Source organism: Oreochromis aureus, linkage group 7 (assembly GCF_013358895.1).
Source record: "Oreochromis aureus strain Israel breed Guangdong linkage group 7, ZZ_aureus, whole genome shotgun sequence".
Classification (NCBI taxonomy): Eukaryota; Metazoa; Chordata; class Actinopteri; order Cichliformes; family Cichlidae; genus Oreochromis; species Oreochromis aureus.
In genome coordinates this window covers 26,623,562-26,675,440 of record NC_052948.1, presented here as the reverse complement: position 1 = coordinate 26,675,440, position 51,879 = coordinate 26,623,562, and the positions used below count along the sequence as shown (strand labels likewise).

The window sequence follows — 51,879 nt, the reverse complement described above, 5'->3', positions numbered from 1 at the left end:
GCAGAGCGTTGATCAGTCTCTATCCGTAGATGTGTTTTTAAGCACCAAAACATAAACATTATGGTGTATTGTTAGTGATAGTGAATCTACCCTGTTAGGAATCAAAACAAAGGCTAAAATGATGGACACGCTGTGGGTGCTAATAGGACATGAGAGAGGAAAGTGAATGCAGTCTGTTATGCTTCACAGAGACATGGCTGCTGCCAGACCTCAGTGCCACAGTACGCAGGTTCTTCATTATTCAGGCTGACAGAGACGCCAAGCTGAGCAGTAAGAAGAAACAAGAAGAGACTGTAGTGCTTGTTAATGAAAGGTGGTGCAATCCAGGACATGTGCACGTAGGAACATCTCTGGTTGCCTGAAACTGAACTTTTAGCTGAGGCTATTATTTACCACAGGAGTTCTCCTGCACGATTAGTGATCAGTGTTTACATCACCACCATGGAAACATCAGACACACAACTGTCGCGACCTACAGTGTAGGCATCCAGTGGCATTCATCACCATCAGCGCTGATTTTAACTATATAAATATGACTTCACTCTGCCAACTATCCAGCTCACCTTGAGTTAGCAAACTCAACATGGCAGCACTCAACATAAACACTAGTAAAACTGTAAACTTTTAAGGTGTACTGTGGACTCCAAAACACGGGAAAGTAAAGCCCTTTTTCAATAAGGACCTACTCGGCTCGAGGCGGCACGACTCAGCTTCTCCTTTACAATCGAGTACCACTGAATGTGCATGGGGTTGTTATAGCAGTGTGGCTGAACATCTTGTGATGGGACATAAACACTACAACAAAGGTGGACGTTGAGGCGATGGTATACCAGCTGCTCAGTCTGTAGTTTTCCATCAGACGGGGACCATGGTGTTGTTTCTGTGCAGCCGTTTACTTCATTGCCAGGTTTCAAAATAGGCTGGAAACCAAACGCTAGCTGCCCCAGAAAGTTAATTCTATTAACATTTTCAGTGGGAGAAACGTTTCCTCACTCGTCCAAGTGAATTCTTCAGTCTCAGCTGACTGCAGGTTTCCCCAACCTTATAAACAGTACTTTTGCATAATGATGAAAACTAGCACCACTGACTAACAATGGGCCATGAGGTCAGTTTCATGATCATTAATATGCAATTTGTCATGACCATTGATCAACAACCACTGACCAAAGCTCATTGATCAATGGCCATGAGTATCATTCACGGAGAGTATAGGGGAATGGCTGCAATCACAGCATTATAAGATGGTGAAAGATGTACCCTTAGGCCCCCTCCTCGATTTTCATGTAAATGGCCTCCTTTACTCCCCGCTCAAACCAGCATTCCTCCCCGTCCAGGATGTGTACAGTCCTGGAGCCCTGGCGGGACAAGTTAGCTCGTTTGTGTTGTGTCATCCACTTAGCCAGGGATTGTTTGGTTTCCCCGACGTATAAAGCATGGCAATGCTTCTCCGGGCACTTTACAGAGTACACTACATTACTCTATTTGTGTGGGGTGATCCAATCCTTGGGGTGGATGGGTTTTTGGCCCAGCATCTTTTGGGGTCTGAAAACTACAGAGACACGAAGGGTTTAGAGAAAATGCATCTCAAGTGTTCCAATACTCCTGACACATAAGGAATCACTAAAGGTTTTCGTCTAGGCAGCAGTTGTCCTTCCTCCTCCGTGATCGCCTGCAGTCAGCTGAGACTTAAGAAGTCACTTGCATGAGTGATGAAATGTTTCTCCCACTGAAAAATGTCCAGATAAACAGAATAGACTTACCTGGATGATTGAGCGTGTATCAAGATGTTAGATAGAAAGCACTTAAAGAGAAAGAGCATAGGGGGGAAAAGTGCTTGTGCAAATGGGTAGGAATGGGTGAATGAGGCAAGAGGCAATGAGTTGCTTTAAGTGCTCAAATAGAGTATAAGAACCAGTCCATTTACCATTTACCAAACCAGAGTTTCCCTCCTCTCCAGTTTAACAGACTCAGAGTTGTTAGCAAAATCTACTTCCTGGAATAGAGCCATGGGCATTACTCTGTGTGATTCAGCAAAATGCTGCAAAAATTATCAGACAGTGCTTTGCAGTGCAAATGGATAATGACTCAAAGTTTACTGCAATTGCAACCCAAGAATTTCTCAAGGCAAAGAAATTATATATTCCTCAGTGGCCAACTGTTTTAAACCCAGTAGAGCATGTTTTTCAGTTTTTAACAAAAGACCCACAAACAAGCAGCAGTCACTGACTTCAAGTAATCAAGTCTTTATATTTAAAATTTAATAACCCATGCCATTTTATCAAATGGTGTGTACACACACACACACACACACACACACACACACACACACACACACACACACACACACACGTGCACACGTTCAGTGTGCACACTGTAGCTTTCCAAGGTCAGCAGAAAGCACAATGCAAGCCTCTAAAACACTACTTCCTGTAAACTGAGATCAGAGGATGAAAACACACACAATTCTCTTCCCCTCAGGGCAGTGGAGAGGCATCTAACAATATAATATAGAAGCTATCCCTCTTGCATGGCAAGCATCCTGTCATCATGACAACCAATATAAAGATATAAACTGTTTAACTGTGATGAGAGACAAACATAGCTATGCTCAAACCTGTGATGATAGATGTGAGGAGAGGGAGCTGAAGAGGACGCTTCAGCATCAAGCCTAGTCATTTACACCAGATTAATAATGCATCACGTTTCTTTGTACAGCAGTACACAGAGAGAGAGAGAGAGAGAGAGAGAGAGCAAGAGAGAGAGAAAGATAGAAGCACAGACTGGGTAAAATGTACTCTACTGATTCAAAACGGAGGAGGCTTGACTTTTTTTCCTTCTGATTTTCATTTTTATCTCGATTTTTCAACTGTTACTGGTGTCCCACATCTCTATTATCACTAAAAGACAGGAGACAAGTGTTACATGTACAGTATTACTGCTTTTTTATGCACATAAGCATCATTATATATGTGTATAAGTTTAACTTTGAATCTGTGTATGTTGCATGCAGATGATGTATATAGGCAGTTGTATGCAAAAAACTGCATAAAGTTAATTGAAAGTAAAGCACAGAGAGAAATATTTATTTAAATTTTTAAAAGTAATAGAAACATTGTTTTGTTTTGCTGTTTTCGTAGATTTCAAAATAACTGAACAAGGCTGTCACAAATTAAATATTTATTAAATATCTTATTACAACTTTGCAAAATTGATTGCAAATTTTTAATAAGCTATTCACTAAACTTGTTTTTACTGCAAAACAGAATTCTAGCTGAAATTCAGTTTATTATTATTATTATTATCATTATTTTATTATTATGTTTTTTTACATCATAAGTCCCAGAGTGTCTACTTCTACATCTCCTTTAAGGGTCAGACTTTTTTTTCTCTCATTATGAAATTTCCTACTACCTACTACCTCTCGCCCCTGCATGCAGTTTTTATCCTTCCAGCTCAGGTCCTCTACCAGAGGCCTGGGAGCTTGAGGGTCCTGCGCAGTATCTTAGCTGTTCCTAGGACTGCAATCTCCTGGACCGAGATCTCGGATGTTGTTCCTGGGATCTGCTGGAGCCACTCGGCTAGCTTGGGAGTCACTGCACCTAGTGCTCCGATTACCACTGGGACCACTGTTACCTTCACCCTCCACATCTTCTCAAGCTCTTCTCTGAGCCCTTGGTATTTCTCCAGCTTCTCGAGTTCCTTCTTCCTGATGTTGCTGTCATTCGGTTTGCTACATCTATCACTACAGCAGTCTTCTTCCATTTGTTTACCACCACTATATCCGGTTGGTTAGCCATCACCATTTTGGAAGTCCCAGAGGATCTTAGCTCAGCCATTCTCCACCACCATAGGGGCATCTCCCATTTAGACCTCATGACTTCCAGGCCATACTTGGCACAGATGTTTCTGTATTGTATATACATATATATATATATATATATATATATATATATATATACATATACATATATATATATATATATATATATATATATATATATATATATATATATATATATATATATATATATATATATATATATATATATATATATATACAATACAGAAACATCTGTGCCAAGTATGGCCTGAAGTCATATATATATAGATATATAGATATATATAGATATATATATATATATATATATATATATATATATATATATATATATATATATATATATATATATATATATATATATATATATATATATATATATATATATATATATATAGATATATATATATATATATATATATACAGTTTATGTTCTATCTTTCTCTGTGCTCTCCTTTTTAATTTAATTCTTCCTCTCAACCCCACCAGTGTTGAGAGATGGCTGCCGTTCCCTGAGCCCCCTCCTAAAAATGAGTTCCTTGTTCCCTTTTCTTAAGAACTGCAGATTATATCCACTTTTTGAATTGGTTTATCAACTTCTAAAGAAGTTGATAAATTTATTTCAACACAGAGCGAGTTTTATTCTTTCATATTTCCTTCCAGACAACTCAGTTGTGGGGGAATTTGTTTTACATAAGCCCTAAATTTAGAGGCGTGGCTGCTTTGATTGACAGTTTAGCTGTACTGTAGCTAAAAGCTCTTATAGGCATCGCACCCTCTAAATCAACTAAATGGACCTTTTTATAATTATATGGCATGGTGTGTGGTTCAGCCTGTCCAAGAAGCTGCAGTTTTGGTGAGTAAAATTCTGGTATCTTATTAGATTCCTTGTTAGCAATAATTAGAGGGTATGTGTGTATGTGTGTTGCACCTGTACAGTTTGTGTATAACCAAATCAAACCAAGCTTGAAAACATTAGTTGATAACTTTGTACTGACACTGAGCATTTAAAATAGTCCAAAGCCACAAGGTGGTGTCATGTCGTAGATGCACAGATTTTACATACAAATTCTGCACTAAATAGAGTGTTTGTGCTGCTCAGTCTGGAATTTGAAGGAGCACTGTACGCGATTGTGTTTCAGTTTATCTGAAAAAAAAACTACACCAAGAAGAGGATAATTGTAATATTTCATATTAAATGCAATAAAAATTTATTTTAAAAAGATTGCTAAGGTATTATTTAGTCCAAACCTCAGTTGAATATGCCAATATTTGGAAATCTTACTTTTTAAAATGAACAAAGTGTAAAGCTCTTCCAATCTAAGTCAATAACATAAAGAAACATTCAGAAAAATGACTTCTCTTACCAGGACAAAACGAGTTGAAGCTCCCAGTCACACATCAGATCTTTCTTTAAAATTCACTTGTAGCCTGAAAAAAATCTAGTCTGGACTTTCTGCCCTAAAAATGTAAAGAGCATCAACATACACAGGCACGACTGAGGGATTAGGGCTGGGAGGGATTTACTAGCAGCCCCCTCTCCTCCTCCTTCCTCTTCTCTCACTGCAGCACTCCTCCCTGAAGCCTCCTGCCACATTCACAGTGGTACAGTCCACCCCTGTGGTACAATGCACACAAGAAGATGCCATTTATTCATCAAAAGGGGAGAGCAAGGGCTGGGGCGTGGGCTGGGGATGGGAAAAGGGATGGGCGTGGAGGGGTTATTGAAAGAGGCATATGGGTGGCCAGTGAAAAAGGAAATGGAGACAGGGAGGAGGAGGTGATGTGATAGTTGTGTTGACCTAGTGTGAGATGCTTGATAAGATGTGAAAGTCCTGCAGCTTTACAACCATGAATCATAATTCATTTCTTTTTCTTTCTTTGCTTCCCTACTCAGCTACTAAAGCACTTCTATTGTTATGCATTTAAGCATCATGATTAATTAATGAAGGAAGCATAAGATTAAGGAGGACAAGGAAAAGAAAGAGACAGACATGCACATCCTCTCTGACCCAGATCTAGATGAAACTATGGAAAAATCATGAATGTATTTTATCAATAATACTGTCAGAAATCATGAAATTTACCACAAGGCAGCTGGATGTTCTGTATGCTTCTGCTATGTTGAGCCTAAAGACCATGAGCATTAGTGCCCTGTTCAGGGAAGTCAGAGAGCTGTATTGTATTGCAGTTATTTATTCAGACAAATATATTTACTCTGATGGCATTAACTTGGCCTCCAGCAACACTGTGAGGAATCTTGGAGTCATTGGTTGTTGTTTTTTTTTACCAAGATATGTACTTCACTGTGCAAATATGCAGGTGCTTTCATGCATTTGTGCATTTCTCTAAAATTAGAAACATCCTGTCTCAGAGTGATCCTGAAAAACTAGTTCATGCATTTATTACTTCTACACTGGACTATTGTAGTTGTCCTAAAAACTCTGTGAAAAACCTTTATTTGTTCCAAAATGCTGGAGCGAGAACACTGACAGGGCAAGAAAGAGAGAGCATATTTCTCCTATACTGGTAAATTTTCTTTTTCATTAAGGTTCATAGTTGTTGCAATACGGGCTTGTTAGGAGTGTTTCTTCCACTCCACTTTTCTTGATTCACTTAGTGTTTATACACCACTCTGCATTTAATGATTAGTTATTATTAGTCTCTGGCTCTCTTCCACAGTGTGTCTTTTACATTGTATCCCTCCCCTCACCCTCAGCCATTTCCTGGATATAGCTGGTCTCCCTGAGCCTGGTTTTCCTGGAGGTTTCTTCTTGTTAACAGAGAGTTTTTCCTTCCTACTGTCATGAGTGCTTGCTCATAAGGGGCCATCGGTTTGACATCAAAAGTCAAAAGCAACATATGTTCACAAACAAGTATGTATTCAGGCAATGGGGAACGTCCTTAATCCTGTGTAATGGTGATGACATGAATATAATTACTGAGCCAGTCAACCACAATGGAGAAGCAGGAAACACAAAAAAAATTTAAAAAATAAAATAAACAGTGGACTGTAATATCATGCAAAAAAAAAAAAAAAAAAACCTCCTGTCCAACACACCTAAACTGCTAAACTAAATAACATTTCATGGATCGAAGGACAATTTTAGTCAGTTATATCTGGATGTGCCCGAAGAAATTATTGACAGGTATTAGGGTGGTTTGCATAGCTTAAAGATTAAGCAGATGAGTAGTCTGAATACAGGTGTTTAAAAGTTAGATGCTGGCATCTTAGGCCTTAGTATACCTGCCACAATTACTTCTTTTCAAATTTTCAAACTTTTCAACATCTCGTTCTGTGTATCTGTATGTCTCCGTCTCTGTACTGGAATATCATTAAAAAGTTGGTCAAAGCTGACTCGATCATACAGCTGTCTTTAACCCAGCTTCAGCGGCCACAGCGCCAGATTACAAAATGTGATATTTCATCACGCAACACATGATGTGATGTCAAAACTGGTGTGCGACACAGGCAATATAGCAAGTATAATAGCCCCATTATGCTCTTCCTGAGGTGGAGGACTATAAAGTTGGCAGCTTCAATACTAGCTGGTGGCTACCTACCCAATTAGAATTTTAAATCTATGTTTCTAATCTTTGTGCTTTTGGATACACTGATCACTTATTTTTTATTTATTTTTTTTTTTTTTTTTTGGTCACTGAATAATTGATTTATTTTGAACATGACTAAATTAACAACAAAATACATTTTAAACAATAATGAGACAAAAAAAAGGGTTGATACAAACAGACTTAAAGGTAAACTCATTTGATCCTACTTCAATATATAATATACATGTATAATTCCATACAATTATATAAGTCTACAAACAGATATCACACATAAAAATCCTAATAATGACAAAGCTAAATATTGGATTTAATTATGCCTGTCTGTAGAACAAATGAAATGTTTTGAAATAAAAAAAGGATCAACTCATATCTCAAATCAGGCAACAAAGTATATTTCTCATTTACAGTGACAAATTTTTTTTCTTTCCCTTTTCTCCTTCCCCCTCCTTCCTCTCCCCCTCCTTCCTCTCCCCCTCCTTCCTCTCCCCCTCCTTTTTACATAAAATATAATTACCATTATATAAACAATCATATATCTATGTCTATACATACACATTTAGATACCTAAATAAGTATATACAAAGGAGGGGAGAGAAGAAAAAAAAAAAAAAAACCCCAAACAAACAAACCCCCCCCCCCCAAAAAAGAACAATACACCTGCGAAACCAATGTATATAATCTTGGAGCCGATATGGGAGGAGGCCATCCCTCCCAGTTTTACTTATTAAAGTAATCTATAAAGGGTTGCCAAATTAGGTAAAACTGTTTAACATTATCTCTCAATGAAAATTTAATTTTCTCCGACTGTAAATGATACATTGTGTCTCTTAACAAAGCAGAGTGAGTTGGGGGGGCTTTATTTTTCCAGTTTAGAAGTATAAGGCGTCTTGCAGGCAATGTTATAAAACTCAAAACACAAATTTATTTATTATTTAAGTATTTAACTGTAGCTACACCAAAAAGTGCCATTACTGGGTCTGGGGGGAGCTGTTTTTTAAAAATATCGGACAAAGTTTTAAATATTTTAGACCAGTAGATGGCAATGTTAGGACATGTCCAAAACATATGTGACAATGAGGCAGAATTCTGGCCACATCGATCACATCTTGAGTCCGCACTGATCACTTATTTTTGATCAGATGAGTGTGATGCAGGCTTTCTAAGTTTTACACACACATTTGCACTTTTATGGATGCATTGGGGGCAACTCAGCGTTCACAATCTTCACTCAAGATACTTCAGTATGTGGACTGGAGGACTATTGCATTTTTTATGATATTAGGAATTACAGCCATTTTTTATACAGTCCAGTACTTTCTTAGCTTCAAAAGTAACTGGACAAGTTAAAGGCAAGGTAACAAGATCTTTCACCAAAACTTGTTAGAATACTTTGTGGTCATTCCATTTAAAACAAAATGCTTAAAGGTTTTCTTATTAAGTAGGACTGAAGAGCTAAAGTAAAACAGATTTTAATAAGAGCCTCAGTCAGTGACCCAGCAAATTACTTCATGGACTGGATCCAGAAGGCTGGAATTTATAAGATTGATCTTCCTGGTCTGGCACAGTACAGGAAATTTAATTGGATTAGATTGGCCTCGTCTACCAAACAGTGACTGTTCACTTTTACAGCTTAAGCAGACTAAAGTAAATATTAATCAGCAAGAAAGGATGCTGATGTAAAGCTGACTGCTACGCCCCAGCCTCTAACCAAGGACCTTTGCTGTGAGGGAATAGTGTTAGTGACTGCAATGCCAATTTTATTTCCTGACATATCAAAATGTGTTGTAGTGCTGCATAGAGAATGAAGGAAAACAATAAAAAAGCAAAAACATCAATTAAAAACATCTTCATGATACAAAAAACAAAAACAATCAACTATAATACAATAAAAAAATAAGGTCATAACATCATACACAATAGTAATAAAGTCAATATGTCAAGACAAAAAGTATAACTGTGTTTTAAGATGACTTTTAAAGATGGGCAACATAAGTTATATTTGTGCAAAGGCAATTTATTCCATAAATTGCCTTTGCATAATAGGGCAGCAATAGAGAACGCTCTGTACCCTCTGAGGTTCTGCTTAAACGTCTGTATATGTGCTGGTCACCTAAGAGCTTGGACAGGAGTGTCAGGCTAAAGCAGCTTGAAGAGGTAAGGTGGGGCAAGATCTGCTCAATTTTACATGTTCTTTTCAAAAGACACTCAGTGAGACTTTGAACGAAAGTAAGACGGAAGACTGGCTAACTTCAATATAAAGTGCATTACAGTAATCCAGCCCAGACATCATAAAAGAGGATTCAACTTTGCCAGCCGCCTTAAATGAAAGAAGCTAGATTTAACTACTGCACTGTTTGGTCGAGCCAGGTTTTGCTCTGCTGCATGTTTAAAGTTTGAAGGGACCAAACCAGAACACAAACTGATAATGGCAATAACCAACTGCACTAAACTATAAAAAGCCTCTTTAAAAAGTTGAAGAGGAACAACATCATGGGGAGAACCTGAAGGCTCAATATGTTGAATTACATTCTATATGAACATCGGATTCACAGGTTCAAACTGGTTAAAAATAGCAGAGCAAGGGACAGAGACAGATGGATCAGAATCAGGAGCCCATGAGAGCCATTGTGGCGGCAGCCTGATCAATAGAGTGCAAATATCAAACAAATATCAAACATCAAGCTTCAAAAAAGACAGACTGTGAGGCACTAAGAATGGAGTTGATAACTTGGATCAGAATCAGAATCAGACAGACTTTATTTATCCCCAAGGGGCAATTAGGATATAATAATGCTTGATAAGCTATCTCTTATAGCCTCTGTAACAGTGTTCAGATAGTGTTCCTCCCATCACCCTCAACCCCCACTGCCCCTCCCTGACTCTAGTCCTACTGGGGGGTTCTTCCTGTTTCTTCCCAATCTCATCAAGCACTCACCCCTGTTCAGCACTCAGCCATGTGTGGTAAAAAAAAAAAAAAAAAAAAAAAAAAAAAAAAGAAGAAGAAGAAGAAGAAGAAAAGAAAGAAAATACATTTAATGGGAGCCCCCAGAAATCCCTAAGGATAAAGGTTTTGATTCCCTAGCATCTAGCAAATAAAAAAATAATTAATTAAATGTGTCATGAATTAAATAAAATTAGAAATAAATAAATATATTTTATTTAATGAAGTGAATTTGCATTTAGATGAAATGAATGGGCATTTAATTCAATATAATATATATATCAATATTTATTTAATTAACAAATTCAAATGTTAATTAATTAATAAAACATTTAATTATTTAATGGTGTATTTAATTAAATCATTTTGTCACTCCTGGCCCTCCATTACACACCAGCACAGATTGTGCTGCAGGAAGGAAGAGCAAGACAGAACGTATGCATCGCACCACCCCATACATTTTTTAAATTTTATTTATTTTTGCTAAAATATGTAAGTCTATTAAATAAATGTGTTCCCTGGCGCTGGTATGCATTAAATGCTTTCATTTGTCAATTCATTTTTTGTAACTATGTTGTGCCAACTAGCCTCATTCTGCATTTCTTTGATAAGTAGCAGAAAATGTAAGTATAAAAAAATCTATATATTTATAAGAATTTACAACAATTCATAATTTAAGATTATGATAAGCGGAAGAATTTATTTTGAAAACCGGAAATTCATCAAACAGCTAGCAAGCTAACAGGTAGCCGGTAGATGTTTTCCTGTTCAGGTCTTGCCGTAGCTTATATTTACCGTGTTAAATTTTTACCGTCTCTGCAGCAGGCTAGATCTGTCACTTTAAAGGCTGTAACGTTATCCGACCTTGTGCTGGTGCTCAGCTGCCGGTACAGAGCCCCTCTGCCCGGTGTCGCCCTGCACAGAAGGCACTACTCCAGAAACAGACAAATGCCCAAAAAGGTAAGAGCGGTTATTCCACTTTTGTCTATATAGATTTTTTTTTTTTTACTTCATTTTCCCATTGATATGAGTCAAGTAAAGTAAAGTAAGTACTTCTTTCAGCCATCTTTTTGATGGACATTGTTTATGCTTAACGTTCAAACAATTTGATTTGAATTTTAAGGAGTTTAAAGATTGACTGCAGGGCTTCTTAATTTGTTGCGACCTTTGTTATTAAGTGTGGCAGTGCAACAGCATTAAGTCACAATATTTTCTTCTTATTATTATTCTTATTATCATTATTATTATTATTAATTAGTAGTAGTCGTAGTAGTAGTAGTATTCTGCTCTCACAAAAGTAGGTTTTGTTTTTTGTTTTTACTCATTCAGAAACAGACAAATACCCAAAAAGATAGAACAGCTCCCAAATTTAGGGTGAAAAGAAGAAGAACATGTTGTCTGTTGTCTGTCTGTTGAACATGTATACTGGAACTATGTCCTTATAATACACACTGGAGAAGTGAAAAATGTGTATTTTGTACTTGGGAAGTTGCTGCTGCTGCTCACACAGAATACTTCTTATACAACTTGTAGTTTTCACATGGTAAGCTTTTCTCTGGGATTGAATTTCTAGTCTTCTATCCTTTCTGTTTCTCTACCTGATGCAGACAGCAGGGGTTTTCACACCTCCTCCTCATTTTACTGTCTTTAGTCACCACAGAAACAGTTCCCCACAGCTGTGTGGTGATAGCACACTTACAGTGCATTCCAGATTAAGATGGAATTTCTGAGTTTCCAGTACCAACAACTAGAATTTCCAACTCTGAAAGAAGGAGCAGCTCCACCAACCCCGGGTTACTGATCCAATGTGGCAGCAGTGAACGTAAACAGTAGTAAAAGTGTAAAACTTGAAATCTGTTACAAGATTACATTGATGGGGAAACGTGCAGTCAGCTGAGACTGAAGAAGTCACTTGGATGAGTTATGAAACGTTTCTCCTACTGAAAACGCTACGTCCAGATGAACAGAATCCGCTTTTTTGGATTTCTGTACCTGGATGATACTAGATGCTAGAAAGCTCATATGATCTGTAGGAAAAATCAAAGAGCTCTGTGAAAGATTTTGTCGAGTGTGTTAATTATGGTGTAAGCTATTTCCAGTTTCCCGATCTTCTTACTGTAAGATGACTCAAAATTAGAGAATGAATGTAAAAAGCATGTAAAGAGCCAGTAATGTTTGACTTAAGCTCTTTTGTGCTGTTAAACCAGGTGAAAGAACAGCTGGCAGGTTGTGGAGGAGCTGCCGTAGCAGAAGCCTGTGGTCCAGTAACCAAAGACAAAAGTGGTGCTGTAACCATAAGAGTTCATGCAAAGCCCGGCTCCAAACACAGCAGCATCACAGGTGTTTGTATAACAGAATTGTTGATATGAACAAAAAGAAACACAAATCACATTGCTGTCTCTTCTGCTGTGCTTTCAGAAGTTTCTACAGAGGCAGTAAGTGTTGCCATTTCAGCACCACCTACAGATGGAGAGGCCAATGCTGAGCTTATTCGCTACCTGGCTGAGGTTCTGGACCTGAAGAAAAGTCACATATCTCTTGACAAGGTTGCTAAAACTTTTGAGTTGAATCTTGGTGCAATCTCAGTACACATTTGAGTATTTTCTGTATACATTGACATTTGTCACTAAGCATTTACTTATACCTTTACTCATGTACATATCTCACTACATACAGTGGTGTGAAAAAGTGTTTGTCTCCTTCCTGATTTCTTAGTGTTTTGCATATTTGTCACACTTACATGTTTCAGATGATCAGACAAATTTTAATATTAGACAAAGATAACCTAAGTACACACAAAATGTAGTTTTTAAATGGTGATTTCATTGATTAAGGGAGAAAGGTTATCCAAACCTACCTGGTCCTGTGTGAAAAAGTAATTGCTTCTCTTGTTAAATGATGACTTGGCTGTGATTAACCACATTTTATTGCAAGCTGAGTTCAGTTTCACTAAACACACTCAGGCCGGATTAATGGCAGACCTGTTGAATTAAGAAATCAACTAAATGGAACCTGTCTGACAAAGTGAAGCAGGCTAAAAGATGTCAAAAAGTAACACATCATGCCACGATCTAAAGAAACACCTGAGAAACAAAGTCACTGACATATATCAGTCTGGAAAGGGTTACAAATCCATTTCTAAGGCTTTGGGACTCCAGCGAACAACAGTGGCAGCCATTATACACAAATGGCGAAAACATGGAACAGTGGTGAAGCTTCCTAGGAGTGACCGGCCTACCAAAATTACTCCAAGAGCACATCGACAACTCATCCAGGAGGTCGCAAAAGAACTCAGAATAACATTAAAGAACTGCAGGCTTCACATGTCTCAGTGAAGGTCAGTGTTCATTGTTCAACAGTAAGAAAGAGACTGTGCAAAAATGGCATCCATGGGAGAGTTCAAGGAAAAAAATACCACTGACCAAAAAGAACACAAAGGCTTGTCTCACCTTTGCCAGAAAACGTCTTGATGATCCTGAGGACTTTTGGGAAAATATTCTGTGGACTGATGAGGCAAGGGTTAAACTTTTTGGAAGGTGTGCATCCCATGACATCTGACATCAAACTAACACAACATTTCAGAAAAGGAACATCATACCAGCAGTAAAATATGGTGGTGGTAGTGGGATAGTCTGGGGCTGTTTTGCTGCCTCAGGACTCCTCCAATGTGATTGAATTACAAGTTGTTGCTGCTAAGGCAGTTGTTGATAAAGTTGTTGCTACACCAGTTATTAGGTTTAGGGAGCAATCACTTTTTCACAAGCGACCATGTAGGTTTGGAGTTTTGTTTTTTTTTTCCTTAATAATAAACATCTTCATTTAGAAACTGCACTTTGTGTTTACTTGTGTTATCTTTTTCTAATATTTAGATTTGTTTGATGATCTGAAACATTTAAGTGTGACAAGCATACAAAAAAAAAGGAAATCAGGAAGGGGAAAAACACTTTTTACACCACAGTATTCACATTCTATACTGCATACGAGTATGTGTAAGCAGGCAGCAGTAGATGGCACTGTGTCACTGTTACTGTCTGTTGGTGGCTTCACTGCAGAGATTGCATGTTGGTGGTTTGGTAGGGTTTGAAGAACGAGCTCTATAGTGGTCGTAACACTAAACAGCCATTACTGTAGTGTGACTTATCCTGTGTACTGAGGATTTTAAATGGTGTCAGCTCCAGGGGTGTAATTAACTTTGTACCCAAAAGTACAAATGTGTACTTTGAAAATGTACATGTATTACACAGTTTGTTTTATATAGATACCTTATTATTAGATCTAAATATGCAGCAGGGACCATATAGAGGAGTGACACTGACTTTGTTTTTTGTGCTCCTAAACCTTTAAGCTGCAGCATAGATGTCTTTATTCACTGAGCTCTGTTGAAACAGCATAACAACACTGGGCAGTTCTGCATTTACTCTAAAACAGTCCGGATGTGACAATACATTTAGGCCAAATTGTCATTGTCATTCATTCTGTGGCTTCATGGTGGTGCACTGTCACAGTAAGAAGGTTCTTTTTTAGGGTGAGCAAAGTTTTATCCTGTTGTATCATATATCGTTTAAGTCCCTTCTTCTGTCTTCTTTAGGGGTCCAGGTCCAGAGACAAAGTCATCAAAGTGGACTCTTCTCTCAGTCCAGAGGAGGTGTTGAGGAAGCTCAGAGAGGCTGTAGGCTGACAAGAGGGATGTCAGTTTCCAGCAGGCAGTCATCTAAACCCTACCTTGATTTATGTTTAAAGTAAAGTAATTGTCCCTACAACTAATAAACTAATAGCTGGTTGTGCCACCTTTAACAGCAGGAACTGCTAACCAAGTTTGGGATACATGGCAATGAGTCATTTACAATTTACTGTGCGGAATTTTGGAATGACATGAACTGCCTGTTTAAGGTTATGCCAAAGTGAGTTTTCCCTTGGAACTCTACCATGGATGCTATTTTTGTGTAGTCTCTTATAGGTGTTTCATGAACGGGGTGGGGGGGTGTTCTGTATAAAGTAGTCAAAAGACTAAATAAAAATGAACATTTTGAAATCAGTGGAATTTTACATAGGTTAAGACATGCTTTATAAACAGAAATGAATTCTCCCAATCAATATACCAGTTATTAGCAAGCAATAGAAAGGATGCAAATTGAATTTTAATAAAATACATGTCAGGATGACAGCATCAACAAAATCTTTTTTTCCCCAACATAAATCATTTAACTCAAATGTATTATGTGTTACGTCCACCAGCTACAATATAGGATGTTCAGCCCAGTTTTAAGTGCCTTGAGGCGATTGTTGTTGTGAGTTAGTACCATATAAATGAAATTGAATTGAATGTTAACAGTGGTTAACATTCAATTCAATTCAATTCATACAAAAAGTTCATATATGTGTATACATATATATATACATACACACACACACAGGACTGAAAGACAGCAGAGAGGCACTAATCATGGCAGCACAGGAACAAGCTCTGAGCACAAGATCCATAGAGGCTGGGGTCTACCACACCAGGCAAGACCCCAGGTGCTGGCTGTGTAAAGATGCATCTGAAACAATCCAGAACATAACAGCAGGGTGCAAGATGCTAGCAGGCAGGGCATACAAACTGGTGATGGCTAACCGGGCATAGTAGTGGTGCACAAGCAGAAGAAGATGGCCATAATAATGTGTAGCAAAACCGAATAACAGCAACATCAGGAAGAAGGAACACGAGAAGCTGGAGAAGTACCAAGGGCTTAGAGAAGAGCTCAAGAAGATGTGGTAATCGGAGCACTTGGTGCAGTGACCCCCAAGCTAGGCGAGTGGCAGATCCCAGGAACAACATCCGATATCTGTCCAAAAGAGCGCAGTCCTAGGAATAGCAAAGATACTGCACAGGACCCTCAAGCTCTCAGGCCTTTGGTAGAGGACCCGAGCTTGAGGGATAAAAGACCGCCCACAGGGGCGTGTGTGTGTGTGTGTGTAGGGGACAAGCCGTGTACTCATGAGCCACAGATACCTCATAAATGCAGGAATTTATGTTCTATACGTTTTGAAGTCATTAACCATGGGTCTGAAAAGGACTCTTTAAGGTTTCAATATAGCAATGTAAAATTAAATTTAAAAAGCCCAAACAATGAACCACTCAAAGACTGTCCTGTGACGCAATGTGAGCACCATATTTTCAGGTTTGAGAACACACTGTCATCCACATGGATAGTCGCTGGAGAAACAAGAAAAAAAATCTCATTAGCATCAGCCACAGAATCAGGAGTACAGTGAATTAGCACTGCAGTAATGATCCTTGCTTTGTTCTAGTTAAAACTGAAATGCTTCAAAGAGATGGCACCACTGCTGAATGTGAGCTGACATCAAAGCATGGCAAGATAATGATTTCGTATCAAACATCACAGCTCTTATGAAGCTCTATCATCAAAACGCTGACTTATTTTATATTCCAGCTCTGCAAGCAACATTTCTGCTTCTTGATGACTGTTAAATGAAGTTTATCTTCTCAGACACTGAGATCATTATATAAGAAATACCTTGTGCAGGGCTAAAAGGAGTTTGTTTTCAAGTTGGACTAAATCACACTTCACTTTCATGCTGTTTTCTGCTAACTGAAGTCACTTTTCATGGGTTGTCTCCTCTGCTGAGCCTGGATCAGCAGCTTTATATCTGCATTTGAGTCCCACTGAAGCTCATGTCAGCCTAACGGAGGTTTCAAACGCTGGATTAAGCCTCTGCTGACTGGACAAGCATTTTCCCTCCTAAATTTAAGAGATTCATAAACTTAAATCCCCCTTCCCTCCACACTGTGTGCTGGAAGATCTCTGTGGTCAATTTTTGAAGATTACAGTCTATCAAAGGTGCTTTCTGCAAACTGAAATCAAATCAAGTGAGTATAAGCAAACACACAGTAATCACTCTGTAGTAATCAGTTCTGGATAAACTGTGAAGTACAACTTCAGTAACCCTGCTGATATTTATTTAGATTGCTTTAAACCTATTGATCTCTCTGAGGAATGTCAATAGTTTTCAAATCATCAACATGTCTATTGGATACTATCCCTGCAAGACTTACTATGTTTAGTAACAGGTTACATACCACAAAGTGGCTGTAATTCTGTAATTGAAGCATTACTTAAAAAGTTTTTACTTAATTTAGCTTCCTTAGCTAACTATAGACCAATCTCTAAACTAACTTTGAGTTGTAAATCAGCTGTGTGATCATTTATAGAGGAAAGATTTATTTGAAGAATTTCAGTATTTAGATTACGTCATAGGACAGGAATAGCACCACTGATTGTTACTAATGATCTAATGATCTACAGCCTCTGACAATAAAGTCTTCTCTGTGCGTATCCTGCTAGACCTCAGAACTGAATTTATCTGATAGATTCTTGCAAAAAAAGAAAGGTCGTTTGATACGAAGTTAGTCATGGAGTTCAACCAGGAAGTGGAACACCACAGAGCACTTTTCACATTACATGCAATGCTTCCCTTAGGCATTATTGTTATTAGACAACACTGACGACATGTCTTAAAGACGGAAAGTTTTGAATACAGTGTGATTTTTTCCTTTAAAATTGGGGCAAAACTGAGGTTATTGTACTTAGCCCTAAAAGTACAAGACAAAATTGTGTTTAACTAGATGCTTCGTCTGGAAGGCATTACCTTAGGCTCCAGTAATACTGTCCATCTGCTGGGGGGAGTTAACGTGATGCACTAAACATTTCGTCTCCGCTTCCCTCTTTTTTCGTTTCCTTCACTGCTATTTTCTTCAATGCCATGTGCCAATGGAGTGCAGAGCAGCTACCTGAACTCTACTCCCACAGAGATCAATTATTATGTCAATAGTATTACATATATTATATCACTAGATACAACTCTGGATACTGTTGCTCCATTGAAAAAGAAAGCCTCAAATCAGAAGTACTTGACTCCAGGCTGTAGTCCAGGTGGTAGAACAGGTTGGTTCTCCGATCCCTTTGTGTACTCTTCCTACACTAAGGTTAATTATGGAGTTCCACAGGGTTCTGTGCTAGGACCAAATCTGTTTACAACATACATGCTTCCCTTAGGCAGTATCATCAGAAGGTATAGCATCCTTCCATAAACTGCAGAGATGTCATAACAACATAAAGACCTGCATAACCTCTAATTTTCCAACTAAACTGAGATAAAACTAAGGTTATTGTACTCAGCCATAAAAATCTTAGAAAAATGGTATCTGGAATGTGTGCCAAAAGCCAAAACAACACCAGAAAACACTGCTGGCTAGTAGATATAATATCACTTTTGGTGTGCAAACATGACAATGGCAAGTATAAACTGCAATTGATGTTTCAATTATTGAATGTTATCAACCTTTGTCTAATCTCACCTGAGGTTTAATTGTCGTCTGTCTCCTTCATCCCCAACCAGTTGAAAGAGACTATTGCTGGTTGGTGTTGCCAGGAGAAAGCCTCCTCTCTCTCAAAGAAACACATAGCAACATGGCTTAGGATTGCAAATCAGTTAAAACAGCTCTTACCTCATACTCACAGTGGTGGAAGGATGTTGAATTGAACTTGTTTTGCAGCACGTCTGTTGTAGATCTGTAAGTGTGTGACTGGGATCATTGTCCTATTGCATGACCCAACGTCGGCCAAGCTTTTGCTGTCGGACAAGTGGCCTAGCATTTCACTGTAAAATGCTATGGTATACAGAAGAGTTCATAGTCGACTCCATGATTGCAAGGTGCCTAAGCCAAGAAAAGAAAAGTAACAATGTGTTGCAACGGCTCAGTCACAGTCCAGACCTCAATCTGACTGGAATGATGTGGCGGGACCTTAAAAGAACTGTACATAAACAAATACCTGCGAGCCTAAATGAACTGAAGCAACATTTTAGAGAAGAGTGGGCCATAAATTACTCCACAATGATGTGCGAGACTGATGAAGTCATACAGAAAATCACATTTACCAGCAATACTTCAGGTTATTGTTGCTAAAGGTGGTCGTACAAGTTATTGAATCATGGGGTGTACTTAGCCTTTTACACAGTGCTTCTGCTTTTTTGTTTAGTTTTTGTAAAATAAATAATAAAGCCAGAAGCCGGTTTAGCTAACAAAGTTTTTTCATGCTGAATAAGGAAAACTAAATTAGTTACTATGACATAACAGACTCTGCAGAGGTGGGAAGTAAGGAAATTCAAATATTTACTCTTCAGAGGTGGTAACTTTTACCAATGTCTTTACTGAAGTAGAAAACTGTGTTTTCTACAGTGGCCAGTATGAAAGTAAAAAAGTAGCTCTTTTAAGGATGTTTTTGTGCAAAGCTAACTGAATCTTCTGCTATATTAATCTAATTAACTTTAATTAGTGTCTGGGAACAAGCTTTATTTCAGTCTAAATTTAATGAATTTACCCAGCTTTATTCAGTTATGTAATACATGAAAATAGAAAAAGAAGGGGATTTATTTTTTTTTTTGAAAGAGGTTTACTGCTCATGCACATGTTTCATGAGATTTCTTGGATGTTTTCCATCCTCTATAATGACAGTATACTGTTTATACTAAACTTGGTTGTATGACAACTTAGATGGTTTATATTAGACAGTATGAATTTAATGGTAGAATTCAGTGAATGAATAAGCATCAATTAAAAATCATACTAATCTCTGCTAGATTTTATGTAACCTAGCTATAACCATAAACACCACAGCCACTGTGCACCAGTCCAACTCACTGTTCTTTACTGTAAATCCATCTCACAGTACAGCAAAAAAAAACCATTTTATCCTGCACTAACCTGCAGAGTATTGTCATGCAACCTTTAAATAACACAGTCTGCCTCAGTTTGTTTTGCAGCAGGTTTCACAATATAGATAAATATAACTTCATATCATATATACATCCAACATCTGATTTAAAAAAAAGATCATATTGCATGTAAGGTTTAAATTCCCAGTTTATCAAATCCCACTGAGCAGCCCTTACCTTTTACTCTGACCTCCCTTCATCCTCTACTGTCTTGTCTTTCTTATCTTTCTCCATCTCTGAGTGAACTGAGCTCTCTTTCTTTTCTCTCCCTGTGAAATACAGCAGCTAAGCCTTCAGCTAGCAACACACTGTACAACAAACAAACAGTTTGTGTGTTTGCTGATTTTTGTTGAGGTGTTAGAAACAATGCATTTGTAATTACCTGCCACTTAAAAATATGTTACTCCCTTTATGGTTGCTGAGTAGGGCTTTGTAGATGCTGAAGTACCACACTATGATGCTAAAAATTATGCATAAATTAGTACTAACAGAAACGCCACTCCATTTCTCATTCATGAAGTCATTGTCAAAGCTCCAAGCAGAGAAAATTAATTGCTGAAGTTTACATTTTTGCAAACACTGAAATTCCAGTTAGTAACTAGTTTACCATTTTCTATGCACCACATAAGGAGACAGAGACAGCGAGTACACCACAGATTTAAAATCAGGTCAGAAAACAAATCTATAGTCTCCATCTTTATAATGCTGTGACTCTGTGGACAGTTTGCTTGCATAGCAAACATTTGCTGTAGATTACTGTAGCAATCATTGTTCAAATAAAAATGATCTTTATAAAGCTTTACACACAGAACAAACTCATCAATGATCAATCGTTTGTTGTGTTGTTTTTGGTCACACGGATGGAAAAATGACAGTTGCAGTTGGATTTGGAAACAATGTGTTGTGTCTGTATCATTCTGTTCTGTCTGGTGTTGGACTGTCTTTGTTTTGGGGTTTTTGCAATTTTTGCACATTGCACTCTATGTAGTCCTGTGTTGATTGTCTGTTATATGTCATATGTAGCACCATGGGAGGAACGTTGTCTCGTTTCACTGTGTACTGTACCACTGCACATGGTTGGGATGACAATGAAGCCATTTGACTTGACATTTAAGTGAAGATGAGACTGAAAAGATTTGAAACTTGAAGGCTTGAAAACTGATCTAATGGAAGCTAATCAAAATGAGTCCTTCCTGCCCTCCTGTTTAAATATCATGGTAGGCATTGACATATATTATATTACATATAATACTCGGTCCATTGGATTACCCATTGCCATGTGATATTATAGTATATAGTATATCAGAAATCTGTTCACTATATTTTATTACAAATTATATCAGTAAGGAAGCTGACTAAATATTAATTGATAATTTATGGCAAAGGGGTGGGATTAAATAAGTGTTTACTTCTTCCCACTCCCTTTCAACATGTAAATTAATCAGAACGGCAGCTATATTGAAATGTATTGATTTGTTTGTATAGTATTTTTTTTCTCTCTTATTTTCTTTTCTAAATGTACCTGTATATTGTTTACGTTTGAAATAAATTACCAAATCAAATCAAATGGTGAATTGTTAGTGACGAGTTGATTGAATTTACTCTGATCAGCTCTTCTGAAACTGAAAATGCCAATCTCAGAGTTAACCAACTCAGGATTAATTTTTTAACTCCGTTTGTTGAACATGCCTCCTGAAATAGGGCGCTTTGATTTTATTAAAATTATATTTTGATGTATAAAACCATGTACTTTCTTTTTAGTTTCTAGATCTAATGCTTCCTTCCAAGTTTTAGAAGATGACAATTTCACCATCAAAGCCTCAAGTGTGGCTGTCGGATTGCAACAGGTCAGTCATGGACAGCAATTAAAAGATCACTTTCTGCACAGAGAATGATAAAAGTTATTTGGCTTAACTACGGGTGATGGAGCTGCTGTTTCTTGAGAGGATTAGAGGAAAATTGAGGAGATTAAGGGATGATAATGATGCCCAACTCTGATCTAGTCTGTGGGATTATGGAAATGAAGCGGTTTCCTTTCAGCTCAGCCTCATTTTTTTACTCTTCATTTTCTTCCAGATAGTTCTTGCAGCCTTATTTTCATTACAAGTGACACAACAGACTCAACAGCGCATTTATTACTTAATGAAAACTTGAAAGCAGCTAGGTTTTAAGGGGTAGGTGGGTGTAAATGAGAGGCCAACTATAATTTGGCCATTTGGCTCTCGACAAAAATTAGTGGTGGGTACCTGTTAACAAACCTCTACCTCCCTTGCTTGATTAATAAATCCAACTTTGGCAACTTGGGTTGACAAAATAATTTCCTCATGCTTCCCTTACTACAGTCAGACTGTCCAAACAGTACTATGTATATAAAAAATAAAATGCAAGGGATTCTTTATACAAAAGAATTTGGAAGTTGGAGGCTTGATGTGGTACTAAAACAAGATTTTGTCATAAATTAATAAAAAAAATTCAGTGATCTGCAGCTATAAACCCTATATGTAACTGAAGTAGTTCAATTTGATACTATAAGTGTTAACCTACTGCAAAAAAGTTAGGAGCACTGTGATGCATCACTTTGTCTTTAAACACTGTGCAAGCATTTAGCAACAGGGAGACCAACTGCTGTAAATGACTCTTTTTTTTTTTAAATTCTTGCCTGATATATACATACGATCATGGCTCAAGAGTTGGGAGTTCGCCTTGTAATCGGAAGGTTACCGGTTCGAGCCCCAGCTCGGACAGTCTTGGTCGTTGTGTCCTTGGGCAAGACACTTCACCCGTTGCCTACTGGTGGTGGTCAGAGGGCCCGGTGGCGCCAGTGTCCGGCAGCCTCGCCTCTGTCAGTGCGCCCCAGGGTGGCTGTGGCTACAACGTAGCTTGCCATCACCAGTGTGTGAATGTGTGTGTGTGAATGGGTGAATGACTGGATATGTAAAGCGCTTTGGGGTCCTTAGGGACCAGAAAAGCGCTATATAAATACAGGCCATTTACCATTTACCATTTTACATATGCTCTAGCCCTGCGATGGATGGATGGATGGATGAATGGTATATACAACAAAGTGAGAGAAGAAGAGTCAGATGGCAATGAGTATTAGACCCAAAAGGTTGATTCTATTCATCTGGACGTAGCATTTTCAATGAGAGAAATGTTTTGTCAAATACAGGCCATTTGTCATTCATCCAAGTGACTTCTTCAGTCTCAGCTGACTGCAGGTTTCCCCAACCTTATAAACAGTACATTTGCACAATGACTGAAACTAGCTCACTGAGTGGGCTACGTCCAGATGAACAGAATCAACCTTCTGGGGTTTACTTACCTGGATGATTGAGCATGAATCAAGACAATGAGCATTAGAGGGGCTCAAACACTCGCAGAAGAAAAAGATATGAATGAAAAGATGCAAATTGCATCCTGTTATATTTTCTCTTCTGTCTACAGTAAAAGCCAAAAGCTTTCATCCTCATTTTCACTACCACTCAGCAGGATTTCTGGGCAGCTGACATAGACGGGATATAGTTGTTTATGTCTTTATCATGAGCCCATAAGCAGACAGTCACACACTAAATCATGGCCCGGAGCAAGTGGAACAACATGGCAGGTTTTAAACCTCTTACTTCATTCCTCTCTGCAGGTTTATTTATAGTCATCTGCTTCCTTAAGCATCTAAAATTGTCCTGAAGCAGCTGACATAACACACACTTTAAAGCCAATACCGTTTATTTTTTAAAGTCTCTATTTTTTGTGTGCCCAGCGCTGACTTACTATCAGCAAAATGCTCTTAGTCTGACACTAAAGCCTTGCTGACAGCGGGAGGATTTGATGCTGCGGCTCGGACTCAGCAGACAACAATCCAATCAGTTTCTGGTTGGTAATCAAAAGTCTATGAATCTGCAATTAAACAGTACTTGCTATCAAATGCTATCAGTACTGGCTTTGTTTATGAACAGGGAAGCGTCTTGAGGTGACTGTTGTTGTGACTTGGCGCTATGTAAATAAAATGCAGTTGTACTGAACTGGAAGATGGTCCAGTGGAAATTGGAAAACGCTTTCAGCACTGGCTTTTTTAATCATGTCATAATCATCCCCTTAGTTTGCAAAAGTGGGAGAGCTTATTGTGGGGCTCCTACTTTATGTATTCCATGCAAACCTGCTGTTGAAAGCTGTTGTTACGGGAGAAATATCTTTCTAGTCCCTATCACTATTTTCACTGCAGCATTTTATATCAACACATTTTTCAAAGATCTTTAGGGCTGAGTACAATAGTCTCTGTTTTATCTGCATTTAGAAGCAGGAAATCAGGTATTTATGTCTATTAGACACTCCTGCAGTTTGACTAATTGGAAAACATTCTAGGTTTTGGCAACTCTATTCTGAAAAACCTGAAGTTAGGGATACAAGCGACCCCAAATCATTCTTGATTGTCTTCCAGAGGAGATACTGAAGGAACTCTGAAACACTGCCAGAGATAACATACAGTTGCACTGTAACCTTGGTTCTCTGAGTGGAGACTATCCTCCTTCCATTACATATTCCATATGTACATGGTATGACCCCCTTGGTCGTGGCGTGTGGATAATTCTTTAAGACATTTCAGCTAGCCTGGCCACGCCCCACAGCTACCCTGACGTACCCCTGAGGTACCCTTGAGCAAGGTACAGTCTGTATACACTACACACTGCTCCCCATGGTGGATTGGTAGCTTCGAGTGCTTCACTGACTGAATGGGTTAAATGCAGAGGACTAAGCCATTTCCTGCAGGATTAATAAAGTATACATTACTCAGAGAACCAAGGTTAGAGTGTAACCGTATGTTCTCTATCATATCGAGACTATCTCTCCACTCCATTACATATTCCATTATTATGGGGTAACTCTTTAAGACACCCTGCAAGGAAACAGTGCAATCGAAACCCCAGCATGAAAGTGTACAAAACGAACAATGTACAAATGTACATATGTACACACCACCCTGGTCAAGGCCCCGCCAGATGCAAAGGCCGAGCTGGAGGGAGGAGGCATCAGTCTGCCAGACGAAGACTGGCCTGAGTGACTCTCACAAGACACAAGGTCCACACCTAAACAGCCGCTCATCATCGGCCTGCAAGATGCTAGGCCAAACGAGCAGACAAAGGCTACCGCAGAGGGGCAGCCACCACTTCCTCCCGAAAAGACGGGCTGGCTACCACATTCAAGCGGTAAAACCTATTAAAGGTGGTCGCCAAGGACCATGATGCCGTCACACAAATGGTAGAGAGGGAGGAGCCCCACAACAAGGCCCAAGAGGTGGCCACCCCATGAGTTGAGTGGGCCCACACTCCTGAGAGGAGGGGAACCCCTGCAGTGGCATAAACCTGCTGGACTGCCCAGATTTTTTGTAGAAGCACCTATAGTATACATTTGAAACTACTACGTTGCTTTGTTCTTCAGTTATCCCATTCACAAGATTTTCAGAAAACTTGACCTCTGACCTTGAGGTCAAGGTCACTAAAATTTGAACTTGTATGAGATTTTTAGTAGCTCAAGTTATAGCATTCAAAAACATAGGTGTCTCTGTTGCCCACCCGTCCAGCATGGTGTTAATCACACTCTGGATCTTGTTCTGACATATGGCACAGAAGCCGAATATTTAACAATATTTATACAGCAGTGGGGAATATATTTCATTACAGTAGTGGCCTTTCTGACAGTGCTGTATCTAAGTTTAAGGATATCATTCCTCCACCGTTATCTTTTTCATTGCCATGTGCCAACACAACACAGAGCAGCTACCTGAATTTTATGCCGACAGAGGTGGAATATCTCGTTAATAAGCCTTAAATCAGTAATGCTTGACTCCATTATTTAATTCACAAACATGCAGATAAAACAGATAACCTGTAAGCTGGAAAGGAAATGGCGTCTCACTAATTAAGAAGCTCTTCATTTAGTCTTTTATTTTCTGAATAAATAATATATAAAATATATAGTAAATAATATAATACAAAGAGTAAAAAATTACTTTCTCCTGACCATCAGCATGTCTATTTGACCCCATTTATGTGACCGCTAATTTAACTTTAAGCACTTATTTCTTAAATCTAGCTTCACAGACAGTGTTACATCTATCTTAGTTTTTGAGAGCAGGGCTCAATGGTGTAAATTAGCCTCTATATGTGTAGTGTTTTATGTCCCCTTTAAAAAACTGCTTATTTTAGTTATTACTTTGATCTGAAATAAGATTAGTCTTTATCAATCAATTATGTCCCACAGGTGTTTAAGGTGGTAGTAATTAAACCAGTATGTAAAAAGCCATCACTTGACCCATCTGTCTTAATTGTAGGTCAGCCTCCAACCTTCATTTTACTTTAAAAATTCTTGAAAGAGTAGTTGTAAAACAGCTATCTGATCATCTGCAGATGAAAATGGTTTATCTGAAGAGATTGAGTCAGGTTTCAGAGCTCATCATTATAAATTACCCTTTTATGGCCTCTGACAGTGGACTGATCTTTATGCTTTTTCTCCTAGACTTTAGTGCAGCATTCAATACTACTGACCACAATATGTTATTACAGAGATGGGATCATGCCATAGATACTGAAATTACTACACTGGAGTGGTTTGAATCATATCTGTCTAACAGACTCCAATCCAATTCAAAATCATTCTGATTTGGCACTAAACAAAGATGAATTGAACTGAATTAACTACAAGTGCCTTAGTATCTCACAGGCCACCTGGAAACATGATAAAAATTCATGAAGGTTAGCCACATCCAAATATCTAAAAGAAGTGCTGAGTGGTCAGCTGAACAGTAGGAATATGATCCAAGTCATCAATGCATACGCCCTACCTGTCATCTGATACCCAGCCGGAGTTATAAACTGGTTACAGGAGTAGACAGATACCACTGATGTCAAGACACAAACACTACTCACATTGAACAGAGACCTCCACCCTCAGTCCAGCATCCTGAAAGCAATTCATGATAGCAAAAGGAGCGAAATTTTCACACAGGACCAAGTGGGTTTAGAAAGCTGGTTTCCTTTAATAAATGACATTACTATTTAAAAGCATTTTGTATGTGCTTGGGTTATCTTTGTCTAATATTCAAATTTGTTTGCAAATACTTATGTAATAACTAATATGCAATATTGACATAGCTGTTAAGCTGTAACGACAACAACAACAACAAAAATAAGGAAAGGCAAAAAAAAAAAAAAAAGTAAGATGTCTTTAGCAGTGATGTTTAGAAGTTCTTATAAATACTAGATACTTCAGTTAATGTTCTTCTGATAACAGCTTTGCTGAAAGCAACAGGAGTGAACCAGTCAGGGTCTTTGCTACATTTTAGCCCATTGGGAGATGCTCCGCGTCATACCTGGAAGGGGCGGAGCTGTTTTTCTAAAGATCCCGCGCTGTGCCGAACATGCAGAGAGTGCGTGAGAAACGCCTGGAGGAAGTAAGAGGCAATTGCGACTGTTGGAAAATTCAACACTGCGCTTTCTTTGCTGTGTTTTTAAAATGTGGGCACGAGCTGTGTTGTGCGCGGTGCTACTATCTGCGCTGTGTCCAGCGGGGAAGACGGAAGCCGAGAGGGACGAGAGAGAAGTGCAGGACTACCACAACTCCAACAGACTGGTAAATCCGAGTGTGGAATATTTACAATATCTAATATTTTAATACACACACACACACACATTAAATTATTTTGTGATGAAAAGGGGGTTCATACGCTTTGCTTTAATAAAAGTTATATTTCTTTGGATATGATCTGAAATATCTTCTGTTTAAGTATTTAACATATATACCTTGTCCAAATTTATGTTGGACAAACATCTTATGCAGAACTGAACCTGCAGTATCAAAATAAAAGCACTCATTCTGTAGTGTATTTGTTAACTGATGTATAACATTTTTGGTTGCATTGTGAAGATTTGCTTATTTTTGTGTTTGACTGATTTGAGTGCTCAGATTTAAGAGGACATTTTCAGCATGAAAAGTATAAATGTATGAGGGTTTTGTTTTTTCATTCAATTAATCAAACAATAAATGAACATCAGATTAGTCAATAATAAAAATTAACCCTAAACATCTTCAGTTAATCTATTTATATTGGCACCAAACTTATAAAAGCTGTCAGGTTCCATGTTCTTCAGTGACACAGCGCAGCATGGTGGTTTAAATTGGTTCAAATCTGGTTCATCTCTTCTGTGTTGAGTTTGCGCTTCAGCTTTCTCCAAAGTACAAAGATGTGCATGTTAGATTAATTGGCTATTTGAAATTGGCAATTGATGTGAGATAGACAAAGTGCTTAAGTGTATAGAAAAGTGTAAATCTCTGTATGAATGTATGGGGCTTTTTGGCTTTTAGTATAACATGCTTTGAGTGCTCAGCAAGACTAGAAAAGCTTTATATAAATCCAGTGAGTAATACAAGTCTCCCAATTTATTTCATAAACTATATGAATTTAGCAGATTATTAAAAAGCTGTTACTGCATTTCAAGCCTGATGTCATATCAAACAGAAAAATGTAATCCTATAGATCTGGCTGCCTATTTAGTCCACTGAATATCCTTTAGTTCCTATAATTGTACTGCTTCTAACTAAGGCAGTACAATTATAAAAAAAAAACATGAGCCATAAGATAAGTCAATAATGACAAATATGTGGAATATTTTTTGCAAGAAATACTGACAGCAGATGACTCATCCAATTTATGTGCTCATTTTCCTCAATTAAAATACTTTTGTTTGAAATATGCTCTAAACAGAGAGGTGACAAAGTGTGTGTTAAGCTGGAGACTTTTTTTTAAATTCCTGTCTTCTTTTGCCTAAATTCAGTTAATACAATTGCTTATTGTTAGTTTTATTATTGGCAAATTGATGTTTAATGCTTCTGTCATAGATGGAGCAATGCTGTTGGACAGAAAATGACAGCATGGCTGGATGACAGTGACTGGAGCATCAAAGTGTACTCTTATGTTTCCAGGCTTAATTTTGAGCACGGATCAGCTTCACGTCTCTTGTATTTTTGTTTTTCTCAGCTTGGCGCGCTGCATGAAGTGCTGGAGAGACTGCAAACCAAGAGGATTAATCCCTGGGAGAAGAAGTATGGACAGGTCCCCTCTGTGAGTCACTGACACTGCTATACTCTGATTTAACACTTGTGACAAAAAATGTTTAAAACATTTACAATTTCTCCAAAAATGTATAAAATTCTAAACCTCAATGTAAAAGTGCTCAAGTATAAAGGTATAAGAAAAATGCAAAAATGTAATGAAAAAATCAAAAACAACAAAATTGCACCAAAGCTGAAGCAGCATTTTACTGTTTTAATGATTAAAGTTATGATTCCCTCTGGAAAAGTGCTTTTCTCAGCATCAGAGATCGTCAGTCCTTGCTGTGCCTTTCATTTTTTTCTGACAGCAGTTATGAATAACTTTTTTTGGACTGCAAGAAAGTATAAATTAGCAGAATGGTTGTGTGAACTTCTTAGTGATACTTTGTGAATTTTCATTCCATGAAGTCCAGAGTTTGATATTAAAAAGTTATTTTGTGTTCACAGTGTGATCTTGGGGAATACTGTGCCATCAGGAAAGGATCTCGGATTGGGAAGATGTGCGACTGTCCCCGAGGAGCTTTCTGCAACTTCTTTCTCCTTAAGTGCTTATGAGCAAATTAGATCATGTCACAAGAGTCTATTTTAAATTGTAGATTTAACCTTTAGAATGGAATGAATCCTTTGTGAATTTTTATGTGAAAACATTTTTGTGCTGCATTAAAGGTGTTTTATCTTGCTTTTAAAAACTTTGTAGAGGGTTTTTTTTTCTTTCTTTTTTTTTTATAAATTACACAGACCTTCTCATAAGTTTAGATACATTGCAAGATGTGCACCATTCTTATAAAATCCTGACTAATCGGGCAAAAGACAGGAACCCTGTTCAAGCTTGCAGTTCTTGTATTAACACAGATATGTAGCATAAATGTAGCCTTTTGGGATCTGTGAGAAGTCATATTTCCTCTGATGATAAAAGCCAGACTCTTGACAAAAAGTGTTGAGGTAATGTAATTTCAAACTATTAATGTTAAACTTAATGATTAAAAAGTAGGTAGTAGCACAAACGAAGTAGAAAAATCTTTGGATATCTTTTCACTGTGTATTTGTGATATAAAAGTTTGACTTGCTTTTCTACAGGCCCTTTGACAGTTATTCATTTTCCCAGTCTCCTAACAGTGATGCGGATGTGGCCACGTCACCATGATGGTGTCCATAACCCAGGCTTAGAAGACACGCATCCATGTAAAATTTTCATTACCCATTTGTCTGAAGCAGCTGTTTTCAGCCTGTATTGTTTTTATGTTTTTCCTACTATTTTTTTGTAAAATCAGCTGCTCTGCTGCCAGTAGACTTTACCCTGTTTGTGACTGTCAGACAGACCCACACCCACACACAGAGCATAAGCCTGTGGCAGCACAGCAACCCTTTTCCAAAATCAGTCACTGTGAAATTACAAGTTTATAAACTTACCTTTAATACTATCAGGACAAACGCAAAGTTATCATGACTTAAAAAGGCTACATCAAATTATGTAACACAAATATAACAGATTCGATGAAGTTAAAAAAAAAAAGGCAGTCCACCACAATTTGACAGGAAGCAGGACTTGATCAATCAGAACCATTATTTGTTAGTAAATGTAGAATGGGCTGTTTATTGAAAATGACTTTAAATTGTGTGTCAAAACAATAATGAAATCAAAGGACAAGCACGGTGGGAAAACATATGTTCCTAATATTAAGGAGCCTTGTGTGGCCTCTTCTGTTCCTCCACATAATTACTGGCATGACTGAGTTTAAAAGCATCAAATTTACAAACATAATTGCATTTTCAGCCAATAATTGATGGGGTTTATTTAGTTTCACCCAACTGGTCCTACACTTATGAGAAAAGGATAACTTAACACCTCAAGTTTGGAGAGAGAAAACACGCAAAACGGATGTCCACAAATCAACAGTCCTACAGCAGAGCTCTTTGTCCCAAATGGATTTTATTGGGAAGATACTGTACAGAGCTTAGACTCCTCGGGGCTGCTTGAAGTTCATGCCGACAGTAGGTTGGGTGACCTGCAGGTTGGACAGGCTGCCAAAGTCCTGAGGGACATAAACAAGACACTGGTTTAAGAACTGATCTGAAAGGAGGTGAATGCAAGCAACTCAATATCAACTCAATACTCAATGTCTGAGAGCACCAGGGTCTGACAGGAACAGACAGTCCTGCAAACACAGGGAAGGCTCACATGTTTATATGCCTGTAGTTAATAAATGACCTGGCAACAAAGGCGCCATGATCACCTTTCGATACAGGCTCAAGGGAAATGCAAAAGCAAGAGCAAAGTTACACTGCTAACTGTGTGCGTCTTCTTAATGGAATGGTCCTTCAAATATTTTGGCCTGCTGTGTAGTACGACTACCCGACTGGTTTGTACTTCAGCATTGGTGAGTACATTTATATTCACTTATTATCAGGCATGTGTGGCTGCACCAGCATAAACATTCATGTTTTTTTTTTTAAAATGCTGTCCTGAAATAAGTAAGTGATATGAAGGTTTTAATATAGTGATGTTAAAAAAATGGGTGGGGGATCTAAATACATCACATGAACAACAACACACTTGACAAAAACTGCCAAAATCAGTGTGTGAAAGTGTGTGAAGTACACCCCCCATGATTCCCGTAGCTTGTATTAACACCTGTAGGAGCATTTTGGGTCACTCTTCATTACAACATTGCTCCAGTTCATTGAGGATTGTGAGCATTCATCTCCACACAACTATCTTAACGTGCTCCCAAATTCTTTCAGTCAGGTTGAGGTTTGAACTTTGACTAGGCCATAGTTCCCATCTTTCACTGCATCTCTGTTGGAGATTTGCCCCTGTCCCGTTTCCAACAAGACGTCCAGGTCCTGTGGCTGCAGCTCATATCACTGGTGTCCTCTGTTCATGGGGCGTAGTTTTAGAAGTGCTGTGGTTTACCAAAGCCATGTAAAGGCATTTTTTGATAAATGATCAAAAAGATAAATCACTACCTTTATCTCAGTTATATATTCACCGATTTATTTCAGCATCGTGTAATTATTTCTTTCCCATGTACATTTTAAGTAGTAATACTATTTTTACTTCATAACAGTGGAAAACTTAACTTCATGTTAAAATTATTTAACATGAACACTTAAATTCATCATGTAAATATGCCAGATTTAGCCAGAGAGACTAATTTTCATCTGCTGTCCCTGGAAGGTTGATGGTGTTTACAGACAGAACAGAGCATTTGTCCTGGGCAACCCTTCAAAACAAACTGTACTTGTTCAGTATTTTTAATTGTACTGTTGTCATTTTTAACATTTAAACTGCTATCTGAGGCCCGTGGAATCTAAGGTGCAGGGTTTTGTTTGGCTTTTCAGTTTCTCTGAACACCACATTGTCTGACATTGGGCTGAATTTGCTGGGGTGTTCACTCCCAAGAAGATCGGATTGGATTTGGGCTATTGCTTTGCTCCTTGTGTACATAACAGAGTAGACAACAGACAATAGCACATATAGCATACTTGTGCTATGTGTGTAAAAAAAAAAGAAAAGAAAAACACGTGTTGTCCAAAATGAGTATCTCATTTTTTTCCTGTCTACAACATTTTAAAACAAGTTTTAAGGGCATGCTGCACTTTATCTTGACTCTCTGGTTTGAGTGGCTGTTTTTAAAAGCTCCCTTCTTGCTGCTGAAATCGGGCCATTACAAGCTCAGGTTGATTCTAGTAAAATCCTTTACCTGGAAATTATGCCACTTAAAAGCTGAACACAGGGACATGTTCCAACAAACTGATTTCAGCCATTTAAATGCTTCTGTGCTTTAAATAAAGTCTTCTGGTTTAAAAAGCCCTGAACAGCAACCTCCACTTTGACAGGATCAGTGGTTACACAACAACTGCCAGTTTTAATGAAACACTAAAATGGATCAAAGTTTTCTGAAGTTTCAAACCCTCTGGTTCCTCTGAAGGCGATTCGTGACCTCCCTTGATGTTGCCTGATGAGATGTGCCTTCCTACAACTTCTCTCTAGAACTACACAAACTTTTTCTAAAGAGCTCCACTGGCTGGATAAGATTCAACACTCAAACTCCATTAACTCCAAATATTTTTTTTATTTCCCGACTCAAGACCAATTGCTCTGTTATCATTAACAAGCTTAGATGCCTGTGTCTGATCTAAGTCACTCCACCATTAAACATCTAACAAATCAGCTTATTTCTGTCATTACCTTTGTGAGTCTGTTGCTTTTACATCTTTTTACTTTCATTTGTAGTTGGAACAGCCCTCTAATTCTAAGATTTGTCTGATCACATAATTTTTCAGTAGTTTGTTTTTGTGTTTAAAAGGTTAAAAAAAAATAGCATAACACGGAACACAGAGGATTCAATTTGGGAGACGATTTGTTTACTGTATAACAGAACCCTGATTTTAATTAGTTAATACATTACCCGCTAAGCCCCAGCAGAGTAAGAGGAAAGTAAGTACCTCAAAAACTGCACTTGTTCTGTCCTCTTACAGAAAGACTTACCAGCAGTTTCAGCATCTCCTTGGTGTCGGGATCAACTTCAATCAGCTCCTGGTCCAAAGCAGACACCTGGACAGATAAACACACAGGAATCACATTAACCACCATCTCACACCTCAGTTATTTCCACAGTTACAAAGTAACACCATATTATTTTGTTTACTTATATCCATCTGTTGTGTTTAAAAGAATTTGTACGAGTGCACCGGGTTCAAAAAGAACACAAAGTCCTTCAAAACTCAAGAAAATTTGTATGTGTTGTTTTTTTCTGCATTGTGAATGACCTGCCAACAGACACACCATAATCACACAACTGGTGGCAACTGGTAGAAAGAAAAATAAGTGGTAGAAAGAAAGGTGTTCGGTTCAGGCAGACTACCAGGACACAAAAAATACACATAACAGGCATAATCTGGTTTGATGTGTCCAAAAGCCACATCATGGCTGGACAACCACTCGACTGTTCCAGCTCCTGATGTTTGCACTTCTGAGATCACCTGTGGAAAAACTGGTTGAAGCAAACACTCACAAGTAAATAGTTCTGCCTTGCAGCCAGTAACAAAATGTATGAAGCCAGTGGTACAAAACTACAGTTTTATTCAAATTTGCAACGTAGATGCACGCATACTGAAATATCGGCACACTACACTGCAGACTTTTTTATTTTATTTTCTATTACTCTGCTCTATTACTGTTAAGCTCAACTCCTATAGATGAAACAAATCAAAACCCAAAAGCCAGATGGAGTGAAGATACTTTCTAATCCTAATCAAATGTTAAATGGGTAAAAAGGAAATTAGAGTATCAAAAGCTTTAAATAAACGGATAGGGACGGTATAAAACATGGATGTAGATTCCAGATAGGGAAAATTAAGCCAATGTGGAAATATCGCCAACCTGCATTCTATCTGAAAGCCACCAGATGGCATAAGCTGTGGCTGCAAAGAGACTCCAGATTCTATACAATCCTCCTTGTCTTGACCTCTATCCTGTCGAGTTTATGGTCTTAGTCTCTTACTCTGTATTATATTAAATAAAAGAAACGGTATGCAGTGCTCACACAGAGCAACTTTCAAGCGTCTTTCTTTTACTGCCCTCGACAGGACTCGTTACATATGTCTTGAAAAATGTTTGTTTAGAAATTAGAATAATTGTATTACTCTAGAGTGATTGTTGCAAACAGACTGCATTTAAGTGCCAATTTGATTCGCACAATCCAGAACTGATTCCATCTTATTAGGTCACAATAATTATGGTTGTGCCGTAGTCTCCAACCACTGTTATTCCTGGTGCAACTGTAGCCCTACAGGCTTGTGGGATGAGTTTTGTGCAGCATGTTGCAGTGCCTGGAACAGTAATTGAGATCCATCATACAGTTGACATGCAACACATTAATATTTATATATGCGAAACATTTTGATGTTTTACACAATTAAATGTCAAATTTAGAAATCCATGAGTTTAAAAGTGCAAATAAATTGATCTTCAGAAAACTTTGAGTTATTAACATGTACTCGTTCCACTCCTTTACCCAAAATAATATCCAATCTTTTGCTTTATTTCTTAACATTTGTTTAAGAAAATAAAGAAATGTGCCAAATTTGCCAAAAGAAAAGAAGTTTACTAAGGTAAACTGGAGCAGTTGGCAATTATAACAACAATACTGTAACACTACAGCAATATTTAAAAAAAATTCAGTGGTTCCCTTCAAAGCTGTGTATTTGGAGTTTAATTGTGAAGACTTAGCACAATTTAACCTCACATTTCACAATAACAAAAATTGTTTCAAAAACACTCTTAAAAACAGACTGGTGTTTTAGGCTAATAATGCACAGATTTGGCTATTTGACTGTGGCTGACCCATTTAATCAATCACATAAGCTACCAGACCTCAGTATCAATGACCTGCTGATGCACTCTTGATGCTATTCAGCTCTATATTGCAGCAAATAAATCCATACATTCACAAATAAAAATAAACAGTGATCTGTGTACTCTGCTGACAGCCGTGCAACTATGTGTTGATGGACTATACAATTTTTATCTGTATGTAAAATGAAAATAACTGATGCAGCAATTTAGCCATTCATTCTTCACTTTTTATCTAGTTGTGCATTGCTGTAATATTGTATGATTACAATAGACTCGCCCAGCACATGAGCCCTGCAGTACCATGTACGTTTAGTTACATGACCACTTGAGCATCAGGCTCAAACTTCAGTCAACAATCAGCAGATCGTTCAGCACCTCTCACCACAACATTTACAAACACATCTATGGCAAAATTAGAAAAAGATACCACAGGAACTATCATACTACTGGTCCCAGTGGTTCTGGTAGCATGCCGCCAGAATCAACAAGTTTTACAAGAGGAGATTCACTGCTTTTACCCGGTCTGGTATAACCAACACAGTGATGCATTCACTGACCTCTGGTACATAGTTGTCCCTCCTCTCTCTCTCTTCCTCCTGCAGTTTGATGGAGATTCCTCTGACTGGACCCCTCTGAATCCTCTTCATCAGATGTGTTACATACCTACAAGTGGCGCAACGCACACAAAGTTGTCATCACATGCACTTGCCTATGATAATACCATATAAATTTTTACATATTATAGAAATGTCATGTAGGGACATTGTTACTATAGCAACACCATATGTTAAGATTCTCAAATGCATGCAGCATCGAGACAAGCCTGGGCTTGTCTGAGACCAAGAGCCAGGTGCCAAGGCACCAGTATACCCTCCATGCTGGTTGCTTCACTGCTGCAACATCATTACACAGTCACTTCTATTTATGCCTGTCGTTAGGGTGCAGGAAGCCACAGCAGTATTCTCCTGAATGATAGGTCGCATCACTCAGACAATACATATAAGCACTGACATAGAAAGAGAAGAAATCAAAGAAGCAAAGACACTGCCTAGTGTTGTTTTTTTCTTCCCTCTCACATCCTCAGGTTTTCAAACTGTGCAAAATCTCCCTTGTATATCTGAATCTCTACGCTTCTGTAGTGAATACTATTAAAATGGCGGTAAAAACAGACACAATCATACCCTGGTGTCTTGCAGCCACGGTGCAACACGGCAGGCTACAAAAATTGAGAACTGAGGGTGGTGTACGACACAAAAACGGCGGCCCACACCAGCAGCTGTGACGTTTCTGGGGGGGGTTTTTGCACGTGGTGAGCATACAAACATCACCAGTCTCCGATGACATATTTTCATGAAATACCACTATAATTTTGAGGCTTTTTAACCCACCTCTAATATAAAAACACTGATGGTTTTGAGTGTGTTTTGGTACAAAAGTGACTTTAAAAAATTATGAAATAAAGGCTAACTCTGCGGAGAACTCAGATTCCACACCACAGACCTTCAATCCACATCTGCCTACTTAACAGAAAAACGTATTTATTTTATTAATGTCTACCATCCCAGGAATTGTTTGCGTGTCTTAGAGCACCAGGGTCTGATAGGAATTGATAGTCCTTCAAACACGGGAAAGGCTCAAAGGTTTATCTTCCTGTAATTTTTAATGACCAGGCAACATAGACGCCATGATCACCTTTCGATACAGGGTGGCAGATAAGCAAGACAAATTTGTGATTGTGGGCACCACTTTCCAATAGACAACTCACCCAGCGATCTTGTTGCGGAGCTTCTTGCTGGGGATGATGGCTATCTCTTCGCACACCCTCTTGTTGGTGTGGAAGTCATTTCCCAGCCGGGTGTAGTATTTTTCGATGATGACCCTGGCAGCCTTTTTCACCGTCTTGGTCCTGACTCGTCCCTGCATGAAGAGAACAAGTGTTTACTCGTCACTCCTAGCATTTGGGTTAACTATCGGAACAGTCATTCTGGCACCATTTCTTTGAAAACATCAGTCTGCCACTATAAGTGGATCTAAATCCTATTTTAGGCCTGGCCAATCTGCAGCCAGCTCCCTACCTGCAGGCTGACCAGGTCAAAGCTGTGGCTGTCCTTGATGTTATATGGCTGATTTTGCACACAACCTCCAGCTCCATCATCTTGGACTGTACCAGGCAATGCTAGTCCTTGTTCTGCTCTGCAACGTCAGTGAGCTCAGTGTAGAAGCACATTAAGCAGTTTTCCTCCTGCTGCAGGTTCTGGCTGGAGCGGTCCTCCTGATCACAGTGGGTCTCCTGCACAGCAGAACAAGGACTAAAGGCATCAGCTGCAGCCCAAAATGGTAGAGTTGGAGTCCATCTGACTGGAAGATTACACTAAATGAACAGGCAGCTAAATGAATTGCTGTACCAATACACCGAAGACATAAAGAACTAATTTTACAAACAGGATGAAGAAGCCAAGGTAAACGCACCAACATCCCATAGTATTGAATTGGAGAAGATTTGTGAATTATTATTATTGATAGCACCATTTATATTTGTTTCTTACACCCTTATGTGAGCCTGTGCCAATTTTGTTTGTTAGTTTTATCTTGTTAATGTTTAATATTATACATTTTTGCCTCTGAATGGCTCCAACTTCCTTGAAATAAAGTTTACCCTTAAACTTGTGTGTCAGACGTTGTTTTTGGATTAATGTGGTCAAGTTTTGTCGCACCACATAACATCTTCAGTAGTCTGAAATCACTTGACCGAAGCACTGTGCGACTGAAGCAAAGCTCCCAACTAGACTGCAGCCTCCAGAGCAGCATTAGCTTCCTCAACGACACACAAGCTAACACCTGAGTTGGCTAAGGCGAGCTATACTTTTCGGCATTTTAACCATTTTAACGGTTCGTGAACAAACAAATACCGCCTAGGTTGTTCTGTCAGTCCTGTCGATATTAACCGATAAAAACCCGAACAAGCACCGCGGCTCATTCAGCCGGTCGCTCCGTCAGCAGCAGCGTTACAGAAGCGCCGATAAAAAGTCGCGTTTGTATCATCTAACGTCAATACAGCGGCCACAAGGAAAGATTATTGATCTGCTGCTTATTGGTAAGGTTAAAACGGAATACAAAACATTTAAACGGCAGGATTAGAATAGATAGTGTAAGTAGTCATATAAAAAACACCCACCATGTTGGATCGGCCCTGGTAAAAGAGAACAAGCACACTTCCGGTGGAAGCTTGAACCCTCGGGCGGAAGTTGAAAACAGAAACGTTCTGTCCCTGCAGCGACCCCTCCGACCGTAAGCTAAACAACAACCTCCAACATGCACGTCTCTACAACAGACAATCTTGTGTTGTGCACCAGCTTTTCTCCTCACTGTTCTGCCCTGCTGTTTGTTAGTCAGAAATGTTCGGTGTGTCATCTTGAAGGATGTTTCCATATACAAAAGAGAAATATGCATCTACAGGCGAAACAGAAAATAATAGAAGAGAAGATGAGGAGAGCTCAAGTGTTTCTTTGACAGTTTGTTTGATAAACTTACTACGTTAATGAAAGCAGTAAAGATGGTGGGAACAATCACAAGACCACAAGGCCAAAGCTGAAGAGAAAAACAAAGTTTGATTGTGTATTGTTGGTTAAGGTTATGTATGAAGCAAAGTGTGTTGTCTTGCGATATCCAAATAATGAACCTGACCTAACAATACAAACAAAGAAATACTGATAGCCTATATACCATCTGACATGTCATGTGACGTGTGCCACCACGTCAACAGATAATGATGGATACAGTTGAAAAAATGGCAAAAATCAAAAACATTACTTAATCAGGGAATACTGTTTTCATGAAGTGGTACATGGTCTGCAACAGTGCTTAGGTCAAAGTAACATCTTTGTGGATGGCAGAACCCAAAGTTGCCCAACAGAACTGTGAATGACCATGGCAGACCCGATGGCATGAACATGCTTTGCAGCATCTCTTTATTATTATTTCACCACGGTTGCTGTATAAACCACAGCTGCAGTTCTCCGCTCACAGCTCAACATACCACCAACAACAACAAACACAGGACCCAGTACAATATTTAAGTCGGCGGGGCATGATTGCAGATGCCGTGCAGGTGTGTCCGCCTTCCCTGCACGGCACCGCGAGCCACGCACCGCCACAAGAACACTGCCCAAAACATTTACACTGCCTCTGCCAACTTGCCTGCATAGGGAACGCCTGGCACCAGAATGCAGGTGTTCCCTAGGTAAGAGAAAATGTAGCTTACACCAGTTGATGTAACATGTGACATTATTATGATAATAAAATAATACCTTTATTGATCCCAAGGGGACCTTTGTGTCTGACATAGCTGATCTGCTATTTGTATGAAATTAAAAAGCCTAATCGCTGTGGGAGCAAATCTTTTTTTTGTATCGCTCTGTTGTACAACAGACAGAGAGGAGTCTTCTATTATTGATGTTTTTTCTTCCATGAAAACATTGTACAGTGGGTGATAAGAGTTATTTGCAATGGCTTCAAATGTTTTTCCACATCTTCAGTGTGCATCTCTCCACCACCTCCCCCAGCATGTCCAGTCTGGCTTCAGCGCCAGCTTTCTTCACTAGTTTGTCTAATCTCTTTGCATCCTTGTATCTAATGCTGCCCACCCAGCAGACTGCAGCACAGAACGGCACACTTGCCACCATAGACTGATAGAACACCTGCAGCAGTTTACTGCAGATGTCAAGAGCTATTAGTTACCTTAACAAAAATAGGCAATTCTGCCCCTTTTTGTATAGTTCATCTTTATTCAGGGACTAGTCTCATTGACCAATGTCTCAATTTCATTTGTAGATGACAACTAAATGGCAAAAAAAGGTTTAGTCTGACAGGTGGGCGTTATTTTCAAATAAAATGTCACAAAGTATGATTCAGTTTCATGTGTGATAGTATAAAACAATTTCAAGAGATAAGGTAGACTTTATTAGTCACAGAGTTGGAAAGTTGTGAAATATGCTACCAAAGGCAGACTAACTGCATTATTTAAAGAATGCATGAAAATCCTCTGTAGGCTAGTGCAGGATGAACAGGTGAGTTTGCTGTACTGTGATGGATTTAAAGTGTGTGACTATTGCACAGTGGCTGTGGGTTCATGGTCACAGTTAGGTACAGAAAGGGTAGCAGAGAGGAATCCAAAGTTAAGCTGATGATGCTTAGATTCATTCACTGAATTCCACATTCATACCAACTTTATAGTGTCTAATATAAAGACAGCATGAACAGTGTACTGTCAGTGTAGAGGATGGAAATCATCCAGTACGACTCATGAAAGATCTGCTTACATCTGGTTGAATTCAGTTGTTTAAATCCACAAAGTGCAGTAAACCTCAAACCAGCAGCAGCACAGGTCAGCTGATCACAGCTTGTACAATAAGAAAATCTACTGGACTGCTCAGTAGAAATTATTGTGAGTTGTGATTATTTTCCCCACACTGAGTCGCTACAACCGATTTTTGGGTTCCCCCACATGCTGAGTCCCACTTTTAAAGTCTTCCCTACTCGTTTCCCTCACATCACCCTCTACAATGTAGGCAACAGAAAATTAAGATTTTTTTTATTTTTCTGTTCATGTTCTATTTAACTGATTCAAGCTGAGTACATTTAGAATTAAAAATTAGACTGAACTAAAGCTCCTATCGACTAATTTTTTGTTATTACATTGATATAACAACAAGGTTTTGTTAGCGTTGCATAAAAGAGCTGGTAGAAATAGTCTTCAAGGAGCTACTTCTTACTTTCCTACTCTCTAACTGCCTGGAACCACGGAGCCCAATTAGCATTTGCCATAGAATACCACAACTTGCATGACAACTACTGGCACGCTGTAATGTCCACAGAGAACAGGTTCCTCATGAACACATTTGACAGATGTGAGTCTGGAAAAAGCATGGGGGGTGTTATGCTACCTGAACAGTGAACATGAACAGTGGCACCAACTAAGCAGACCCAGTGCATGCTGAGGTGTTGCACACGGGCTTTGCCCTCACCTCAGAAAATCTGGGAAGAGAAATGAGTGATGTGTGTCTTCGTTCCTATGATAGTGCCATATGTGTATTTCAGGTTAGCACACTGTGAAATCACACAAAAACTACCTCTGTAAGCTAAATGCATAGGCCTTTTATGGATGTGGTTGCTTATTTTTGTGTAGTTTGCTGCCAGCAAAAAGGCAGGAGTTATGAACAACATGTTATGAACTGTGTTATGATACAACAATTATTAAAGCTTTGCAATGTACCAATATTATGATTGTGGAAATTTATTTTCAATACTGAGCCCCTGAATATTTGGAACACGTGTTGGAAGTTGATATTTTTGTTGATACTGTGCTAAAACCGATGTTAAAAGGGTTAATCCTAGAAAAGGAATGATTAAGGGTTTAAGATGCGGTTCATTTTATTAGTTTTATAGTTTATTTAGTATTCTAAGCTTTTGCATGATTGACATATTGAATATTCGCCGGTCTGAAAACCCTCTAGTGTGAAAGCCTGATTTTTGCTGTTAAGTGAGATAACTGCAGTTGATTTCTAATTGGTTGAATTATACTCTGTGATTGAGACCATAGAATGTAAGAGCTTCAATGTTTATTTGGTTTATATCGTTTAATACTGAGTATGTTTAATATCTAATGCCAGTGATCCGTCATCGCAGCATACGAATCAGCAGCATACATTGCGTTAGTCGCGTGTGCGCGCATGCGCATTTTAGAATAATTCCACTATGTCAATAGGAGCCGTCAGTTCACAGACGACAAACGGTAAGTAAATTATCTTTCTTTTTACGTAAGCAAAGTTTTCTATTTAGTGATATACGGTTAGGGTGACTGCTGGTCTCACAGCTAATGGCTGTCTAACAGGTATAGCTGTCGGTTTGTGCTATGGATAAATCGATCTGAATGATCCAATGTATGTTGAACATCGGCATACAACAAAAGGATAGACATTCAAACAAAGAAACACAGTTGAACAAGGGAACATTTGCACATTTATGTTGTGTTTGTAATTTGTAATAACAGAGAAAATCTGGGAAGAGAAATGAGTAGTTCGTGTCTTCATTTTTCTGACAATTTCACCTGAACTTTTCAGGGATTCAGGATTTCAGGGCATAAACATTTGGTAATATTGTCTGTTATGAATTACACAAATTCATATTTTGATTTTTAAAAAATAAAATTATAGTTTGTTTCATTTAATAAAGATTTACGCCGGTAGATAGATGCTGCCGATATCATTTTGTTTGTACTTCATTTCCCATGCGGCATTCTTCTCTCACGTGACTTGTCACAGTCACATGTCAACATGGCTGCCACTGTATGCAACGAAGATTTCACCAACTTACAGCTTCTTCTGAAGGTATTTATGTCGAATATTAATATTTTGTAAAACAGTCAGCTTTCAGAAAGTCTGTTAGTCTGCTAGCTCCTTTGTATTTCTCATTCTGTGGACATAAACACACGATTTTTATCTAAATGATGGAATTTTATATTAAAACTTCAGTGAAGTGGAACTGACCTTAAAAACCTCCAGTGACAGTAAATTGAACCACATTAGAGCAGATTAGAGGACATCTTAGGCCTTCACGTACTTGTGCAGTACGTGTGCACATCTGAGAAACTGTTAGATATTCTTCACGTTAGTTTTAAGTCACTGAGACTGGACTGTTTTTTCTCTGGAGGCTCCTTCTAAAGACGCAGTGAGAGAGGTTTGTGTGCAGAGTCAAAGAGGTCTGAGTCGACGGCTAACTGAGAGCACTGCAGCAACACTCGGCATTTCGGAAGCCCAGGCTGCACAGGTAACACGAAAACATGAGTGTGTGTTGGTCCTTGCAGTGTGTGTGGACATACAGTAGTTTACTAACCCATGCTGCAAGCACTTGACTGTGTTTTGGGGGATATAAAGCAAGTTCCCGTAATATCAGTCATTGAATTTTAATTTGAGGACTTGGGTTAAAATGGATTTATATAATTTTTTTCCTACCAACTCGCAACTTAAAATGACTGTTCTACGTGTAGAGACATGTGCACTCACTCTTATGATATGTGTCAACACTAAAAAACAAACAAAATAAAAAAAACCCTCCATACAGAAACTAATAAGTCGATACTGAAGGCAAAGCAATAACTGTTTCTTATTTCAATTTTTTTGAACAAGAAAACCTCAATTTTTCCATATTTAATTTAGGAATCTGAGAGTCTGCACTGATATTATTAAACTGAGGCAGAAGACCAATACAATTGTATGCTCACACAACTAATATGCCAGGTAACAAAAATGCATGACAAGCCAAAACAACACAAAAGCATGGCACATGCCAGCACTTATGACATCAAAAATGTAACCAAAACTGAAGCCAGAACTTCAGGGGCAGTTTGGCCCACGTGCAGGACATATTGTTTGCCAGATATTCCTATTAAGTTCCAGTTTAGTGACATCAGTTGCAAACACCAGTTGGCTATAATGCCATGTGTCACCACTATGCTTAGTGAAGCTTAATCAGTACTCAAAAAATAACTTGTGTCCCAATACACAATACTGGTCAAAGGTTTTGAAACACCCCAACTTTTCCAGTTATTTATTGCAATTCAAGTCGTTCAAGTCCAGTGAGTAGCTTGAAATGTTAAAAAAGGTAAATGGTGAACAGGAAGAGGTTAAAACAAAAGGTAAGGTTAACCAAAACTGAAAATATTGTACATTTCAGAATTATACAAAAAGGCCTTTTTCAGGGAACACAATATGGGTTAACAATTTAAAGCAGTTCTGCACCAATGGAGGCTGATCAAGCCTTGAAAGCTGGTGCTACTAATTCCTACAGGTGTTCCAACTTTTCTGGTTTTCTTACAACCCCCTCTGTCTGCAAAAAACCAGTGTTGGAACACACTGTGGTAGCATACCCTCATGAGCATCAGTTAAACAGTAATGTACTGCAGAAAGTAGTGTGTTGCTACAAAAATTGCGAGAAAAAGGCAATTAACAATGGAAGAGAGACAGACCATCATAACACTTAAAAATGTTGGTCTTTCCTATAGAGAAACTGCAAAGAAAGTCAAAGTGTCAGTGAGTCCAGTTTCCTTCAGCATCAAAAGGCACTCAGAAACTGGGGCAAACTCTGATAGGAAGAGGTCTGGCAGACTCAAAGCCACAACCTAACCAGAGGACAAGTTTCTGAGAGTTAACAGCTTGTGTGATAGGCGGCTCACAGGACAACAGCTTCAAGCACAGCTTAATAGTGGTTGTAGTAAGCAAGTCTTAGTTTCAACTGTAAAAGGAAGACTTCAAGCTGCAGGTTTGACAGGACGAGTTGCAGCAAGAAAGCCAGTGCTAAGACGTCAGAATAAGAAAAAGAGGCTTGCCTGGGCCATGAAACACCATCACTGGACTACTGAAGACTGGAAGAAGGTATTATGGACTGATGAATCAAAATTTGAAATCTTCGGTTCATGCGCAGGATCTTTGTACACCATTGAGTGGGCAAAAGGATGGTTCCACAGTGTGTGGCATCAACTGTCAAACATGAAGGAGGAAGTGTGACGGTCTGGGGCTGTTTTGCTGGATCCAGGGTCGGTAACTTGTACAGAGTGAGAGGATCCCTGAGCCACAACTGGAAAAATTGGGGTGTTCTAAAACTTTTGACCTGTGTGTTAGGGGAAGCCTTTCTATAGAGACCAAATGGGGGAGTTTGCACCACGCTTTAAACATGCTTTGTGTGCTGTAAAGTAAGGTATTTTGGGGTCTTGGAGTCTTTGGCAGGTGGTTCACTTGTGGAGCTGGCTTTGGGTGGCCAGTAGAGGAACTACAGTTTTTGACATTTCCTAACTGGGTTAATTTTCTTGATCCTCATATTGGAGAACACGGAATCATTAAAATTTTGACATTCTTACTTAAAGTTCAGTGAGCATCAAAATAGTTAATTATTGCTGGCTTTGATCGAGGATTTTAAATAGCTGTAAAACATGTATTTCCAATGTGAATCTGAGTTATTTTCTGTCCTTTAGCTGGTCCAGTCCCTCCATGCACTCTCCCATTACGTCCTTTTCTACAACCTCAGCTCTCCAGAGCAGATCCTCGCTATCTTCCCCGAGTCCTTCCATTCCAGTCTGAAAAACCTGATCACCAAGATTCTGTTAGAGAACAGGTCAGTCCCAGAAAAACCTTGAATGCTGCACGCTATTCATTTGTTTTAAGTCAACAGTAAACTGTTTTTGTTATTCCCTTCAGAAACCTAAATAAAAATGTTGATTAGAAAAAAAACCCTGAAAAATATGTTATCCACGAAAAAAGTAATGTGGGCTAGAGAGGGTGATAAAGGTATTAAATGTGTTTAACAGGATGAGAAATGTTCTCTTTCTTACTGTTTTCCCTATCTTACTATTTGCTGATGATGAAACCATAAGCTGTAATTATGTATGATGTCTCTGCTGTTTTGCAGTGCAACATGGAGGACAGAAGCCCTCAGTAATCAGAGTGAGTAGACTCTATACTCGTCGTTTATAGCTATGCACATGTGTGTGTGTTTATGTGCGTTTGAATGCATGTAATGTATGTCTCTCCTTCTATAAACCATACCATACCATGATGGTAAAAGATGACACTTGTATGAGACATATATTGTACCTCTGCCTGTAACAGCAAAGCTGACAAAAATCAGACATGTTTTTGCCTTGTTCATTGTAAGGATGTGATTTATATTGCTTTGTAAAAGCAATTTGGCTGGACCACCAATATATGTGGAAAACAATGGGGATGATGTCAACATCTGTCCTTATATTTGGCAGTTTTTACCATTATACTGCAAGACGGTTTGACTGGGAGTTCATCTTGCCGTTTCAACCGTGCTTGCATGGAAGCCTGTGTTAAATGACTGTCTGTAGGAAATTATTTTATCTAAATGTAATGTCCTCTGAAATCATTGAGTCGTGTGTGTGTGTGTGTGTGTGTGCGTGTGTGTGTGTGTGTGTGTGTGTGTGTGTGCATGCATGGATGGACCCAGTCTCTCTCCCTCAACTGAAGGACTTGGATTGGAGAGTTGACATGGTGACCAGCTCAGATTCAGTCAGTCGGATGTCGGTGCCAACCTGCCTGGTTCAACTCAAGGTCAGTGTGAGATCACCTGCTTCAGAATATGTTTTTTGCATAAATATGAGCTAAACCATCATCAGCTACAAAAGTCCTGAAAGCAGATCGATTGAACCCCTGATCCTCCCTGCCACCTGCTGCTGGATCAAAGAATTCCTCACCAGACGGTCAGACTCAGGTCAATCCGGTCCCACACCTCCAGACTCACAAACAACTTCTTCCCCCCCACCCATCCCTGCCCAGCCACTTAGCTATCTGAGCCATGGTCTGAGTAACCCTTGTCACTCAGGCCGCTCACACATGAACTCTAGTCAGACCTTTTCCTTTGCACTACTTCCAAGAACTTTGCATGCACAGTTGATGCAGAGCACCCATAACTTCGTTGTACATGTACAATGACATTAAAAAGCTATTCTATTTTATTCTAGTGGACCCAATTATGTTCATTTATTTTTGGATCAAGCTATAAAACAAAATCAAACCCAATCGAAGACAGGTGGCTCTTTTATTTATCAAAAAAGTCCACCAAGGCCACTTCTTCTGTAAATTTCTGCTTCTTGGTCTACCCAGGCAGTGTTTGAAAAATCCATTATTTTCAAGAGGTCACTCTGACCTGCAGATCTGACCCTGCATCACCCCTGCAGCTGGCCTGAGTGACATATACCATTCACACATCAGCCACCATCAGCCCAGATACCAGCCAGTTATTTATCTCTCTTGCATCAGATCCAGGAGCCATCCATCTCCCACGATGTGCAAAGAAAAAATTTTGGACATAACAATAAAGTGCACATCATACGCACATATTCATGTATCGTATCATATAATCATATATCGGATGTGTTATAAGATAAAATGCTATACTACTATATTATATGAGGCGTTATATAAGGATTGAAATAAAGTATCTTACATCAATCAATCAACGGGATATTCCAGTGTTTTAGCTTTAGTATAATTGAGATTTTAACACAGTTTAACAAACACACTCATTCATAAATAATTGTTGAGTAAATGGTGATGCTATTCATGTTTCATACTGAAGGTATGGTCAGAGTGGGCATATTCACAAAATTCTCGACATTCACAAACGTCCAAAAACAACATAGTGCATTGACTCATTATGCTGTGTTTGGAGGCAGAGTAAACAGAGGTGGCAAAAGTACAGACTTTCTGTACTTAAGTAGAAGTACAGATACTAGTGTTAAAAATACTCCAGTAAAAGTTGAAGTACTGATTCAGCTTTTTTACCCAAGTAAAAGTGAAAAAACACAGGCTCTAAAATGTACTCAAAGTAAAAAAAGTAGCTAGTAACCATTTTTGTACAAAGGTAACTGAACCTTGTGCTAAATGAATATAAACAATATCAGTACATGAGAGTGCAAATATTTTTCCAATCTAAATTCTCATAAAAGGTTTAATCTGTTATGTAGAACAGAATGTAAAAAAAATAACTATTTTCTGTTGCCTGCGGGGTGAGTTTGTCTCCACATCTAAACAGTAAAATGAGTACAGTCAGGGGTTACAGTAGGATTTAGCAGGTGGGGGAACCCTAAGATCTGTGTAGTGGCTCAGCAAAAGGAAATAATCACAACTTTTATAGTGTGAGCTTCAGTAGACTTTCTAAGTGTACATGACGTGACCATGTACACAAACACTTGAGTGACGTTAGCTCTCCTTCTTTTCTCTCCCTGTGAAATACAGCACCTGGAGCAACACACTGTGCGACAAATTGCACACAAACAGTTTGTGTGTTTGCTAATGTTTGCTGAGCTGATAGAAACGTTGAATTTGAAATTACCTGCCACTTACAAAAACATCACTCCCTTCATGCGTTCTCCTCTTCTGTAGCGCTAGCTAGATGCTGAAGTACTACAACCACAACATAACTGCACTCCTTCCAGCCCCCTTTAATCCCCCCAAGTATAAACGCTATAAATGAACCTAAAGTAACAAGTCTGTTTTGAAAATGTAAGGAGAAGAAAGTACAGATATTTGTTTTAAAATGTAGGGAATAAATGTAAAAAGTTGTCAGAAAATTAAATACTCAAGTACAGACACCTGAAAATTCTACCTGAGTGACAAAGCATTTGTTACCCATGCTGCAGATTGCTGCGTTTAAAGTCTTTATCTAATCTCGTGAAAAATGTCATGCACTTTTTATTTTCAGATGGTGGATCCATGTTCATCAGCAGGCAGTGAGTCTGTTTCCTCTGTGACTGTGGAGCTGAGTAGGGAGTCTCTGGACACTATACTGGATGGACTTGGACGCATCAGAGACCAACTGTCAGTAGTTGCTGGGAAGTGATCACTGAAAGCTCAGAGACAGTGCTTTGATTTTTACAGTGTGATGCTGATGTGTTTGGATTATCATCTGTGTCTAACAACTGCCTGTGTGTCACCACTTTGCCCCAGTACAAAAGTCAAGATGAAATATGGTGGAACTATTTCCATCCATGTTGAGTTAGTGCTTTAAGAATTTCTCCAGCAATGAAGGTAAATTGAGACATAAGGTCTCACCTCCTGTCTCGTCCAATTGGTAAACTTGTATACCTGGAACTTTGATAGAACCCATCAGATTTCGTCCCCACAGTTTTCAAGATAAAATTTATTGCCATATGTCTGCTCTTTACTTTGTATAGAGGTCCCAGTAGTGGGTGGAACCATGATAATGTGTGTCTACTTCCAGTCAACACTGAAAAAACTTTGCAAATGATTTAACTAGCTGAAATTGTCACAGGTGTCATGTCCTATATATCTGTGTATTAATTTGGTGATTTAGAAAATATCTGAATGTTGTTTAACTAACAGATTAGAATGAAATATGTCTTTTTTACACTGTTGGAAACATAGAACACACACCAAGGATACCTGTTCAATCAATAAAAATTAATTTTAATTGGATCTGCCACAAGATGAAGCAATTTCCACGTCTTTTTTACCAAGCAGTTTTAAACTGAAGACAGTAGCTTTTGCAGAAACACACAATTTATTCCCATTTCTTTCACTAGCTCTATAAAATGTTTCAATGATAATGTAGTTTAACAGGCATAAAATTGTATTTTTGCACCAACAAGGTGATTCCCACAGCATTTTTAGCTGAAATCTTGGCCTATCTTGGCACTGTCTGCAATATGTCCTTAAAAGTTGGGCAAACCAGATAGGTTCTGGACTAAAAAAGTAGCAAGGTCTAAAAAAAACATAACAATGTACAGCAGATAAAATGTCTTAAAATGCCCATTCCGTTTGCTCCAGTCTGAATGCCAAATGTCTTTGGGCACAGCATGAATGTGAGTTAATGTTAGATGGAAGCAATTATATAGAAAGAGCATAGAAAAAAGTGTTTGTGTGAATGAGGCAAGCTGTGTAAAGTGCATTGAGTGCTCACTTAGAGTCGAAAAGCTATCTAAGAACCACTCAATTTACCAATTAGTGTAATACAGCTAACAGGACCCACGTTGCAAAGGTGCCCCACAGACTATCAAACACATACTACGAGGATGTAAGATGGGACAGTGTACACTGAGAGACACAACAAAGTTGCTGGAATAGTGTACAAAAACATCTGTGCTGCATATGGACTAGAAGTCCCCAGTTTCCAATGGCAGACGCCATCAAAGGTAGTTGAAAACAACATGGCTAAGGTCCTGTGGGACTTCAAATTCCAGACAGATGAGCAGCTGGCTAAACAATCAGATATAATGGTGGATCAGAAGGGTCATAAGACTGCAGCTTGTTATAGATGTGTCAATCACAGTGGACAGCAACATCAGGAAGGAACACGAAAAAATACAGAAGTATCATGGGCTGAATGAACAACAGGAGCAGACGTTTGAATTTCTTGAGAAGGGGACTTTCCCCTGTTGATCTGCCTGCAAGAAAACTGCACTAGCCTCCATCTTGCTGTCATCAACCTGCAAATAGAAAGGATGGGCCATCAGGATCAAATCTATGATAATATCTAACCCTTTCCAGCAAATGTACCAATTCTGGCTTGGTAGAAGGTGTTGTGCCAGACTGTTATGGTGATGGGAGCGCTGAGCTAAAAGTCAAAGCTTTTTGATTTGCCAGTGCATTACCCAGATTTCATAATGAAATCTGGTTAATAACTAAAAGAAGAATATCGCAACTGCAAGTTGCTGGATGATGAAGTTTCCTCCAAAAGGTGGCTTGGCTCAGCTTTACATATAGGATGAGGAGTGCAGATATCCACACCAATTTCATAGATAAGCTGCTGCTCCGCGTCTCAAAAGGAGCCTATTCAGTTGGTTTGGGCCTTTGTTTAGGGTGCCTCCTGGACACCTCCCTTTGGAGTTTTTCCAGGGACGCCCAACAGGGAGTGTGCCTGCATGAACCCAGAACCCGCTGGAGAGATTATATAGAGTTGTGGTCTGAAGTTTATTATTCACTCATCATGGGCTTTTGACAAACTGTTCTTTTTACAGGGATTGTACAGAATACAGCTTTAATGAATTTAAAAAACAAGAATTTGATGCACAAGTTTTAATTTATTCAGAATTTTCTCTTATAAAAATAATTCTGGCTGGATATTTGATGAGTTCATTGCAATTGGTTGCTTTCCTGGCCTGTATCTTGCTTTTGTAATCCACAAATTTTCAAAAGGATTGATGTTGGGACTTTGGGAAGGCCATAGTAGAAGCTTAATGATAGTCTGTTTTATCCATTCCAAAACCAGTTTTTATGTTTTTTTGGGATCATTGTTGGAACATCCAATTGCATCTGAGTTTCAACCGTCTAGCTCTTGATTTGGGTTGAAAATGAAGAATGTGGGGGTAGTCCTCATCTTTCATTATTCCATTCACTGCATATAGTGTACCAGCACCACTGTTGCTAGCTAGCTCCAGGGGATTATGGTACTACCACCACCATGCTTAAAATGGTCAGTGTTCTTAGGTTTTAAAGTCTCCTCTTTAATCCTCCAAACATATATCTTGTTAGTGAAGGCAAATAGCTCAGTCTTTGTGCTAATGTGGCCCACAAGTTCTCTACAAGAACTGGTTCTCGAGATGACCAAGGACCCAATGGTGACTAACAGAGCTCCAATTTTCCTCTATGGAGAGAGAAACTTGCAGAAGGATGATAATTTCTACAGCACTCCACCCAAAGGCCTGTATTGTAGAGTGGCCAAATGGAAGCCACTTCTCAATAAAAGGCACATGAC

At 38.7% G+C, this 51,879-nt stretch overlaps 4 protein-coding genes and 2 non-coding genes across 8 annotated transcripts; 3 read left to right on the top strand and 3 right to left on the bottom strand.

Moving 5' to 3' along the window:
* Positions 1-11,071: 11,071 nt before the first annotated feature.
* On the top strand, positions 11,072-15,519 carry c7h15orf40 (chromosome 7 C15orf40 homolog). The gene is made up of 4 exons (XM_031753518.2): positions 11,072-11,312; positions 12,560-12,692; positions 12,771-12,898; positions 14,941-15,519. The coding sequence occupies exons 1-4, from the start codon at positions 11,109-11,111 to the stop codon at positions 15,028-15,030; spliced, it is 555 nt and encodes a 184-aa protein (XP_031609378.1). The 5' UTR covers positions 11,072-11,108; the 3' UTR covers positions 15,031-15,519.
* Positions 15,520-27,496: 11,977 nt separating this feature from the next.
* Positions 27,497-29,920, top strand: LOC116331008 (cocaine- and amphetamine-regulated transcript protein-like). The gene is made up of 3 exons (XM_031753520.2): positions 27,497-27,752; positions 29,158-29,241; positions 29,679-29,920. The coding sequence occupies exons 1-3, from the start codon at positions 27,636-27,638 to the stop codon at positions 29,784-29,786; spliced, it is 309 nt and encodes a 102-aa protein (XP_031609380.1). The 5' UTR covers positions 27,497-27,635; the 3' UTR covers positions 29,787-29,920.
* Positions 29,921-31,142: 1,222 nt separating this feature from the next.
* On the bottom strand, positions 31,143-38,908 carry LOC116330999 (40S ribosomal protein S17). 2 transcript variants are annotated; one of them, XM_031753504.2, is made up of 5 exons: positions 38,768-38,908; positions 37,358-37,509; positions 36,150-36,255; positions 33,724-33,789; positions 31,143-31,264 (listed from the first exon to the last, which is right to left on the bottom strand). In XM_031753504.2, the coding sequence occupies exons 1-5, from the start codon at positions 38,768-38,770 to the stop codon at positions 31,187-31,189; spliced, it is 405 nt and encodes a 134-aa protein (XP_031609364.1). In that variant the 5' UTR covers positions 38,771-38,908; the 3' UTR covers positions 31,143-31,186. The 2 variants fall into 2 exon arrangements, with proteins under 2 accessions (XP_031609364.1, XP_031609363.1); XM_031753503.2 differs by lacking the exon at positions 38,768-38,908 and having other exon boundaries at positions 37,358-37,515.
* Positions 31,350-31,479, bottom strand: LOC116331028. Its single transcript, XR_004200278.1, has one exon. It is a non-coding gene; the product is annotated as a small nucleolar RNA SNORA71 (small nucleolar RNA).
* On the bottom strand, positions 37,170-37,298 carry LOC116331027. Its single transcript, XR_004200277.1, has one exon. It is a non-coding gene; the product is annotated as a small nucleolar RNA SNORA71 (small nucleolar RNA).
* A 3,447-nt stretch (positions 38,909-42,355) lies between the features above and the next one.
* On the top strand, positions 42,356-49,617 carry commd9 (COMM domain containing 9). 2 transcript variants are annotated; one of them, XM_039614202.1, is made up of 8 exons: positions 42,356-42,382; positions 42,711-42,740; positions 42,912-42,977; positions 43,300-43,416; positions 45,617-45,756; positions 46,051-46,085; positions 46,612-46,715; positions 48,868-49,617. In XM_039614202.1, the coding sequence occupies exons 3-8, from the start codon at positions 42,924-42,926 to the stop codon at positions 49,003-49,005; spliced, it is 588 nt and encodes a 195-aa protein (XP_039470136.1). In that variant the 5' UTR covers positions 42,356-42,382; positions 42,711-42,740; positions 42,912-42,923; the 3' UTR covers positions 49,006-49,617. The 2 variants fall into 2 exon arrangements, with proteins under 2 accessions (XP_039470136.1, XP_031609373.1); XM_031753513.2 differs by lacking the exon at positions 42,711-42,740 and having other exon boundaries at positions 42,364-42,382.
* The last annotated feature ends 2,262 nt before the right edge of the window (positions 49,618-51,879 follow it).

What these genes read in the sequence shown, in the direction of transcription:
- c7h15orf40 (XM_031753518.2), top strand. Translation starts at nt 11,109, where the DNA reads ATGTTTTCCTGTTCAGGTCTTGCCGTAGCTTATATTTACCGTGTTAAA. An exon ending in ACAGACAAATGCCCAAAAAG is followed by an intron (nt 11,313 to 12,559) that starts GTAAGAGCGGTT and finishes CTGTTAAACCAG; the next exon opens with GTGAAAGAACAGCTGGCAGG. An exon ending in GTCACATATCTCTTGACAAG is followed by an intron (nt 12,899 to 14,940) that starts GTTGCTAAAACT and finishes TGTCTTCTTTAG; the next exon opens with GGGTCCAGGTCCAGAGACAA.
- LOC116331008 (XM_031753520.2), top strand. Translation starts at nt 27,636, where the DNA reads ATGTGGGCACGAGCTGTGTTGTGCGCGGTGCTACTATCTGCGCTGTGT. An exon ending in ACCACAACTCCAACAGACTG is followed by an intron (nt 27,753 to 29,157) that starts GTAAATCCGAGT and finishes TGTTTTTCTCAG; the next exon opens with CTTGGCGCGCTGCATGAAGT. An exon ending in AGTATGGACAGGTCCCCTCT is followed by an intron (nt 29,242 to 29,678) that starts GTGAGTCACTGA and finishes TTGTGTTCACAG; the next exon opens with TGTGATCTTGGGGAATACTG.
- LOC116330999 (XM_031753503.2), bottom strand. Translation starts at nt 37,515, where the DNA reads ATGCAGGGACGAGTCAGGACCAAGACGGTGAAAAAGGCTGCCAGGGTC. An exon ending in CTCCGCAACAAGATCGCTGG is followed by an intron (nt 36,256 to 37,357) that starts GTGAGTTGTCTA and finishes CGCCACTTGTAG; the next exon opens with GTATGTAACACATCTGATGA. An exon ending in GGGACAACTATGTACCAGAG is followed by an intron (nt 33,790 to 36,149) that starts GTCAGTGAATGC and finishes TTATCTGTCCAG; the next exon opens with GTGTCTGCTTTGGACCAGGA.
- commd9 (XM_039614202.1), top strand. Translation starts at nt 42,924, where the DNA reads ATGGCTGCCACTGTATGCAACGAAGATTTCACCAACTTACAGCTTCTT. An exon ending in ACTTACAGCTTCTTCTGAAG is followed by an intron (nt 42,978 to 43,299) that starts GTATTTATGTCG and finishes TTTTCTCTGGAG; the next exon opens with GCTCCTTCTAAAGACGCAGT. An exon ending in CGGAAGCCCAGGCTGCACAG is followed by an intron (nt 43,417 to 45,616) that starts GTAACACGAAAA and finishes TCTGTCCTTTAG; the next exon opens with CTGGTCCAGTCCCTCCATGC.